General features: G+C 31.6%; 1 protein-coding gene across 2 annotated transcripts; it reads right to left on the minus strand.

Moving 5' to 3' along the window:
• Positions 1-21,042: 21,042 nt before the first annotated feature.
• Positions 21,043-40,851, minus strand: LOC143080384 (uncharacterized). 2 transcript variants are annotated; one of them, XM_076256210.1, is made up of 6 exons: positions 40,682-40,851; positions 32,786-34,236; positions 30,222-30,436; positions 25,880-25,978; positions 24,148-24,239; positions 21,043-23,499 (listed from the first exon to the last, which is right to left on the minus strand). In XM_076256210.1, exons 2-6 carry the CDS (start codon positions 34,198-34,200, stop codon positions 23,419-23,421), a joined length of 1,902 nt encoding a protein of 633 aa, XP_076112325.1. In that variant the 5' UTR covers positions 34,201-34,236; positions 40,682-40,851; the 3' UTR covers positions 21,043-23,418. The 2 variants fall into 2 exon arrangements, with proteins under 2 accessions (XP_076112325.1, XP_076112326.1); XM_076256211.1 differs by lacking the exon at positions 40,682-40,851 and adding an exon at positions 39,163-39,378.
• Between the last annotated feature and the right edge of the window lie 31,238 nt (positions 40,852-72,089).

Raw genomic sequence — 72,089 nt, forward strand, 5'->3', positions numbered from 1 at the left:
AATTTTCCGTATTAACCATATGCATACATTCGGTACTTTTCGGCATATACCAACGGCAAAGTTCCGAACCGGACCTAGCTCATTTTAAAGGTATTGACCCAAACTATTCCCCACTTAAATATTTTTCTGGGATCCGGGCCCGTCTGGCCACCACAGAGGTTCAAAGTTGCCCGTTTACGTATTTTCCATATCAACCACACATTCGGTACTCCTCGACATATCCCTACGGCAAAGTTCCGACCCGGACCCAGCTAATTTCAAAGGTATTGATCCAAACTATTTGCCACTTAAATATTTTTCTGGGATCCGGGCCCGTCTGGCCACCACAGAGGTTCAAAGGTGCTCCTTAACGTAATTTTCCGTATTAACCATATGCATACATTCGGTACTTTTCGGCATATACCAACGGCAAAGTTCCGAACCAGACCTAGCTCATTTTAAAGGTATTGACCCAAGCTATTCCCCACTTAAATATTTTTCTGGGATCCGGGTCCGTCTGGCTACCACAGAGGTTCAAAGGTGCCCCTTAAAGTAATTTTCCGTATTAACCACACATTCGGTACTTTTCGGCATATACCAACGGCAAAGTTCCGAACCGGACCTAGCTCATTTCAAAGGTATTGACCCAGGCTATTCCCAACTTAAATTTTTTTCTGGGATCCGGGCCCGTCTGGCCACCACAGAGATCCAAAGTCGTCTTAGGGTGGTCACCGTCATTTAAGCAGTCTCTGGTAGGTGTTCACTATTAATTTCTTTTCTTTTTTGGCTTTCCATAAATATTTCTATGTATATTTCTATATGTTTCTGGAGTAATTGGATTTTGTTTCATATTTTATATATTAAATTACATCTTTGGTGAATCCTCTGTAATGTTTTATTGATAAAAATCTATATAACATAAAGACAAATATACAACTTGTATCAGGGTTAAATTTATGACAGCTTAAAGGGGTCATAAAATGGTATCTTTTCCCTCAGGCTTTATAGTGATTTTCAACTAAATTTAAATATTGAACCGACTGCTAGCAGCCGGTTGGATATTGAATATCAATTATCGAATGTCAAATAAAGGACAGACCGCTTACATACATATTTAAAACGGAATGAAATGCTTTAGAAATTAGCAGAAACCGTGAAATTGTCGATTTTCGCTGTTAGATTGCATTTAACTAAGATTAAGCGATTTTTGGAACGTTTGAGCCTCACGCAGTTTTTTGGTTTTTAGACATATCGTCAAAATTGGCTGCTGGGAAAAAGTGGCTGCTATCTTGATTGGCCGATAAAAGTGGCTGCCAGCTTGAGTCTGGTTTTTTAGAGGAAGGATTAAGAAATATAGTTCAGTTTGAACAAAGAAGACTTCCAAGGATGCGAGCAAAAGTTTTTTTCTTCAGTTTAATGAAATTTGCAGTATTTAAAATAAAACCATTTCCCCCCTAATAGATTCATAATGAACATCATAGAATTACAATTATATCTTCATTTATGCTTCAAGGACTTATCAATTCTTATCTTTTCTTTCTCTTATTATTTTAATAATAACAAAAACAATTCTATTTGTGACGAAATCATACAATGTGGGATATCACCGACTGTGCGAAGCTCTCACTTAATCCGACAAATCATGGAGTTGAGAAGCCTGTTACGGTATTTTTTCGGTTGATTTTGAGGTACAAGTAATTCAAGCACTTGCATGGCATCCATTTTAAATGTGCAATTAAGGACTTAATAGCGCTCCTTCGTTTAATTAAATCTAATAGTGAGTTAATAGACTATTAACGTTAATTAAAGTTCGTGCAACGCAAGTAATAGACTATATATTAAATTCAAGTGTACTTTTAATAGACTATTAACTTTAATAGACGTTTGTGCTACCCAGTCCAGTATAATAACAGATATTTTACTTTGTACGAAAATATATGACTTATTTGTATACTCGCTAACAAACAAGAGAAACGCCATGATAGCATCACCTTAAGTCCCGTTTCTAAAGTTCCTAAAGCTGGTACCAATGAATTATTTGTATATTCGAATATATGTCCTGTGTAGTGACACACAGTAAACAGTGTTCTTAATTCTCTTATTTTGTGTTAAGATGTGTTGCGAAATTGTCTAATGGGTAATAATATGAACATTGCGTGAAAAAAAACTTGTTAATTGAAAAAAACAGCGATTTTTATCGTTATGATTCTATCAGCAATGCAATTTTGCTGAATAATTCCCTCGCACATTTGATATCTAATGTATAAATAACATGTTCTAAAAAACGTTAAATCATTTTGACGTTTTAACCCACGCGTCAAGCATTCACACTTTTGTCGATGGTGTATGTAGTATTCTTAGATGGTTCTAAATTTTTTTTTTTTTTTGTCAGATAACTGTACCCCAAATGATAAGAATGCTGAAGGAAAAGTCTACTATTAAAACTGTGGTTTCAGCTGGGGTCTCTTTTGGTCCATTTAAGACCATATGATGTTTTAATCTAAATGAATGTTATTTTTACAATTGTGATTATGAACAAATATTCTTCCGTCATGAAAATGATAGATGTTTGGTGATAAATAAATAAACACCTCATTCATCTTTCTTTGGTACCAAAATATGGAAATATTTATTAATCTGCAATTCCTGCATATTTACTTCTAAATAACTACAAGAAGAAATTCTTGATTCTAAATAAGTTCTGAGTCGACAATATTCTCCTTAAAAATAAAAATATAGATAAATGAGTATACCTAAGTAGCAATCTAATTTAGTATAACGTAATCAGAGATCAATATTGGCTTAGTAGAACAAGACTTATACGGATAATGGTTTTATCAGCACAGACAAGTCCTTGATAACTAAGTCAGCAGATTATATCTTGATATTTACTTAATATTTACAATTAGTAATTTCTTTCAAGCCATTGATAGAAGATGGCCTTAACCAATGTGAATAAGTTTTGTAAGATATTAGGTCAGGTTTTTTTTCATGTATTAAACTGTAATTAACTTACTATATATAAAGGCAACAGAAGTCAATTTTGCTTTACAGTTAAATAGATTTCCTGTGGACCCTATAAACATTAAAGAATATTGTAAAAATTGTTGACGTGGCGTTATTAAGATTTAGTTTATCACGAAACAAAGGTTGCACGAAACACATTAAGTTTATTACAATACTGCCAACCTTTTAAATGAATTTGATGTCATTTTTTAAACAACTATAGGATTTACACTCAACATGTATTGTTGCCCATGCTCATATTGCTTAAACCAATTTGGTCTAAATGTCCAAATCGTACTTGATGAATTAAATAACCTTCTAAAAGCGCGTGTAAATAATGGCTATGAACATGTGCAATAAGATTATACTTGATAAACGCATTCCTATACACACGTGCAAAGACAGCGCACTTGATGGATACATTTCTATAAACGCATGTGAGTATGAAGCGCTATTGATGAATTATACATTCCAATAAAAGTATATATTTGAAGACACAAAATTACTTGGATACTGTTTGCAATGGTAATCATCAACTATACATTTTGTACACATGGAAAAAAGTATTGCAACACCAAATTGAAATTGAAATTAAAAAAACGCTCTTTATTTTTTAGTGATATAATTTGGTAAAATAGAACTAGTTAAACATTATTTAAGTATCACATGAGTTTAATCAATAGATATCGACTCGATAAGTTTTTATCTGCACATGCAGCTACTGTACCCGTAAACAGCAAAACAGATGTTTTCATCCTCATTGTTTTCAACACTTTAAATAACCAAGTTTTTAAAGTTATGTGATTGACACCATGTAATGGGTCCTTGACAACTCTTAACTGCAGCAAGATGGCAGATTATCAGCATAAGAGAAGCAGGGATGTCGTTGTAACAACTGCACGTATTGTTGGTCATCACCATTCCACTATAAGTCGTTTTGAGAATAAAAATCAGGCAATAAACGCTGTTAAAGACCTTCCAAGATAATAAAGACCCCCTATACCATTTGCTAGGGAAAATCAAGCATAATGAAGGTTGGTCATAAGGAAACCCATTGCATACAAGACCATCCTAAAAAGAGAGTGGTGGCCATACAGGAGCCTTTTAACAAGAACTGTTCGAGATCGACTCATCGCTACTGGTTATCGTGCGACAAGACCATTTCGGAGACCTTTGTTAACGAACAGACACACAGTTTTCCGTATCACTGACACACGTAGTGCAGAGCTCGCCAAAGTTGGAAATTAGCATCGTGGAGGAAGATCCAATGTTCAAATGGAATTCGGTTCATCTTCCTTGGCCAGATCGTAGCCCGGATTTGAACCATATCGAGCATATTTGGGACACTATTGGGCGGAAAGTGCGCGAAAGGATACCCCAGTTCAAACACATCATGAAATAAACAATGCCCTTCATCAGAAATGGTTGCTGTTACCTTAGCAACAAATAAGTCGATTTATGGCAGGAATCAGAAGACGTTAAGATGCGGTTATCTCTTTGAATGGAGGCTGCGCACAAAGTACTAATTCTTTGGCGTATAACGAACAACCATGATGTGAACAGTCATCTGAACATTAATTTTGAAATGTCTGACATTGTTAAGTTCAACTACAGTAAAAGTTGTAAAATGCATTTTTTGTACAAAAAACACTTCATTTTGTTATTAAAATTGTGCTTATATGAATTATTTTTTTTTCAAACATTTTTTGTTCGTTTCAATGCCAATATTATCATAAACTATGTTTCAATAATATTATACATATATTTTATTATATTCCACCAAAAAAAAAGAAGCTGATTTTTCAAGTTTTAAAAAATCAAGGTGTTGCAATACTTTTTTCCATGTGTATATATTTAAGTTCTGTCTGGCAAGATTCATGTGACTTTGATGTAATTTTCATGGATTATTGATAATCTTCAATTTATGTGATAATTTGTTTTTTTTTACCTTGTTCTTGAACATGTATTGTTTAGCCTTTCCTAAAAAGAATCAACCATAGATGCTAAGTGAAGCAGTCGAGAAATTTCATATTCTAATTGAAACTAAATATCCGTACTCGCTCACTTTTGTCGATGCGTAAAAGAATAATGGCGTAACAATCTTGTATGATATGTTGTATTTTTATTAGAGCTTCAACATGATAAATGCCACTGTAGACAATCGCGTCGTCTTCATAAGTCTGTAATTACTGAAATAATTGAACATACACAGCTAGTGTATAGCCTATTATTTATTTCAGTAATTCTAGACTATAAAGACAAACACCCTTGGAGGACAGCACAACTAAAGTGTAACCAAACACGGCAACTTCCTGGCTTTGGAAATTCTTATGAACATTTCATAGAGCTTTACTGTACTAAACAAGTCCCCCTTTCCTCTCATTCAGTGAACCACTGTAAAAGAGAGCAACCATTTAACTTCAAGGGGGAGGGTTATGGTCGTTTTTTTTAAAGTAAACTTTTTATTTTAATTTTTCGACGCTATCAATCAAATTATTTTTTTCAAATTTAAAACTATAAGGTATGGAGATAATCTGGATTCAGAGTATTGTTTTTGTCATCTGCTTGATCACAACATTTTTAAAAAATGAAATAGAGGATTAGCACATTTCTTTACGAAAAAAAAAACAACAGTCCCCCTACCTTCCTTCCTTTTTTATAAGGGTTAATGATCACGGTCACGAGCTATAAAATGTCTCTCCTGATAGTATTTCTGTAGTTCTAGTTTTTTAATGAATGAAATATAATGTCATGTTATAATTAAACCTGTTGCAACACTGCATTCGTGGTTTCATTAACTACATCTTAATGTCGTAATTGAATTTGCATGTTTATGTTCTGTTTATGGTAATATCAATCATTTAAAAGTCTTTAAGACATCTTGTAAATATGTCTGGTTAACGCATGTAATAGAGTTTAAAATGTTCAATATAAAAATAATTATATAATTGTCTTCGATCACCACCATTATGAGGAATGAAATTGAGCACTTTTACCTTTATGATTGATGGCCATGCTAACAAGAACTGTTTCTGGAAACCTTCATCAGGTATCATTTCATATCACAAATAATTAAAATACGCAGCACGTTTAAAAGAAGACAAAACACTTTTTAATTAATTTCTTTTTTCAAGAATGTGTGTTACAATAAACTACTGATTAAAATTTGTAGGATCTAATAACATGTGGAGAAGAATCAAAGGGAACATAAATAGTCTGAAACAAAAATGGTCCCCTAAAAGTGTCATGTAAATTTATAGATTTCAGAGTAACTTGAATAAAAAGATAAAATTTATATTGTCAACAGGATCCAATTAGTATTCACCCACTGTCACTGCAACAAAGAATCATTGTGGTTTTATTTATTTACAATTACAATGCAAGACATAATAAACGCATAATGATCGCCATTAGAATGTTTTATGAGCTTAACAGTATGGAACTTTTATATATGTCATGTACATGTCCATGACCCTTTTTGCAAGTTCAGAATTCATTGATTATAAACAAAACCCTTCAAATTTGAGTTCGTTGTTCTGGCGCAAAGTCATGAGATATTCAAAACATGAGACATGTGTCCATTATGGTAGCACAACCAAAATGAAATATATTTCATTTCGAAATTGGGTTTCCCGTTTGCTATTTGTATTACTTGTATATAGATGGGAACTCGTGAAACTTTAGCCCTGCAACAGTACGTACTATTCATACAATGTGTTGCTACGCGCACAAGACACGAGCAAAGTTTTGGCGGTTTTTGCGTTTTTTATGGTACTATATAAAGTTTGGCATTTAAATGTATAAGTACGAATTTAAAAGATGCTCGCAGTTGCGTCGAATATTTACGAAGTTAGTCGCATAAGTATAAGTGGCTGTATTTTACATGTATTTTCTATTTATATATTGTTTGAATTAAAGAAACCTATATTGTCACCAAAGTTTAATAAACTATTGTATGGCAAGAGAAAATAATTTTGTTACTGCGAGCATTCAATCTTATTTCTGTGCGTGTTTTGCCTATTGAATTTAGAGTAGAATTACTTGAAATTCGGACGAGCAGGGCGAGGGAGAATGTAAGATAAACGTATTATAGCTATATCATGTATATGGCAGTCCTATTTGATCTCTCAGTTGGCAGTAAGATAAATTCTCAGGTGTCGAACGTGGTTTTGCAAGATACTTCAAATACACAGTACAGTTTTTACCAGAATAAGAATATTCTATAGAGACTCCCTGTCTGCACATTACTTTTAAGCGCCATGTTTTGTAGATGATTTATTTCAACCATGTTTGTCTACCCAACACATTCTTTTTTAATTCGTTTTAGTCTTGTCCTTCATTCCGGTTGTCTTATGCAACAACTAGGAAATATTTACCACTAAGTGTAAAGTCAAAATTAATGACAATCTAATAATTAATATTGACATTGAACGTATTTTGGTGGCCATCTGTGAAGCGATAACGAACATATTTGTATAATTTGGTATCTATACTATTTAAAGAAGAGACCGATTTTATAAAGCTACATCTCCTCTTAAACCATACAAATTTATATTATGTATTTGTAATATGACGTAAACATGTGGTGTTTTGTACTTCGAATTCCTAAATTTGTCTTTGAAACACTAATTTTCCACAGAAAACGTCACTTTTTTCAGAATTTGAAAAAAAAACCAATTCGGAGACCGTTATCGATTTGTTTCATATACGCTTACGCGCATGCTCAGTCGATGTTCTTCCCGTGAAATTTAAACTGTTGAATTTGTACCGCAATATTTCGCCGGGATATTCTAATATGTATAAAAATAACAAGATGTGATATGATTGCCAATGAGAAAACCATCAACCGCTTGTGAAAAGGCACATTCTACAAAAATTGCTCATCCGACTTGTATGTTTGACAGTAACCAACTCTGTAATCTATTAACGTAGTTCTGCCAATCAAGGCACACCTCAATTCACGTAGAGGAAAATGTCAATACACAATGTGGTATATCACAATACAACGCGCATCACTTTATATATTAAAATATTTCCGCCACCTCAAGAATTTATGTTACATACACAAATAAAGCAAAAACAAATCTTTGATAGAAATAAATTAAATGTTCTTTTAATGCAAAAACAACTAAATTCTGGGACCATGTGTGCCCGTTATGTAATTGCAAGACCAAGCTACTTATACTACACTATTAAGCATTTAGAAGTTAGATTTTCTACTGCCTTGCTTATCTATATTAGCTAATAAAGCATAGCGTTTGTTATGCAAATTATAAAGCAACTGTCTACACAGGGGTTCCAAAATGTTACGGGTTTCCTCAAAAACAGTTCTGTTTGCGTTGATGTCTACATAACAGCACGGATTGCTATTTAGTTGGATAAGATCAATTGGAAACGAAGTTGCAACTTTAGCTAGGATCAGGCTTCCATTATCTTGGATTTTTGATAAAAGTGGTATTCTTGCCTCTTCTAACTTTTCACACGATAGAATAAAATGTTCCACCGTTTCATCCGCTTTACAACAGAGTTTACAAGTTCGGCGTATATAATGATTCTTTGAAAATGATGCCATGTGGGTTTGTAGAACATTTGAACGAGTTGAAATTTTAAGTCGCATAGGAATTTTTCTGATGTCCTTTAGATTTGCACTAACTGAAATTGCTAAAGGATGTACGGATCCAATATTATATTTATGGTCCATGAATTTAAGAGTTGAATAACCTTTTGATTCATCAATAATTTTAGATGTCCAATAGTCATGAATTTTGGATTTAACTAGCTTTCTCTATTGAAATTTTAATAACGGGTTGTTTAAATAAGAATACAAGTCCTTAATTTCATATTTTAAACATAATTCCTTGACTTCAATAAACCAGCTGCAACTATTATGGGGTTTCATCTGTAGCTGTCTATCGGCTAGCCGCCATTCAATTGAGTCACAATTCGCTCTAGATATGTTTCTATGTTTCCAAAAAGATTGATAGCTTTGACATGGATTTCAGCTTCTATAGGGAGTAAACCAGATAGGGTATAAACTGCAGAATCAGCTACATTGGAATTTAAAGACAAAATGTGTTTGATCCATTTTTTATTTTGAATAGATATATTATTTAGTTTTTTTCCTTTTAGTAATAAGATTTCCAAACCATAAGTTAATATTGGCAGAATATATGTTCTTATCAATGATATTGAAGTTTTACTATCTAGACCATTCTCTCCATGGAGGCCTGTACCCATTAAACTGTACATGCTCTACGTGCTTTCTTTATATTTTCATTTACTGTTGAGTCAGAAGAATCTTTGTAAGATTTTTGAATTCCTATATGTGAGGCGTTCAAAACAATTGACATGTTTTTTCCATTTAATTTCCTAGATTCATCTTCAATTTTATAAAATTTGCGGCATGTTTTTACTGGAATAATAACGCTTTTTGTAAGCTGTAATAAATATCCTTCTCTTTTGCTAAAATCCAAAGCAATGTTAATCATGGTTTGTAGTTCTAGAGGGTTGTTGGAGACGAGTGCTACATCGTCAGCACATGTAGGAGCACAACAATCTATGTTCTCTACTCTTCCACCAAGACCTTGTGTACTTAAACTGTTAAGCAAAGGATTAATGTAGATTTTATATAAGTCAGCGCTGAATGCACCCCCTTTACGGACACCTGGATCAATAGTGAACATCTCTTTTGAGATTATATTATTCCATTTGATAAGAGAAGATGCATTTTCATATAGATTATTTAGTAAAAGTATGGATTGTTCCGTAAAGTCTATCTGGAACATATGACGGATTAAATTAGCATGTACCACAACATCGAAAGCTGACTTGCCATCTAATAAGGCTATGTAGACTGGAAGATTAAGGTATTTGCTTTCCCTTTCAAATTCTTCTATAAAAAGTTCAAAAATCAGTGGAGAAGTGCCCTCAGTGAATCCTTTTTGAAGTGGGTTTCGTGAAATTATAATTTTTGGATTTTCTCTTTCTTTCAATATTTTTTCTATAATTTTTGAGTATATTGGAGTTATAGTAATTCCTCTATAATTTTTGGCATTTTTTCATGATATCCCCTTTATTTTTGAATACCGGAAATAAGTTCAAATTTTGAGTAAATCAGGTATGTAACAGGATTTGAAGCAAATATTCAAAAGTGGTTGTAAATGTTGTAATAAAAAGTCGCTTCCATGAATAAAATGTTCAGCAGTTAAACCATAAAAATCCACAGCTTTGTTTGTGTTGAGTTTTGAGACAGCTCTTTTTATCTCTACAGTAGTAATTTTCTGATGAATATATGTATCTTTACACTTGTTAATAATATGGGTAGCTTTTTTTTAATTGAATTTAGATAAATGGTGTCAAAAGAGTTATTGTTGGATTTTTTGCAAGATCACCAAAATGTTTATTCCAGCTCATCATTAATTTACCGGAGATTGGAAAATTTCTTCATCAACAGTTAGTTCCTCTATAAAACGTGAAAGTTTACCTCTTTGTTTTTTTATAAGGCTATATAAAAGTGCCGGATCATTATACCCTGCGTCAATGATTTTCTGACGTTCTTGTATTCTCTGGTCTTGTGAATAATATAGGGGTTGACCTATTCTTGAAACGTGAAGCATTGGTGAAGCTTTATCATCACGGGTATACATGGATGAGTCATTCCCATAAAATTTAGACTCATCTTTCTCTTTTGGAGTGTGATTTGTAGTACCTGTAGAGTAAGTCGACGAATTATGAAATCTTACAGTAGATGTTTTTTTCTCTACAATTTGCCTCTGCATTATTAGCAGAATTTGCAGAAAGTTGAGTCGGAGTAAGTGAGATTGAATTAGAAAAGCAAAATTGATTTTCTGCAGAATGCCGATTATAAGAATGATGAAAGGTTTCTGGGGGGACGTTGTGGTAAGTCCCACCATTGCCCCACCAGTTACCATGGGTATAATAATCTGGAGTTCTTGTTTCCGGATAGTAACATGCGTAAATCTTGTGGCTCTTGTCTTGATAATTATTCCAATTGTGAGAGTGTGGATAACAGGGATCACGACTATCAATCGGGACGTTGTGGTAAGTCCCACCATTGCCCCACTGATAAGGTGATATACTATTAGAATTGGTAAATGGAATATTGTTATCTCTGGCATAGTGAGTGTTGTATGGGTAGCTCGGAGAATGTAGATTTGTATAGTCAACGTTGTGTTGGACGGAACTAGTTGGAGCACTATTGCCATGATTTTTATATTCAACGTTGTGTTAAACGGAGCTAGTTGGAGCACTATTGCAATGTGTAGATTTCTCTTGTTGATGACTATCTGTATCCAAGGACTGAAGTAGGCTAAGTTCCCGATCAACTTTTTTTAGGACGTACTCGGTTACAACGATAATAACCGAATAATTAGCTTCTGACTCTAGACAAACATAAAGACGAAGAATGTGGCGGGGTTAGTCATGTTTGTCAGCGCGTAGCCCTTCAATAACCCGCGACAATGATATAACGTTACAACATAAAAACAGACTTAATTTATCATGCACGACACACATAAAAAAAAAAACATTTACAAATACAAATAAACATTTGACATTAGTGCACTTGCTCCATTTGTCTTCATTTTAGAGATTGACCATACCTTCACATATAACAGTGGTTGCTCTTAAAAATTCGTTTTGTGACGAGTAACGCCGATTCCGAATTAAAACTCAAGTAGGACAGATAATATATTTGTCACAAGATGAGTCCTGTTATGTGAAAAGTCAGTTTCTACTGGAAGAATGCAATTGTCTTCTTCGTTCGAAGATAAATAAACTGTAACGTATAAAAACAAGCAAACAAATATACACAAAGGAAAACAAAATTATCACAACTACAAATCGAAGAAAATACCACAATAATGTCTGTTTTTTTTTTTTTTGCTCGTACATTGTTGTCAAAATAATGGAATTATATGCGACCTCCATCCAAGTGTGAGGTTTTGCTTGCTATAAAACAGGTAAAATCCACAATTTTCTACATAAGGAAATGTTTTTGCCAAGTCTGAAATATGATAGTTGTTTCCATATTCGTTTGATGTGTGTGAGCTTTTGATTATGCCATTAAATAAAGGACTTTTCGATTTGAATTTTCCATGGAGTTAGGTATTTTTGTTATTTTGCTCAAACCGTATCAATATACGTGTTTTATTTTTCTTTCTGTTTGAAATAACTGCGATGCATAATATTCCTCTTCGTCTGTTTCACCTATGCTATTTGAATTAATATCGGATCGTTTATTTTTTTTTTATATTCGGTAATTCATTTTTAGCCTAAAATACAAAAAAAAAAAGACTTAGAAACATTAAACATAAATTTATTGTCTATTTAAAAAAGAAGAAATTTGAAGCAAATGTATTATTTTCTTCGATTATTTTCCAACTCTTCACCAAATTCACAATGTGAAAAAAATAAACACCACAAACCATATTACAAGATGCTCTGAAAGGATTAGCAGTTCAGGATTGATTCTCAAACATTTAATCTTGTCATGGCAAATTGAAATAAAGCAGTGTTAAGGAATACTGTTGTTTGTTCATGAAAAACAACAACACATTAGTGTGCGTTTAAACAATTTTATGGGATAGAATTTTGAAATAAATTGTGAGAAGATAAGTTTCATATAACATGTGTTAAGAAAATAACAAGAAACATGGTGTCACCGAACTTGTTTTCTTGCTACAAGTAAAAAAAAAAATCCCTTTTAGTCCAGTATAAATTTTGTACTGAAAGAGTTAACTCCCCTTAAATGGCTCATTAGAAAAAAAGGATTTTAAAAAACAAAATATTTGATATTTGTTAAAATATTTTGAATTATACCATACATTAACAAGTTTTTTTTTAATAAATAAACAGTCTAACCATTACATTGCAAATATGTCTCCAAATTTGCAGATTTGGGCAAATAACTAAACCGATTTTGTACTGTGATTGTACAACCCAATATGGTGGTATACCATGAATCTACATTAATTTGCAAAACACTCATTTGGAAATCCACCAGGATGCCGTGAAATTATGAAATGGAATAGAGATCAATAGATGTGACTACAACTGTAGTCTTATCTTTTCTGATACAACCGTTGTTTCATTCATGAAATTACCTTCGTTTATTGAAGATGATGAAATTAGAGACAAATTACGCCAAAAGGGAATACTCATTAAATCTCCCATCTATCGCCGTGCTATACCGGGAACGCAAGTAGCAGATGGAACAAGGTTTGTTAAGTGTAAATTTCCACCAGGATTTGTTGCCTTACCATGGACAATGGGATTCGAGATTGGTACAACAATGAAATACTACCGTGTTTTTCATAATAATCAGACTAAGGTCGGTTCACTTTGCCTATCGCCTGATCATATTCAACGTGACTGTCCGCATTATGTCTGCGATGGTTGTGGTAATCACGGACACTCAGTTCGGAAATGTAGAGCTAAAAAATGTGATGGCTGCAAAAATCTGCCTTTAAAGTGTGTATGTGAAGCAGTTGAAGTAAATGGTAATTCTGATGGTGGAAATAAAGATGTAGGAGCTAAGGATTTCTTTGACAAAGATGATAGACAAGGTTTTGGGAGACCCCAAAAAATCCAAGATACAAATAATCAAGGTCATGAGAATGATTGTCCATACTGTGGGCATTTGGTATGTATTTGTGAGTGCACCAGCTGTGGTAATGCTGAATGCACTTGCTCTTGTGGAAAATGTGAAAAATTTCCATGTCAATGTAGTATTGTTTGTTATCATTGTAATAATGATCCATGTGTATGTCCATGTCCAGATTGTAAACATGCTCCTTGTGAGTGTGTATGTGAAAAGTGTAAACAAACTGTTTGTAACTGTATAGACTGATGAAAACGAAGACACAGAAGTAGCATTTAAAAATGATGAAACTGTTGAAAATATATATGAACCTATGAATGAACAAAATGAATTATGTAAAAATGATGTATCTTTGAATGTTGTTATTGAAAATCATAACACTGAAAATGTAGACAGTAGAAAAAGGAAAATTGTAATTTCTGATGAAAATTGTAATGATGATAATGTTGAGGCTGTTTGTCAGACTGAGATAAATGATGCCATCTCTTTGTGTGAAGTAAATGGCACAGGGAGAGATGAGCATATAGATAATAAAAAGGTGAGAAGAGAAGCCTCTCTTCTGGTGGAAAAATGGATACAGGAGGGGAGGACAGTGACACTTGTGGTGATTATGCCTCAGGTTGTGATGAGGTCACAGCCGGGGTAGATAATGTAGACTCCTCTGTCTGTGATGAAGATGAAAGCTCGGACGGAGGAGGTTTTGTTAAGAATAATGAGGTAGAGGTAGTTTCAAAAAACACAAAGGCATTAACTGCCAAGCAATTACGAAGAGTTCGAAAAAAAGCAAGAAGGAATGAAAGAGTAAAGTCAAAATTAGATGAGAAACAAAATGCTGGTAAAAAGGCCTCAGATACTTAAAATGATGGCAATGTTTAAATTTATATTACTTATCTTACTTTTGAAAATGGTATTAATATGTACACATAATTGTAATGGTCTGAAAAATGTAAATAATTTTCAAAATTATGTATCTGTATTATACGATAGGCATATTAGTTTTTCCCTGTTACAGGAAACATTTTGGGATGATGACTATGTCAATGGAATAAGACATATGTATGAAGGTGTAATATATGAAAGTAATGGTAAAAATTGTCGACAAGGTGTAGCTATTATGATAAGTAACAACTATAAAGAAAGTTCTAAGTTAGTTTTTAAAGATGACAATGGTCGTTTTATACATGTTACATATGATTATCTAGGAAAAGTGTATAATTTAGTTTCTTTATATGCTCCAAATAATTATTCAGAAAGAAAAGAATTTTTTATGTTTGTTAGAGAATATAAATCAAGTTTAGAAAACCTCATTGTTGGAGGTGATTTTAATACCACTTTAAGTAGTTTAGATAGAGGTGGTTTATCAAAACATATTTGTTATGAAGCTTAGAGTTATTTGATATAATTCATTCATGTAATGTATATTATGTATGGAGAAGTAGAAATGAAAATAAAAAGATATTTTCTTGGAAAAGAATTACAAATGGTATGTTACAACAAAGTCGTATTGACTATTTTCTTATTAGTCGAATGTTGTCATCAAATGTACAAAATGTGTCGTATAACGAAACTAGTTTTAGTGACCATACTTATGTTATAATGAATTTCAATTTTTGTACTGTTGAAAAAGGACCTGGACTATGGGTTTTAAATAACACCTTATTACATAATGATGAATATGTTGAAAAAGTAATAATTAATATAATTAATGAAGCTGTTCAAAGTTCATTGTATACTGTTGAACCTCTTGTATGGTGGGATAATCTTAAGTTTAGAATCAAAAAGTTCTCACAAGTTTTTTCAGTTAAATTGGCAAAAGAAAAAAAGAAAGATTTTTTTAACTTGCAAAATAAAATCCAAAGGATATGTGCCATGCAAGCAGACGGTATTGCTATAGATGTAACGAAATTAGAAAACTTAAAGCTTGAGTTAAATAATTATGAGTTAGAAAAATGCAAAGGAGCAGTTCTACGATCCAAAGCAATATGGACTTCTGAAAGTGATAAGAATACTAAATTTTTTCTAAATTTAGAAAAATACAAGCAAGAAAATAATGCAGTAAAAGAGCTTATAAATGACAAAGGTGATGTCATTAGTGATACAGATGGTAAAACTATACTAGATATTGAATATTCTTTTTATAAAAATTTATATTCTTGTGTTAAAGTAGATAATGTGAAAATGGAAGAATTCATTAGTTCTATTGATGTAAACATAAATTAAAATGATAAAGACATGTGTGATGCAGAAATATTATATGATGAAATTACTGAAGCTTTGGTGGCTATGTCAAAAAACAAAAGTCCTGGTACAGATGGGCTTACAACAGAGTTTTACTGTAAATTGTATGATTGTTTAAGAAATATATTATGTCGTGTTTATAATAGTATTTATGATGAAAATATTTTGTCAAGGTCTATGAGAGCAGGTGTTTTAAGCTTAATTTATAAGAAAAAAGGTGATAGAAGAATTTTGAAAAATTATAGACCAATATCTTTGTTACAAGTTGACTATAAAATATTGGCCAGAATAATGGCAAATAGATTTAAAAAGGTATTACCAACTATTATATCAGAAAACCAAACTTGCTGTATTATTGGTAGAGATATTAGTAATAATATTGCTAATGTTAGAGATATAATTACTTTAGTTGAAAATGATGAACTTAAAGGCTATATTGTTAAAATTGACCAAGAGAAAGCTTTTGACAGAGAAAGTCATGAGTTTATTTTTAAAACAATAAAGCAATTTTGGTTTGGTGATGTATTTATCAAGTGAGATTAGAGATTTTCTATACAAGAATTAATAGCTGTGTAAAATGCAATGGATTTTTGACACCCTATTTTTGTGTTGATAATGGGATAAGGGAGCTACCATTTGATTTTTATGGGGGGGGGGGGGGGGCTAGGATGAAATTTGAAAAAAATAGGCAGGACAGGAGTTTTGAGTAAAAAAAAAGGCAGGATGAGACACTTTGCTAAAAAAAAAAGGCAGGATGACAATTTAGGTAAAAAAAGTCAGGATAAACTAATAAAAAAAAGGCAGGACCGAATAGAGTGAAAAATAAAAAGGCAGGACAGAGATTACAACTAAAAAAAAAATGCAGGACAAAATTTTTCATCCTAGCCCCACCCCCCCCCCCCCCCATAAAAATCAAATGGTAGCTCCCTAAGACAAGGGTGTCCAATAAGTGCCCTTCTCTATGTTTTAGCAGCTGAAACTTTACAATGTAATATTAGAAAAAATGTGAATATATCTGGTATTAAAATTCCAAATACCACTGATGAAGCTCTTATTTTTCAGCACGCAGATGACACTGCTTTAACTGTGTCTGACAAAAGTTCTATTGATGAAATTTTTAAAGTTTTTGAAATGTATGAAGCCAGTTCAGGCGCCAAAATAAATAGGCAAAAATCAGAGATATTGCCAATTGGCAAAGGTAGAATAACTGATAATGGAAAAAAACAAATATAATTTGCAAGTTTGCGAAAACTATATTTTATTGTTAGGAGTGTATGTTGGCAAAGACAAAACTGTTTGTGATCATTTAAATTGGAGTGGCAAAGTTAGTAAAATTAAGTCCTTATTAAATATGTGGATGCAGAGGCAATTGACAATACAGGGTAGAGTGAATGTTATTTCCTCATTATTTATGTCAAGATTGTGGTATTCTTTGTTTGTAACATCGATGCCAGATCATGTTTTACGAGATATTAAAACTGCATGTGTTAGTTTTGTGTGGAATAATGGTGCACACTCAGTAAAATATAACACCATCATTGATCAAAAGTGTAATGGAGGTTTACAGTTACCTGATATTGAATCAAAGATGTATGCATTTAGATTAAAATTTTTGGCCAGGTTTTTAGACAAGAATTATAAAGTGCTATGGAAGTCTACATTTAAATATTTTATTTCAAAAATTTTAAATATGAACTTATCAGAAGAAATATTATTCATGTCTTTACCAGAAAACTTGAAGTGTATTCCTAATGTTTACAAAGAAATGTTTAAAGGTTTTGATCTCTTAAAAGATGATATTGAATTTGATCTTAGCACTGAACATGTATACGATCAACCCTTATTTTGTAATCCAAATGTGTTGTTCGATGGAAAAACTGTTATATGGTATTATTTTATAAATGCTGGAATTTTTCAAGTAAAAGATATGTTATGAAGTTATAGAGGTTTTTTTTTTACCAAAAATGGCTATAGTTGAGATGATTCAAAATGTAACTAATCATTGTGAAATTAACAGTATTGTAAAAAGATATAATACTTTAAAAGTTGTATTGCCTAAAGAATGGACAGAAATTATTCATAAAAATATTCATAGGAGAAATGTTTCTCGCTCTATAAATATTAATGTCATTTTCAAAGACAAATTGTCAGAGTTTTCTATGTGTTCGACACAAGAATTGTATTTATTACTTACTAGTAAACTATGTCAGCATCCTATTTGCTATAAAAAGTGGACGGAAGTTTTTGAAATTGAAGAGAATGATCTTTGTAAAATATGGAAAAACGTTAATTTTTATTGGAAACCATCTATATTAATGGATCTGGATTTCAAAATAGCACATTATTGTATTTTCACAAATTCTAAACTTATGACTATGAAACTTATAAATTACAATGTATGTGATGTATGTGAAAAGGAAGTAGAAAATATCACTCATTTATTTCTATTATGTTCTGAATTAGTAGAATTTCATCTGTTTATGCAACAAAAGTTGTCAGTTTTATTTGATAATGTTGATTCTGACAAAATTGGAAATTTAGTGTATGAAAAGGTATTTATGTTGGGTTTATTTGGATCTGTCAAAGGCGTAAATGTAAGTTTTGTCAATTTCATGTTATCTATAGCGAGATATTGTATCTTCAGAAGAAGGAATTTATTTAAAAATTTAAACAGTAATGTTGATCTTATTAGACTATTTAAATACACTGTAAAACATTATATAACTTACCTGTATGAATATTTGTGTGATGCAAGATGTATGAGAAATGTTTTTGAGAAACACTTTTTAAAGAATAATATTCTGGTACAAGAAACCGAAGGTGTCATTACATTTAATTTCTAATAATGGTGCTGATTATATATGTCATTATACTTAAAAACATTGCCTTGTGATATTTTTGTGTAATATGTAATATATCTGTTGTATATATATGTTGAAGAATTGAATAAAGATAAAAAAAAAATCCACCTTCGCCTCTCTTAGAGCTACATATCATGTATACAACCAAATTGTGCAGAATAACATGGGATTCAATAAATTCATTGCTTTTCTGCTGTTATTATAAAATAAATTTTGTAATTTGATTTAGAAAGTCATGGGTTTTTGAATATCCGTTGGGACAGGGCAAAATCCCATGGGATTGACAATGACGACTGTGTCCGTAGAAGAGTTGCTCTCAGTGCAGCTTACGTAACTTAAATGTAAATAGCAAACCTTTATTAATAACATACATTTCAGAAACACTATCTGTGGAACACAATATCACCGTAAAAGTTAACTTATACTTAATATGTTGTTACAAGGAACCTCGATGGCTAATTGATTTAAGAAGTTCAAATACTGTATCACTAGTCTGCGAACTCTGGGGTTGCGATGTCGAATTTCGCACGTACTGTCAGGTTAATTTGACTCCAATACGAATTGACTAGAAACGTCAGTGTTCCTGTCGAAGGTCAGTGATTCTCTCTATTATATTTAGTTCCGTTTTGTGTGTGTTCATTTAGTTACATTATGATATTATTCATCTTATTATACCACTTAAAACGTTTAATTTAGTTAAGTTTTGTTTTGGTTATTGAGTTCATAATTAAATTTAGTTCTGTATAACATTGGTCACTTGACAATCCAAACTTACTTCGTTACAAAACAGTCTTTTGTGTTGATCAGTCTTCAGTTTTTGTATTGTTGATTTTTGTATGGTCTTTCCGACTTTTTCTCTTGGTCATGATGGTAAATTGTGCCTGTCATTCTTTGACCTGGTCAGTTTTATTCCATCCTAGGTAGATTTTTGATTTGTTATTTCATAAAAATGCTGCAACGTGTGTTTTTGTATACTTTTTGTTTTCTATTTTGTCAATTATGGAAACGGATTTTTTTTTAGAACACTAAATTTTATATGACTTTCGTATTCTAAACTTATTAGCTATTTGCGAAAAAAGCAGATTGAACTTTAAGTATATTCTTTTTTTATTTCAACTTGTCTGAGTGTTCAGACATCACAATATATAAGCTCACAGACGTGACATGTCTTTACATAAAAAAAACAATAATAAGAACAATGAGAGACGAAAAGAAACAAAACCACTTAACGAAAATAACAAGACGACATAAGGGACAACATCAAAAGATCAATGGAAGATAAAAAAAACTTAATTCAAATAGTTTGGGGGTGTGGGGGAATAAGAAGACTACATAAGGGACAACATCAAAAGATCAATGGAAGATAAAAAAAACTTAATTCAAATAGTTTGGGGGTGTGGGGGAATAACAAGACTACATAAGGGACAACATCAAAAGATCAATGGAAGATAAAAAAAACTTAATTCAAATAGTTTGGGGGTGTGGGGGGATAACAAAACGACATAAGGGACAACATCAAAAGATCAATGGAAGATAAAAAAAAAACTTAATTCAAATAGTTTGGGGGTGTGGGGGGATAACAAGACTACATAAGGGACAACATCAAAAACAAGACTACATAAGGGACAACATCAAAATTCAATGGAAGATAAAAAAAACTTAATTCAAATAGTTTGGGGGTGTGGGGGGATAACAAGACTACATAAGGGACAACATCAAAAACAAGACTACATAAGGGACAACATCAAAATTCAATGGAAGATAAAAAAAACTTAATTCAAATAGTTTGGGGTGTGGGGGGATAACAAGACTACATAAGGGACAACATCAAAAACAAGACTACATAAGGGACAACATCAAAATTCAATGGAAGATAAAAAAAAACTTAATTCAAATAGTTTGGGGGTTGGGGGGGGGGGGTTGAACTGCTGCAAGATTTGGTTATCCGACATTGATTTTTAGATATATCTATATGGGTCAATCAATTTTTCCAAAATTAAGTTAAGAGGGGGTTGGGGGTCAATGAAAAAACTATGTGAATTAAGTTTGTTATCATCATTGAACTTTTGATGTCATCCCTAAACAAAGTTTCATACAACCCTATGTTCTCCTTTTAAAACAGTTAACTAACGATACACACACACTAAAAAACTATGAAAATAAATCTTAAACAACATAGCTTAATGTTATAATTTACAACCAAAAAAATGTGATCACAACACATAAGCTCACAAACGTGACACTTATAATAATAAAAAAAACCCCAATAATAACAAAAATGACAAGACGTGAAGAAAAACGAAACTAAAGGAAAAACAAGACAAAATATAAAGCAAATAAAAAAGTCCTCTTTTAAAAAAATAACAAACAACACACAAAAACAACCCCATACAAATAAATAAAATAACAACATATCAAAACGTTATAATTTACAATCACAAGAACATGATTGCACACAAATACATAATCTCCTTTTACTTTATAACAATCGTAGCACATAGCACCAACTCTTGTGATTAAGGTGATTATATTATGTTCAACAGTTACAAGTACATGTATTAAGATAGTTTGTTTGTACATGTAATATTCAATAACAAATTAGTATTTACAATAGTTGTCTTGCATGGTGTTCTTACAATTTGAGCATGCTGTGTCTTGCTACATGGACGCGCTGAGTCTTGCTGCTATAACACACAGAGTCATACTACTCTGACACGCTAAGTCTTACTACTCCGACTATCTGAATGTTACTACACTGACTCACTGAGTCTTACTTATCTGACAAGCCAAGTCTTGCTACTTTGACTAGCTGCATGTGTCTTACTATTCTAACACACTGAGTCAACGTCTTAGTATTCTGACATAGTTATTTCGTTTGACTTCTAAGACACGCTCAGTCTTACTAATGTAACACGCAGAGTGTAAATTTTACGACACACGGCATTTTTTATAAGTTTACACGCTGAGTTTTACTTCTCTGACATGCTACGTTTTTTTCTTTCACAGACTGTCTTTCCTCTCTGACACACAGCGTCCTACTACTTCGACTTGACGAGTCACACTACTCAAACAAGCAGAATCTTACTACACTAAAAAAAGCTGCGTTTTCCTTATTTGACACGATACGTCTATCTTATTTGACATACTGCGTCTTCCTTTTTTGACACGCTATGTCTTCTTTATTTCACATTCTGAGTCTTCCTTAGTTGACACACTCCATCTTCCTTATTTGACACGCTGTGTCTTCCTTATTTGACACGCTGTGTCTTCCTTATTTGACACGCTGTGTCTTCCTTATTTCACAAACTGATTCCTACTAATTTTACACAATGTGTCTTACTACTCTGACACGCTGCACCCTATTACTCCGACTGGCCGAGTCTAACTACTACCACTAGCTGAGTTTTAGTACTCGAACTAAATGAGTCCAACTACTGTGACATGCTACATCTTACATATCGGAAACGCCGATTCCGACTGCTAGTATTCTAACCAGCTCATTCTTACAACTCTGACAATCTACGTCCCATCTTTCCTATTAGCTGTGTATAACTATCCGAACTAGCCGAGAATCAATACTCCGAATCGACTGCTCCGACACGCTATAACACTCTGTGTTCTACTATACACAAATAAGCGGAGTTCTTCTACTCCAACTAGCTAATATAATTAGCACGCCGACTCTTCCTACTTTGACAGACGGAGTCTTACATGTACGACTCTGACACGGGGAGTAAGATTAAATTCGGTCAGGTTCGAATGAAAATAAACACTACACTGATACTAAAGCGTATCCTTCTGAAGTCGAACCGACCAGGTGTTGCATTCAATCAATAACAGAGCCATCAAATACTAGTTTTACTTTTTCGATTTCATATTTATATGACATCCCATACATTTTATGAATTTGAAGATACGATTACTTTTGCTTCCATAATGCAAGAAAATATTCAGATACAGTTATGTCTTTTTCAAAATATACCTAAATTTATAAATATTGCAAAGTTATTTGTTGGCAATTTGTTGGCAATAAAATCAACAAAGACGTTAGTGAGTTACCATTTGATTTTTATGGAAGGCTAAGATGAAAACTTTGGCCTGCATTTTTTAAAAATGTAACAATAAGTCATGGCAATCGAGTCCAAGAAAAAGCTTTTCCTTTTGAACTGTCACTCAATCTTCAAATGGTTAAGATTGTTCACTTTATGGATATACAGATTTTTCATCCATTTTAATATAATTCGTTGTAAAAATTATGTTCGACAAATATTCATACAAATTGATATTTTGCGAATACTGCAAAAATTAACCCACATCTATTCATTTAGAAAATCTATAAGATGCCAAAGTTATATGTACACATATATTCATGTGGTATAATCTTTGATCTTGTAAAGTCATTATGAAAAATTCACATTATATATCGAAAATTCTATTAAATATTTGTTTGAATCTGCACATACGTATTCTCAAATTTTAATGCCTTTACCATGGGGGAAATATAAAATGTGTACGCATAAAAAAGCAAATACAATAATAAGACACAAATGGTGCAAATATTACACATGATTAGGCGATTGTCTGGCATTTTTCTTGTTCATCCTACATATAGAAACATTGAGCTATCTTTGGTTTCTATACGACTTTGTTTTTCTTGAAATGCCAATCATTGTCCAATCCCTGAGACTTTACGATGTTATCATCAAGAGACTATCAAAGAGACATTGAAACTACTTTAATCGGGTCTTCAATTTTCAACCTCTCTAACCAATATGTAGCCATTGGCCCCTTTCCCTGCAAACATTTGAAAAAAAAAAATAGTGTATAATTTCATTAAAAAGTTTCTGTCGTCACTATCCTAGATTCTCAAGATTAGTTGAAAGATTCGGGTTAAATGTCGGAGAATAGAAGTTGCTTTTTGCGCATCAGCAATACAACCCCGACCAAAGATTATAAAAGCTTATTTCTTTTGTACTTGTCTGACATGTTACTGTTAAAAGTATTCTTGCCGACTTGAACGTAACAAATAATGCCATCTATTATAATTATCTAGCTTGCTGCACATGTCGTCTATTATTTACAACTAGAGATTACCACAGGGATTCTACATTTCATCATTGGCTGATCATTACCCGACAACTAGAAATTACTATAAGATAAAACTACGGGTGAAATGCTCGACCTCTGTGTACATCGAAGTACAAGTTATAGAAAGTTTAGTGTGGAGAAAAAAATCAACCATAGAAGCAAGACACCTAACTTGCTCTTTAGTTCTTTACATCACTGTCGTTTTGTGTTTGGTGGATCATAGTAGACAAATTTGCAATCATATACCATATCTTGCAATTTAAATTTTGATATCAGAGTAGTCGGTTTGTTTTGCTCAGTGAAGGAATCTTCACCTTATCAAAAAAGACACATACAAAGAGAAAGATAAGTTACCTTAACATCAATGATACCTCTAAACTCAGTAACAAAATTTCCATGATCGTTTAACAGAGCTTGTGTAACACAGCTTATGTGTATTCTTCCACCTGAAATGAAACAGACATCAATTGCAATGATTATAACGATAGCTTGAATTGCTCGTGTACACATTACTCATATATCCATGTCCCTGTTATACCAGGGGCCTAAATAAACGGACCATGAATAGTGAGCTTTTGCTCAGAATTAAGTGAAAAGTCCGCACTTTGAGCTTGAAAACAGAAACAAAAGCGCTGTTTCTTTCATTCGATCTTGACAAGTCCGATTAATGATTTTGTGCTATGCATTTCTATTCCACCATTTATCGATTTTTCAACCAATTAGAGGTATTCCCGAAAAAATGTGGACAACCGCAATACTTATGTTGGTAATACTACTTTATCATTTACATTGTTTGTCATCGGCTATCGGTAATAATGGCCGAGTTCACTTGAATTCTACAATCGACTTCAGAGTTAATAGATTATCACATGAACACAACAGAGTTGATATTCGGAACAACTCTAAGGGTAAGGCCCTGACCAAGCATAAACAATAAAATATTCTCATTGGTTCAGTTGATGTCATTCAAGAACTTCTTGCGTTTACCCCTGGCTCGGTGAGAGTTGGAACCAGGGTACGCGGGGTTAACTCGAGTGGTTCAAGTAAAATCGTATTGTTGAAACACGAGTAAGTAAAGTTAACTCGAGAGTTTCAAGTGAACTCTGCCAATGATTTTACGATCGTTCAGTCTGTCAGAGGCCTTCCAGTGGGGATTTAAATAGAATAAAAGAGTAATAACATTAACGGTACCAATTATCCTGCACCAGATGCGCATTTCGACAATACATGTCTCTTCAGTGATGCTCGTGGTTCAAAATATTTGAAATCCAAAGCTTATATGAAAGAAGAAGAGCTATAATCCAAAAGGTCCAAAAAGTATAGCCAAATCCGTGAAAAGAATCAGAGCTTTGCATGAGGGAGATACATTCCTTAATTTATAATAATTTCTAACATTTTGTAACAGCAAATATTAATACACAAAAAATCCGTATTTTCATGCCAGTACCGAAGTACTAGATACTGGGTTGGTGATACCCTCGGGGACTAACAGACCACTAGCAGAGGCATCGACCCAGTGGTAGTAATAACACTAACGGTACCAATTTTCCTGCACCAGATGCACATTTCGACAATACATGTCTCTTCAGTGATGCTCGTGGCCAAAATATTTGAAATCCAAAGCTTATATAAAAGATGAAGAGCTATAATCCAAAAGGTCCCAAAAGTATAGCCAAATCCGTGAAAAGAATTAGAGCTTAGCATGAGGGAGATACATTCCTTAATTTATAATAATTTCTAACATTTTGTAACAGCAAATTTTAATAACACAAAAAATCAGTAAAGTGCATGTGCATAAGAAAAAAAAGAATGTTTAAGTGATCAACATTAAACTCAACACACAAGGTTAATTCCTCTGCTAGTTTTTTGTATTATTTGTTTTAAGCCTAGGGAACCTTTGGCGATCCCAGTTTTAATGTCTATAACAAGTGCGATGTGACAATTAAGCGTTACAGGGGGACGTTCATCTAATCTAAACCAGTCAAATGACAACCTGAGTGTGTCGAAAAATGGTCTCGTCCACACCATTATGAAAACAATTCTATGAATGTCCATAATTTGAAGGAAAATTGATGATAAGTCTTACCCATGCCACTAGACTCCATTCTCGATGCTGTATTGACAGTGTCTCCAAACAAACAATATCTCGGCATTTTAGTACCAACAACACCAGCAACACATGGTCCTAAAATATATCAATGTAGATATATATATATACATAAACAATACACACGATGTATAACAGGACCTAGTAAAAATGTTGGACAACCAACAGACAGCACCAACTACATATATCTCTACATATAACAATCGAATGCTTGCACACAAAGAAGCATTTTACATTACTTTCATTTAAATCTACCAATTATATTACTCTTAAAAAGTTTTATGCAACCAGGGTGAAATAGCAATGAGTAAACAACCTGTTTTTTTTTAATCTAAACATTACTTAATAATATATTTACATAACATGTACATGCATGTTTCATTGTAATACGTTATTTTGATTGGCAGACTGCAAGCTCGTGTCATTCTGAAATCAACCTTCATTTCCATATCAAATCACTGGTATTAAAGAGATAATAGTAACTGCAATTACGATCATCCCAATATGGCGACGGTAGATATAGGTAAAATCTTTACACTCGTTTTTCTTAAATGTAGCATGTTTTTGTCAATAGTTACTCAGCTGCAAGGTTTATCTATACCATTACATCATATTTGAATCGTAACGGTGCACTGGAATTGTCTAAGAGCTGTGAAAATAGCCGTTGAAAAATTCGGGATGATAATCGTAACTCTATGGTATTTTTCTTCTTTGATAATCGTAATTTTCTTTATATGATAATAGTAACTGAAACATAATAAATGTGTCTTTCAGCATTTCAATGGTATTTTGTGTGTTAAAAATGTAAATGCCCAGTTAAACGATGACATTAACTCATATAAAAATAAATGAAGAAACTTACAGGTTAATATCTAGGATAAATTTACCTATATATCTCTAATTGATGAGAAAAAGGATGGATTAGCTATATCCCATATTCCAAAAGTTCAATCCTTTCAATTCATTGCTCAAAATGAAAGTCACGTATACCACATTTTCATATGTCAAAAAAGATATATGCCTGTTTTATTGATTTCAGGAGGGCATTTGATACTATTAATAGAGATGCCCTCTTTTACAAATTGTCTTATTACAACATAGATGGTCCCTTTTTTTAGTATAATGAAAGATATGTATAAAGAGGTTTTGTACTTGGTAAAGATCTCGGAAGGTATCACTGATTTTTTTAATTCCTCGGTTGGGGTAAAACAAGGGTGTATTTTAAGCCCTACATTATTTTCTTTATTTATTAATGATTTACCATCTATTTTTGACTCAACATGTGAACCACCCAAGTTAAATGATAATGATATATCATATCTGTTATACGCTGATGATTTAGTTCTTATCAATAAATTCAGCCGTCCATATTTTTCCTTTGGATTCACTTTTTTCTATTTTATACTGATATATGATTTTAAAAATAAAATTCAAATGTTTTGATCAAATTCCCATGTATTTTAGGACGTTTCTTTAAACAGTGTGGATGGTAAAGGATCTAGAATAGTTACCAGTTTATTGTTACTATTGTTTATTGTCACTTTTGTTTTTTGTTACTTTCGTTTATTGTTACTTTTATTTTTTGTTTTTATTAGCCTTACCTATAGTCTTACAAAGCATTTGACAGACGAAAAAAAACACAAATATGTATATTGATAAATTACATCAAAGGGCCAAACATGTAGATTATCACAGTCGGAACTGGTTTAATTACAAAGATTTTTATAGATTTTAAAACAAATATTTTGTGCTTCAGAAAAATGCATGAAAATTAGGAAAGGCTAATTTATGTTTTCATTTAATAGAAAAGTACTAATTATATGGCAAGTATGCAAATACAAAAATGTTCCTTGTTTAGTACCTTCAATATTTTTCTCTACAATATCTTCCATGCATATTTATGCATCATACTTTTCATATACCGAGTATTTATGAATTTTTAATAAGTTTGTTTCTAATTTTGCGGAATATGCGTTATTTTATTCTCCACTTTGCAGTCATTCTTTGAATAAGTATTTCTTGTAAGAAAATTTAAAGCTACATCAATTTTATTTTTTGATTTTCGGGCTTTTGGCCAAACTATAAAAGAACACAAATCCATGTTTGTCAATGAACTCCACGTTACTTAATTTCATAATACACAAAGAATCCCATTTAGGGCCAAACATTCTCTAGTCTTATATAGCATTAAATGTTTTAAGGATGTCATATTATCATAATTCAAAATTGAATTTGTGTTGTTTATAGTTTATATCTGAGATACTGAAATTTCAGTGACAGTCATGAAGTAGCTAATATGAATAAAAAGATGTGGTATGTTTGCCAATGAGACAACTTTCCACAAGAGACCAACATGACTCAGAAATTAACAAATATAGGTCACCGTACGGTCTTCAACAATGAACAAAGCCCATACCGCATAGTCAGCTATAAAAGAAATGACACTGTAAAACACTTTTCAAAGTTATCCCTTGTTCATCATAACTTTTAAGTTGTGATATCATCCATGAAAAATGATCGAAGTGACATGAAAACTGTAGCCACTAATTTCTCGTCAAATGGTTTTTGACGAATACTAAATGTCTTTCCTACTTCGTTATGGCATAATAGGGTATGTTCTAGAATTAAATCAGCAGTGGCTTCCCGGGGGCAGAAATAGCACATGTAACCACCTACAATAAAATAATTTAAACAATATACTATATTTACTATTTACTTCAGGATAAATTATTTTTTGTTTACTGTCTTAATCAGAAATCTGATGTAAGGTGACACATGCGAGTCGCCTGACAATTATTGTCATGTATCATAATTTCCATCGCTCATTCACATATTTTGTGGCATACCTAGTTTAATAAATTTCTGTATATTAACAAAGTTCGTGTTTTCCCATTTCCAAATTTCTTGAAGCTTGTTCACCCTTCCAATTTTATAATATACTAGTATGTAGCTGTTTTCATAAGAACAATTAATTATATATGCATAAAAAGAAATGTCATAAGATGTTGGGACGTTTGGTAAATAATTCATCGCCATAATTTCATAATATGCTATCAGATATACGTTTTTAGTGTCAATATCAATAAAACAGTTTCCAGTTACGATTATCTTTTTTATTTTTAAATACCATAATTACGATTATCTTTTTTTCCGAGTTACGATTATCATCCCGAATTTTTCAACGGCTATTTTCAAAGCGCTTAGACAATTCCAGTGCACCGTTACGATTCAAATATGATGAAATGGTATAGATAAACCTTGCAGCTGAGTAACTATTGACAAAAACATGCTACAATTAAGAAAAATGAGTGTAAAGATTTTACCTATATCTACCATATTGGGATAATCGTAATTGCAGTTACGATTATCTCTTTAATACCAGTGTCAAATGTAATAATATTTATAATGACACGAGCTTCCACAATAAAGTTCACATGTAAATAAAATAACAAAAAACTTGATAGAAATCGTGTTTTCATGATCATATAAAAAATGTTATTATAAGTATTGAATGCTTCTTTTAGTATTGTTATAGGGTTGTAAAAGCGATGACCTTGCGTACATTTTTAGAATGAAGCGCTTCGATCCGCGTTTCATACAAAATGTACTTCGTTCAAATCTTTTTTTAATTTTATCAATTTTAAATTTATACCTAGATGTCAATTTTAATGCACTTTTATAATTATGTATGAAATTTTCGTTGTAACCATACTCATTAACAAGTAAACAAGAAAACATATTTCGACAAAACCGAAACTGTTCTCATCACACTGAACACGTGGATTAAGTTTTAAAATGATATAATTACATAACAGACATAACATGGATGTTTCATTATAATACGTTAATTTATTTGGCTAACAGGAATCGCACAATTTTCTGAAAGCAACTTTCATTTCAAAATGAAATTTAACATGTATGATGCACGAGCTTCCACCAAAAAATGCACAAGTAAATAAAAGAAAATAAAACTTGATGTTTTCCTGAATCCTATCAAAACAAAACTGTAAATAATGACTGCTTCTTTCAGTTTAAAAAGGTTGTTCAAGCTTTGACCTTGAGCACATTTTCAGAATGAAGCGTTTCATACAAACGTACATCGGTCAACGCTTTGACATTCCTAAAATTTACAAAAGGAAGCATTCAATTCTTAATTAAAGACACACTGTCCAAAACCAAAAGTATAATCTATCGTTAATCAGAACCTTAACCTGATACAAGACGGGTGGAGGAATGCACATGCCGGAAAGTATCATCCTCCTTTATTATCGTATACGGGGTATACACATGCCATTTTGATCAAAGTTATTTGATAACCAACCTGAATGTACTCCAATCCTTATCTGCAGGGTTCTACCCGGCATGTGTGGTATAATATAACCGTTGACTTCCTGACGGATTCTTAGGGCCATTGATGCTATTTCTGGTGCATGATTCCCTCCGTTAGGTGTCGGTACACCACTGGCAACCATGTAAGCATCTCCAATTGTTTCTACTTTATAAACATCATACTTATCTATGCATTCGTCAAACAAACTAAAATGTAAACAGAATTATGATTATGTAAGTGTTTATCACTTGTAGTGGGAAGTTTAAAAAAATGCATCAAATACTACTCACTAGCTGTTTCATATGGCATGGTATTGGTTGCAAAAATTCGATATTTTTCATTTAAATGCAATATTTTATATTTAATTGGTATATTTCTTCATTTAAATGCAACATTTCTTCATTTGAATGGTATATTTTTTCATTTAGATGAAATATTTTTTATTCAAATGGTATAATTTTTCATTTAAATGGTATAATTTTTCATTTAAATGGTATATTTTTTTTCATTTAAATGCAATATTTTTTCATTTAAATGCAATATTTTTTTTATTGAAATGGTTTAATTTTTCATTCAAATGGTATAATTTTCATTCAAATGGTATAATTTTTCATTCAAATGGTATAATTTTTCATTCAAATTGTATAATTTTCATTCAAATGCAATAGTTTTTATTCAATTAGTATAAAAAATCATTTGCATGCAATATTTTATTCATTTTTATATACTTTTTAATTGGTATAACAGTTTTTTTTTATTTATATGCAATAATTGCATTAATATGGGAAATTCTTTGACGTCTTAAGGTCAAATTTGCAACAACGTTTGTGATTGGTCGACAATTGTTTGGATTTCTCCCCTTTCTTTCTAAACATGTGTGACTAATTATTAAAAAAAAAAACGCTTCAGAATATCGCCCCTCTAAATAAATCTGGCGTTCATGCGAGTCCTGCACTGGCTGCTTTATTAAAATCGTGTGGTCCTAACTAGTATTTCTATTGCAAAATTTCGATGGTCATGTAACGTTCGGACCACTTTTCAAAAACTTCCATTGTATAGACATTTATATGCAAGTACATCTTTTTTTTTTTAAATATATTAAAACTTCAAATGGTTTTATACTAGTCATTTTTTGGGGCCCTTTATTGCTATCTGTTCGGTTTTAGCCACGGCTCCGTGTTGAAGACCGTACTGACCTATAATGGTTTACATTTACAAATTATGACTTGGATGAAGAGTTGTCTCACCGGCACTCATACCACATCTTCTTATATCTATATACAACGTAAACTAGACGTTTCTCAGACTGTTTTCTTTTTTTAAAATCCTTTGTCGCGCGTTGTGTACTGTTTGATACCTCAATCTGGAAGAACAAGATTTATATCAGTTCTAGTTGTTATTAGCTTTGAGCAAACTTCCAGTAATTACAAATACTCTTATTTCGGTGCTTTAAATGTCTATTGTCCTAACATTAACCCGAATAATTCAGTCGTTATATTCCGCTTATCTACGAAGGCTACATTAACCTCGTGTGGGAGAAAATCGGACACGGAAAGGGCTTGAATTATTCGAGTTATCCTAACATTAGTTTTTTGTGTGTGTCTCGTTCCGATCTTTTGAGTTAATCTAATTGCAACTGATTGTACAGGTTGTTATTTTACACCACTGTCCCAGATTCGGGATGGATTGAGTGCTCACAAGCATGTTGTTGTACTGTAAAAAAGAGGATGGACGGATAGTGTGATGGATCGATGGATGGATACATTGATTAATGGATATGTGAGTTCATGAATGGGTGGATAAACGGATGATTGACAGGTTCAGTAGATGAATGGATTGATTGGTATTTAACTTCCATTGGTTATTTTAAGTCGTCCGAATTGTGTTAGTTTTTATAGTGATTTAGCTTATAAACATGATGTAGACTATTGTACTCCTATTTTTGATTGTTTTTACCTATTATGCCCGTGTTACTTTGTTCACACTTTGTTGTCAATATAAAGAATTTTATGTAACTGTCATACAAGTGAGAGGCAGGTTTAACCACCATTCACCATTACATGCCCGTACCAAGTCAGGAGTATATATGATTGTTGTGATCTATTCTTTTATTATTGATCTTACCATTTGATTAAAGACTTGCGGTTTGTATTTTTCCTCGGAGTTTGGTAGTATTTTAATTTAATGTCTTTTGTCATTTATTTAATTTCTCATTTAGGACAAAGTCCCATACAGAAATATGAGTCGTCCGCGCTTTATTTGATATAATACTTATTTCATATTTTTAAATTCGTTCATCGTAAAATATATAATGCTATTCGTTTTCTATCAGTGAAAAGAACAGCTTTTTTTTAAGAACACGATGGAATATAACAGTTTGTCTACAACCTATATAAATATAATCTTAATTAGATAAAATCTCAGTCGAAACGCCGTAGCATATTTAACATAAACGGCTATGACGTATACTATTCAGAAAATTATATATAATCTTTTGTTCTGGTTCCTAGAATTCTTATTTATTATGATAGATTAGATAATACTATTAATAGTACCTGTATAAATCGTTGAGTAGATTAACAATGTCTAGTGGTTGACTTTGAACTCCAATTGTGGTAAAACCAACGATGTCACTAAAATATATTGTGACTTTATTGAAATGTTCAGCATCAGAAGTTTTCCCTGTTTTCAAGATATTAGCAATTTTCTTTGGTAACATCTGATAAAGTAGGTTATCAGTCTTTTTCTTCTCCTGTGCTAGCTCGTCACTTTTCCGCTTGACTTTACCAGCATACTTTGACAAGTTTCCAGTGAGTGTGGCAATGCAGTACATATACCAAGTGGACAAGACACCACTGACTAATATAGCAACTATTAACGTGGACAGAAAAAGTGTAAACTCAAATTGTGCGATCGATTTTAGTTCTTTTAGACCGGATCGTATCTCTGTATTGATAGACTCACGAATTTCGAAGAAGATATCAATAAACACTGTCATATTGCTAAACCATTCTATACTGTAAGCTTCTCTCTCAGGCAGTGAAGTAGAACTGCAAATATTTTCATACTCCATGAATAATTGAAATGTATCATGAGCATTGATAAAATTTGACAAATTTGCCGAGCTTTGTTTGTGCTCTGTAAGCTGTATTTCAATCTTTCTATCATGATACATAGCCGTGTCTAAAAATGCAGATGACCTTCCCTGCAATGACTTATAATTTGTCTCTATATCTTTAGATGGCCAGCCACATGACGTAAAAAATGTCGTCCCAAGAGCTCTCTGTATGCCTCTGTCATCTGTCATCGATAACAAAGCGCCACTAGCCACAATTAACATTTGCACAGCAGCGTTATCCGGTGGAGTTAAAGACTGGGAAATATACTTCAATAAAGCATTTGTTAGTGTTGTATAATAGTCTAAATTATACACGATATCTATAGATCTAATATCTACATCCTGTCTATGTCTGTTTAAGGAAAACATTAAGTCATCAACTGACCATTGAGTGTTCTGAATAGAAATACCAACGCCAGGCAAGTTAACATTCCACAAACTAGTATTCGTTTCTTGTCTAAGTATATGAAGCTGATCTAATATAGAAGATGAAAAGTTTGATGCCCATATGAAGGATGTAGACATACCTCGTTCTCTTTGAAGATGTTTTACCAAGTCACTGATCTTAAGACTGTGGTTAATACTCTCTATAGCTGTAGATGTACTTTGTCGGATTTCAGACGCTCGACTTAAAGAGAACGAAGACAGCATTAGCATTGCTGAGATAGGTACGATGATGACAACGATCATTTTCCAGTGCTTACAGAGTCTCTTTATAATAGATGCACTATTTTCTTCTATTACAGTGCTAAGTATCCTTCGGTCACTCTCGTTACCAACGCTCGATGCTTTGGATCCAAAATCTAACCGCCACTCTGGACTTATTTTCCCGCTTTTCACACCTTTCAACATTTCTCAAAATTGTTTTGGCATCTGATTTTTTGCTGTCTGTAAAACAAATTAATGAAAGGAATTGGTATAGAATAAATACCAATTAAATGCCAAATGACATTTATGGTATTTTTTTCTTACACTTTAAATGTACATTGTCCAGTTATTGACAAAAACGTGTTTTGTTTCAAATTAGATTACCATAACGATACAATTTCTTGAAATACATTTTATCCTTCATACAAGGAAACAAACACATAATTCATTTGTATCGTTTTTATTGCACTGGTGCACCAGAGTCAGAGAGATGAAAGGACAACATGCATGTACCAAATATTTTTTATTTTTAAGAAGCATGACATTATCTGAGTGTTAATTTGATTTTCTTTCTTTTACATGACCATTGGATCATATACATGTAGGTAACAAACAAATATTTACCGCCTCAAATTAATACTAAATAAAGATGCTATCTATATTTATGGCATATACCAATCATCTTTAACTAGAGCCTGATTCATTCCTAAAAACTCCCCCGATGGAACCCAACAGTGAAAATAATGAACCCATGTATACAAAGTCCATCAATACACTTCTTTTGTCGGGTTTTTACTTTTTTAATGAGATCAAGATCAATAAGCGAAACTAGAAGGTGGGTTAATATTCTAATTACACCATGTAATTAGTCATGATACTACGTTTAATGAGATTTAATAAACCACGAGGTCGGATTATTAGAAGTCAATTAAATACAGGGATCATGTCCAAATTGAAGACATGGAAAAAATAGACATGTTACAGTAAATAGGTGAAATTAGGATTTAAATGTAATTACTATAATTTAGGAATTACATGTAATCCCCGATGTACTTAGTAAAAACAAGAAATTTCTGAAACAGCCCAGACATTACCAGTAATTACTAATTCTAAAATGAATTTTTACACGTATTTACTAACTGTTAAAACAATGTTGTAATATGGTAAGCTGATCAAAAGTTATGGTAATTATAGCTATAAAAGATCAGTGAGTACTCTTAAAAAGTGATCAACCTAAAATGTACCTTTTTTGTTATAAGAGCATTAGCTACTAGATATAAAATAAATTAAATATGTTTTTTTTGTTTGTTAAATCAAGTGAATGAAAATTATATAGTGAAATTATAATTCACTTTTAGCAGTCAATCTGGTTCGTGTTTACTAAAATAAGTAGAGAAACATGGTTGATGATTTTTGCACTTGCAAGTGAATAATTAGACCTCATTGAATACGTAATCATGTGACCTTCAATTCCAACCCTAGCTGGAGATAGGTTACCGATGTATTCAGATTTAAAATTGTAAGGGTTTCGCAGAACTCAGTATCTCGCCTACTTTAGCTGTTAGTCACAGGCTCAACAAAAATCCAGGATATTCTGAGGAAGTTATCAAAATTTTTAAAACTTTAACCACAATGTGAATGTAATGGTAACTGGCATATAAGTCCAGTTATAAGTAAAATACTTGATTTTATTTTCACAAAATTTACTTCTTAAAAATTATCTCATAATTATTGTCAAGCTTCTGTTCACGTTTGGTAGAAATCCAGGATAATTTAAGAAAATTATCAAAATTTAAAGACCTTTAACCTCAAAGTCGGAATACTTGTGGATGATGCTGACGACAGAATGGTTTGCTGTGTCTCGCTTTTGCGACAAAGGTTGCAGGCTCGACAAAAAGAAACATAATCATAATGACAACATTGAAAGAAAATCAAAAGGAATGGCTTATTCAATCCACAAAAGATAATTCTTATACAGATAAAAACGATAATAAAATTTTGTTGCTGCCAGGTATATAAGCTGGAGTTTGGAGGTCTTGAAAAAAACTCATAAAATAAAAGAAACACAAAAATATGAAATGTGACTCTTAACACCATCAAATTGTATAGATTTGTTTGTGAAGAATGCCAGCTTTATCACAACAGTCTGACAAAAGAAGTCGTAAATAAAACTATTTTGTAAAAGGAATTTGACTTATGTCATTGGGTAAGTTTATATGCAACAACAACAACAACAAACAACAAATATTTTGTTTGCCAATCACGGCACCCAAAATGAGCAGTACAATTACAATATAATTTTCAAACATAATGTAAAGTAAATTAAAAATCGGTTAAAAAGGACATAATATGATTGATTTTGATTTAATTGATTACTCTTCAGTTTTTTTTTTTGTTTTTGTTTTTTTTTTATTCGGTGAAAACAGTCGCGGGGATTCCGTTTCTTTTCTTTTTATTTGTTTTAAAGCAGCAAAACCCGTAAAAACTCACATATTTGTCATTCACATAGTCGGTAAATTCATTTCCATGACAATTAAGTACACATCCGGTTATTTCGGTATGTTCCGTAATTACGACCATTCACGAGGTTCGAAAAATTTGATCGGAACCCATGCATCCATAAGACATGTCGAGTTAATTAACAGATACTTAACGATTTTGCGGCATCGCACTATAAAAGTTTGAAGTCCGCTTGTTGGCGTTCCTATCAAAATAATACTTCCATGCTATAACGAATATACAATGTGAATAAAACGATTTATAGTTGTATTTGAAGATATGACTCCTTTTTATCACAACATGTTATCATGTATATTTTAAGTCCTTTTAACTGCAGCACTTGGCTGTCGAGGTACAATTAACCCGAATAATTCAGTCGTTATATTCCGCTGATCTACGAAGGCTACATCTTGTGGGAGAAAATCGGACACGGAAAGGGCTTGAATTATTCGAGTTAAAGTACAATAACTATATGCTTAACTGTTGTGTACAAGAAAAAAATTGTCAGTAAAAATATTATTGATTCTTGTCATATAAAATATTGTTATGTTATTATAATCTGACTATTTTTCTATAACAAAGTAATTAATAAATCAATTGATGAAAAGAAACATAATAGGGTAATAGGCAGGAAAGTTTCACTAGTCCTAAACGAGTCATTTTGTGTCTTGTGGAGAGTTAATTTATTGGTCATCATCCAATTCTTGCATTAAGCATTTGAAAACACATTTAATTGAAATTGAATGTCAGAAAAAGTATTTACTTCTTTTAATTATTATTTAAACGTTTTAGTTTGAACAGACTACAATTTAAGCTTTAACATTTTCAATCCTTAAAAGAGCCCCTTTTTAGGATAGAAAACTTATGACATGTAATGACGTAGAATTAAACATCTCTTTGTTCGTATATAGGCCATACATTTTATAAAGAACTGTTCCAGCTGCGTATGAAAGATTGTTTTATTGCATAACGACGATAGGTTTTCTTAACACCTGAGGCTGAGACTTTTGTTTTATATTTTCTAATATTTCTATTTTTATTAACACACTGTCTCTTGATGTCTATTACACCAGGTTATTTCAACAATAAAACGCTGTACAGGCGTCAAAATAGAACATTGAGTTAATACAATAGTTACATTATAGAAAGTAATCTTTTATTTGAGTTGCGTTAGCGAAGAATATATGAGACAACTATTTCTAATTAACATAGAAGTTGTATATTATAGTGTTTACTTATTAACTGGCTGTTTCTGTATTGTATATATGTTTTTTTTAATCTCCTTTCTTGTTCTTAAAAGAGAAATTAGTTTAACTTAATGTAATTATCTCAAATTTGTCAAATGCATTAACACTTACAAGATGTACGTACGCGCGTTTTATAGATATTCTTTGGAAATAAATCTTTATTACGTGTATTGTTCTGTCATCTAATTGAGATCGTATCACTGCTTGTATATGGCAATATGAATGCTGTTACATATATATCTGTTTTTCTCCCCAATTAATTGGTAAATCCTTGAAGTTTTAGGTAACAAACGATTTATACTCATTATCGTTACTATATATATTATACTGTCGGTTGTCGTCAATATAATACGTCCATGCTATGTTCTACTGTTACAGCTTCTTGTATTTCTCTCCATTAATTTGACGACGATAAATTTCAAAATAAGTTATACACAATTTCGTTTACTGACATCGAGGTTGACAACTTTGATTCATTTAAACTTTAATAAAAATTGCGGTCAATTTGCGTTTTATAGTGTGTTTTTGGAATGCACTCAGTTTTATAACTGACAAAATGACACTATTTAGTATCAAAGAGTCGAAACTAAACAATAGAAAACATGTCTGATGACTTGACATTTAGTAATTTGTAACAAAAAAGGACGAAACCATAAATGATTGATATTTATGGCAATATTTTGAATTTGTTTTGTCTTTCCCATTTACTTGAACAATATTTTTTAATTGAGCGTTTTCCACGATCGAAGTTTTACCATTCTTTTAGGATTTGTGTTATAGTTCAGAAATATGTCTTAGTGTTGCTAGAAAATATGCTCCGCTGTTTGGGAAAATTATTAATTTCTTTAATGGAAAGAATTACACGATAAGTCATTGAGAGAATAGCCTAAAAGTAAAAACATAAAACTCATCAAAGAACCAAAAATGTTAAGATAGGGTAAGCATGGAATATTGTGGTATGCGCGAAATGAGACAAGTCTTCACCAGCTACCAAAATGACATAGAATTTTACAAATATAATAGGTCACCATACGGCAACCAACAATAAGCAAAACCCATAAACACAACATAGACAACACAACAACCGAAGAGGCAAAAGAATGTTAGTTCAGTGGTCTTAGGAAATGTGAGTGATTTGTAGGATTTATTTGCCATTGTTTTGCTTATGTGGCCTTATGATGTTCCATGGGTTTTTGTCGTCAGGGGCCTCATTCTTTAGTGACCTAAAGGTGCTTAGGTGTTCTATAGTGATTATATACATTTTTGTACAACAGTTGGTTAAACATGTTAAAATTAAAGAGCATTGCATTTCAAAGATTTAAAAAATTATTTAACAATGCCTTCTATTTCTGAAAGTAGCAAAACCTTAGTGTTAGAAATATTTAAACATTTCCTAAGAAGTTAACATGAATAAACTTACTACAGCAACGATGTATTACAAATACAAATGAGAGGTTTAGTTACAAAACCAGGTTTAATCCACCATTTTATATATAAGAAAATGCCTGTATTAAGCAGGAATATGACAGCTGCTATCCATTCGTTTGATGTGTTTGAGCTTTTGTTTTTTTGCCATTGATTAATGACTTTTCGTTTAGAATTTTCCTTGGAGTTCAGTGTTTGTGATTTTACTGTTTTCGCTACAATGAAAGAAGGATCGCAATTAATTAAAGGTTAGAATTCAAGATTCTTTAAATTCTGAAATATAAACATCTCGTCAAGTACTCGTGTATCTCTTGTCACAATTAGAAATTTTGTAAATCTGCATTTGAAGTCTTATTCCATTCCTAAAAATATTGTTTTGGGACAGATCATATTTTAAGAAAATCTTCTGGCTTTTACAATGTTGAGGTCTGTTAATGCTATATTGTTCCAATGATAATACATGAATCTAAATGTTTATTTCTTAAAATTTAGGAAGAACTAAGAGGTCCAAAATGTTTGCTAAGTTTTTTAGTAGAATATGATTTGTAATTGTCGACGCCCTTCTTCGGTGAAACGCACTGTGAGTATAATCGACCGTCGTTCCGTTAATTTTGAATGTTTAAACAAGTTTCTTATTGTTCTTCTTTGTCCATTTTCATTTGAATATTTTTTATGTGCTAAACTCTCAAGTATGTTATTTGGTGCAGTTGATAAAATATAAAGGTGTGTTTTGTTTTTCCTACGGAATCAAAACCATCGTTCGTCTTAGTTCAGGTTATCAGCTAAAAAGGTACCCAACGAGTATTCGAGTACTAAGTAATTAGTTCGAATACCAAACAAATTCTCGAATATCGGCCATCTCTTTCACTGTTACTGTCTCTTTTATACAAGTGGGCAAATAGGATAACTATTATTCTTACTTTAATTTATAAATGAGTAAATATGTCCTTCATTTGAGGGAAATGTATATATGCTATTGATTTCATTTTTTTATATGGACAAAGTAAAATTTCAAAAATACTGAACCCCGAGGAAAATTTAAAACGGAAAGTCCCTAATTAAATTGCGAAATCAAATGATAAAACAAATCAAACAAATGGACAACTGTCTTATTCCTTACTTGGTACAGGCATTTTTAAATGTAGAAAATGGTGGATTGAACCTGGTTTTATAGCGCTAAACCTTTAGTAGTATACTACTGTTGTCTTTATCTGTATGGCAGTCGCATCAAATTTCATTATATTTATAACGATGCGTGAACAACACAGACTTATAGGTAAACATTTTAAAATAGAGATACAGCAGTCATCACTGTGTCATAATCTCAATTAGAACCCCCAAAAATGTGACTTATCGATAAAAATAAAAATAATAATAGTAATAGTTAAAAAAATATTATAATAAGATAATAATTGAAAGAAATAAGAAATAAGATAAAAAAAAAAATAATAATAATAACAATAACCATAATAATAACATCAAAAATATTGCTTAAAAGTGTTAAATTAACTAACCTGTTACAGTACATGTACCTGATTTACTGTTTTTAGATTACTACTAATGTTCTTTCTCCTTATGTTTTTATTCGGTAATTAACTATACGTTGAACATATACAGCTTATTTATGATATTATATAATGAAAATCCATAAGCCTGCTATTGTATTGACCACCTTATTAACGAGTCTTCTTCAGCCCACTGAAGTGTCTATATAACAATCAACATAGATAAAGGTATAAAGCATAAAGCATAATCATTATTACAGCAGCTTATGTACTTGTTCCATGTCATACCAAATCTAAGTACAAATCAATATACTAGCATCCTTGTAATTCGGTTACTTGTTTTACGTCTAAGAGCTGGATAAGATAAGATAGCAATTTGATATTTACAAAACATATTTGATTTGTTTTATTGATGTTTGATTTTTCCATTTGATATGGGAATTTCCGTTTTGAATTTTACTCGGAGTTCAGTATTTTTGTGATTTCTTTTATATTGTCGCGTGAATCAAACTATATTATTAATTGGGAGTTATTTCGAACTTTTGTGAAACTCGTAGAAGTGAATCTGAATGTCCCAAAAATATTGAAAGCATTCATTTTTTAAGATATATGAAAATAACAAATTAAACTAATATGATACAGAGATGTAAATGTATAAATGTATATAGGATACATGTACGTGTATAGGCGCAATAAAGAGAAATAAATGTCTCATTCAATTGGGATTTCTCACAATTCTATCATACAAAGATTTTAAAGAAATGAGATATCTTCATTTGATACAATGTGATATGGAGTTCATTTCGCTGAATTAATCATTTAAGGTGGAATCGTATGGCAAGCCGTTTTGCTATTTATTCTTACTTAATTGTCTTTATAAGATAAACTATATAAGATATCTTATAAACTATATGAGATATCTTATAAACTATATAAGATATCTTATAAATTATATAAGATATCTTATATAAAAATTGTTAATAAGATATCTCATATACTTTATCAGATATCTTATAAACTTTAGAAGATATATATATATCTTATATAACATTAAAGATATCTAATATAATATATAAGATATCTCATATAAATGAAATTATATAAGCTATCTTATATATTATAGGAGATATCTTATTAGTTTATAAGATATCTTATATAGTTTATCATATATCTTATATAATTGTCTTTATAAGATATCTCATAAACTATATGAGATATCTTATAAACTATATAAGATATCTTATAAATTATATAAGATATCTTATATAAAGATTGTTTATAAGATATCTCATATACTTTATAAGATATCTTATCATTTTTAGAAGATATCTTATAAAGTATATAAGATATCATATAAACTTTATGAGATATCTTATATAACAGTAAAGATATCTCATATAACATTTTAAAGATATCTTATACAATATATGAGATATCTTATAAAAATGAAATTATATAAGATATCTTATATATTAAAGGAGATATCTTATATATTATAGGAGATATCTTATATATTATAGGAGATATCTTGAAATTCGAATAAAAAGTAAAACGGCTTGCCATAGAATCGAGACAAATTTCATGAGTTCGATTTCAAAGAGTCATTATGTAACAACTATTTTTTAGCTTACCTAATACTAGTTTTAGATCTCTTATAAAAAAAAAAAGATGTGGTATGATTGCCAATGAGACATATCTTCACAAGAGACCAAGTGGTACAGAAATTTAAAACAACTATAGATCACCGTACTACCTTTAACAATGAGCAAAGCAACATTACTTGACTAATTAAGCCAACAGTAGTTTATCGATGGTCAATTCGCTTGTTTGATTATGAAAATAAAAACCAAGGTTACTTAACAAATATGGGGGAATAGCTTAAACTCTCAAAAGCGATGACGAGTGCGTCGACAAGTTTAGCGTAGCATCATGCTCTATATGCCCTACCTGCCATGTGAATTCACAGTCATTCAAAATGTTGTAATCGTAAACCAAATAGGTCACAATCGGTAAAAATCCACATGTATAGACATGTAATCTGTTATCTAAAGATCTAATACTTTATAGACATATTGCTAGTCGAGACGTTTTCGCGATGGTGACCGTACTGAGGTGTCGATTTCACTTGTTCTAACATTCGAATAACTCTGTTGCAGCAACAGTTTTCAACTACCGGGCAACTTCATTTAAATTGGGGACCGGGGGAAATAATGTAACGAGATGTGTCGAGAATTTAAAGGTAAAGTAGTGGTTTAGTCTATTTTGAGCTAGAGACGATATGGTATTTTGTTTTGTTTTTACACTTAAAAAGTTTAGGAAACTGAAAAGTTTTGTTAATACGCTGGTCTACACTCCACCAAATCTATGCTTTTCCTATGACTAATGGTCAACGGTGAAATTGGGATTGCAATAACGTAAAAACCAGTAAGTTCAATGTATTCGCCTAGCAGAATGTTACTCAACGGAAAATTTACATGTATGTTACGACATTTATTAATGCAATGTATATTGCAAACTATTTAACAAAAGCGAAAATCCAGTCTGCTTTCTACATATTTATACGTGGTTTACAGTCTAACGAATCTACAAAACTGCATGATTCATATAGGAGACCTCTGGACTTGACTATACAATGTATATCTGTCAGCCTATAAAAATGAAAACGCAGGAAAGAAGAAAATACATACTCGAGCAAACTGTTTTTGGGTTGAATTAAGTATAAAGATGTTTTCAAATATCATTGTGTATACCAATTTCCTACTAACATTGAATTTGTCAAGAGAATATTCATATATTGATTATTTATCAAATATAAAAAAAAAAAAAATGACTTCTCTAATTTGTTACATTTGTCTAATAAAGGAATTTCAAGATTGTACTTTGTCGCTTTTTTATTTTATTGGGTTCCGTCATACATATTGAGTTGTTTATTGTTGTGCAGGCCGTTTCATTTGTAAGAAACCGTAGGTGAATACTAAATAAATGGAATGAATAATGCAATAACTCACCGGGCATACTATATTTGAGCGGGAAAATGCACATATTGTCACTTGAGTGCCGACATCATATGATATTTTAGCGCCGGAATATTAACCTTACCTGGGTTTCCAAAAATGTCGTTCGTATCGAAATTTCGTGCGATACTTTTATATGAATTAAGAAAATATTTTCAAAAAGTAAGAAAAAGTGTACGTTTTCAAAATAAATATATTCAATATGATTGAACAACCGAGTTATTCCACTGGTACTAGCTAGTTAATAGTAGAGTAATCCTGAATTAATCTATACTTGTCAATAAAGTCTATTCTTATAATTCATTAGATATGCAAATTTCTTCGTTCCATATTTCTTCTATTTATAAAGTGAAATGTTCCTTGTTTTACAACAGTGTTTTGTTTTCTTTTTAGATCTTTTTTTGCGTTATAAACTCCACATCTAATTAACTGTATATACTGCCTGAAATCATATTTCCACCCCGTGGTTAGCAAGGGTAACATATTATATATGACGAACAGAAAACTTATTTTTTTTCCCGCTGTAATTTCCTATGTTTATTTTTTCTCTTTCACTCAAGTGACCTACAATTTCGGCTTTCAAATGTCCTATACTTTGTCACTTAAACGTTAATCGTTTCATCGCTCAAATGTCAATGCCATTTTGCCCTACTGTTTATTGTCGAATTCACTACAAGTAAACGGTAAGTAATTAAATACAAAACAAAATAAAAATACCAAAAAAAAGTAAAATTGCAAGTTGTCAAAAAGAAAGAAGATACACCAAAAAAAAAAATGATAATAGCAAACAATAGGTGCATCAAATATACCGACAAATAGCATACTTATGACATAACATGTAATATACGACATTATTCTAGGCTTTAGAAAATACTAAGTTTACACAAAAAACAAGACGGACAAACTTATAGCTAAAGCAGAAAAACAAAAAGTGTATATAAAACTCACTAGAGATAAAAAAAAAAAAGAAGAAAAAAACAAAAAAAAAAAAAAAAAACAACATTAAGTTAAACGAGCCCCATCAAATAATGTGGGTTTAAAACGTTTTAACCCGATGCATTTTCATACATCTGTCCAAAATCATGCGCCTATATATAGATGTTGTCGTTTGATGGTGTGTTTCATAAGTTTTTCTCGTTTCTCATTGTTTTTTTTATAGACCGTTGGTTTTCCCTATTTGAATTGTTATAACCTAGTAATTTTTGGGGGTCTTTATAGCTTGCTGTTCGGTGTGTACCTGTACTTATTTCCTCGTACATGATTATCCTTAATAACATATTGTCCCTACTGAAAGGAATGATTCATGGAATTAGGAACTATTGCTGCAAGATATTATAAAACGGTTAAAAGAGAAGAAGTTTTAGATTATTAAATGTTGACCAGATACGTAAAAACTATGTTTATCTCCATTATCCATATAGACTGAAACTCCATCAACCGCGAGACGCACTAATAATGAAACAGAGGCATTTCATAAGCACTATTAACAATGATTATTTTTGTTGTTGTAATTTTTGACATTATCGTAAATGTCCAAGCCCCTCCTTACATTAAACTGCACAGTATCAGTATGAAGCTGGCATAACTCAGAAAAGGAAACATTTGCCATTGAAAAACACAAGACCTGTACAAGGGGTGAACTGAGTCGTAGAAATTCATTATGTGTCTTAAATAAAATTGTCAGGCTTTTCTATGATTATTTGTTTGACTGGAAATAGCTTAATGTTTCTTTGCATACTTTAATACAAGTTTCATTAACCCACTCGAAATGATCTTTAAATCAATCAAATTAAATGCAAATGCCGGTCCATTGCTTATTGTTTGAAAATAAATTGGTTCAATCGTATTTTGTTTTTACCTTTGCTGCGATTGATACTTTCATTTCAAAACTAGTGACACAAATGTAGCATCGGCGCAAACGGATTTCTCCCTATATTTTTTAAACTGAATTAAACCAGTTTAATGTCGATGTAACTATCCGTTTTAATGTATACGATAGTGAGATTTTGGGAAGTTGTGAAACTACGACTTGCCATTGTTTTCCCATATCGTCATAATATAGTACAAATACAATAAAACCAAAAGTATTTTCTTAATTTTATTTCCCAGAGTTTCTAGAATAACCACGGCGACACTGACGTTTAAAGAAAACGTTCACAGAACGTTACTTTTGATTAAAAACAAATATGTCAAACTGAGTCAAAAGAAAGTAATTTCCAAATGATGGATATAAACACATTCAAAAGTTACGACAGCAAGTACGGGTTCTCCATTGTTATTACACACATTTGTCATTTATATTAAATCGTTAAATCAATTGGCTTCCAACATGATTCTAAAACGTAGTAAACACAGAATTTATAAAAATTCACATCATTAAGTACATTTTGTACGACGTAAAGGAAGTAGCAAAGTTATAAGGGATATTGTATTAAATTTTTTAGACGACTAGCTTCTATATCTAAAACTATGTTTCAATCTTAAGTATTATTTTTCATTCCGATTGTTTAAGAATGTGACTAATTGATTTTGTTTTCTATTAAATGTATAGAGGACTCTACTATGTTGGTACTCTATAAATTAGGATGGAATTTCTAAAGAACGATTGTTGTCACGAACGTGCAATTAACTCGCTTTAGTGCTATAGTGTGATAGCTGTATCTGTCCTACATTTTAATATCGATGAAGTCATCAGTTCTTGCTATTCTTTGAAAAATCCTATTGTGATGTTATGAAAATGAAAGACCATGCCTTATGACGGCGTCTATATACAGAACATCAGTTTTTGTAGAACATTGAAAGACAGATTTCGCTGGTCTACAAATCATCTAAAACTATGATAGACCGTTTATTGTATAATTTTTCTTGTGCCTAAGAAAAGAAAGGTGTGCATCAACTACCTCAGATATACTGCACAGTTCAAATCTATTTTTACCTTAAGGGGTGGTTCCTGGATTTTGAAAGGGGCGTTATTCTATCAAATTAAAAAAAAAATATCACCAAGTGTATAGCGAGACTAAAGACAATATTGACGATTTTAAGCTAAAACACGATACTTTATCCAATCCAAGGGTCAACGACCTGTTCGCCCCCACCCTCGAATCCGCCATCTGCCTTGAAATTACGTTAAAGTTGAACTTCGTACAAACATCGTAGTTTCAAAATAGGAAAAAGAAAGGTTTCTCATTCCTTTACTTTTTTTATCTATAAAAAAAAGAAGATGTGGTATGATTGCTAATGAGACAACTTTCCACAAGAGACCAAAATGACACAGACATTAACAACTATAATAGGTCATCGTACGGTCTTAAACAATGAGCAAATCCCATACCGCATAGTCAGCTATAAAAGGATAAGCTGGGACATAAACTACTTTATTATATTTTGTGTACAACGTAAATCTAAATCAGTGTTTTAAAGTTAGAAAGATCAAGGAATTGTATATTTAAAAGGAATGGAAACGCGACTCGAGATCAATCGGGATACCCGCAGAGCACCCGCAGAGCTATAATCCATGTCTGGTTCAGGCGGAAGTATGATGAATAATATAAAAAATCATGACGGGGTCCATTTCCTGTCATAAAGATCGGTCTTTTAATTCGAATGTAGGACAGAAAGTCACAGGACAAAAAGTCACAGACAAAAAGTCACGGACAAAAAGTCACAGGACAAAAAGTCACAATTCATTTTTTCTGATTATTTTCTTTAAATAAAAAAAAGCTTATTTCTACAAAAATATTTTTGTATTTTTCTTGAACTATTGTATATAAACCAACTTGGTTAACAAAATTTATCAAAAAAAATGTCAAAGATGAACAAATAATTGTTTAAAAAACAAAATGTCAGAGTGACTTGGCACTTATATGGCTTCATGGTGCCCAGAAATCTTCCTTTTGCATGATTAAAATTAAATAAATCTTCATTTTTCAAATATAATAACACATTGCCTAAACTTTTTAATATGAATACAGCTGTATATGTATTAAAAAGGAATTATTTCAAGATATTTCTCTTATATATTAAAAAAATTGTCAACATATTATTTGTGACTTTTTGTCCTGTGACTTTTTGTCCTACCAAATTTGTGACTTTATGTCCTGTGACTTTTTGTCCTGTGACTTTCTGTCCGTTTACCTTTTAATTCATGGGGTCATCTTGCTTAAAACGATATAAAATGAGAGATAAAGCCGAAATCAAGAATAAACTTTTATTCCTTGAATAGGTATCACTTTAATGCCTCATTAAACAGGTTTGTAAGATTGTATTGAGTAAATTCTCATTGGAATAGATCTCTGTCTTGAAACTTGGCTACTCTCTCCAAGTAGCGTAGACACGCAGATACCTGTTCACGGATTGATGTGTCAGTTGTTTCGTCTGCGATTAATGTGAAAAATTTACTATTGTTGCAGCTTTCAACTATCGATGTGCGAATCTGATTTCCGATTATGTTTATTATTTCGTTTTGAATATCAGGGGACGTATATTTTGCCCTGCTACTACTGTTCGCTAAGTGGTCCCTTAAAATGTCGTCGCCCTGTGCCTTTGAGTTTAATATTGCCAAAAAGTTACTAAGCTCTGGTGTGTGTCCACGTATTGCAATATTTTGTTTCCCGCATAACAAAAGTGTCTCAATAATTTTCAACAGAACATGACGATTTTTAAAAACTTGTGTCTTTTTGAATTCAGAAAGTTTGTATATGGTTGCTTCATCAGCAGAATCTTTTGAATGTATGTGTACAAAGTTATCTGCCATTGCCTGGTATTGAAAGTGTGGAGAACCTTCCCTGGTATGGCGCTTTATGAAGCAAGACAAATTGGACCAATCTGTAACTTTATTGATAAAAAGTTTCTCTTTTGCTTCCTTTCGACCAAAAATCACACAAGGGCCACAGTATAACGCATCCTCAGAGACTGAATAGCGCATCCAGCTATTTTCCAACAACCATTTAGCCGAAAGGCGACGACTGTTTTTACCTATTTCCCTGTAAAGAATGACGATTATTAAGCTATTAAATTATGTAAATTTATTATATAGGGCCTATTATATACATGTATATCTGCGCAAAGTAAGTCAACATACCCCCCTTTTTTTAAATTTAAATCCCTGTATAAATATACGGTTTGCCGGAAATTAGACGCGTTTCTCATGTTGAGTTATTTTTTACCCGGGGAACGAAGAACTAAGATAGATTCGGGTTGAAACGCGGGTTCAAACTTTGCAATTTACACAGACTATCTCATTCTGGGTCTGTTATTATCAATTTAATTTACGACGTGTGAACCTTTTGAAATTGGCTGTTTTTCGGACAGTTGATGGATTTTCATAACCACTAAAAAATTTGCCGGTATACTATTGGACACAATTTTGAAGTCATTTGCGCATATCTCATATAATTTGAAGGGTTACACCTTGCATATGATATAATTCCATTTTTTGGAAACGTTTCACAGAATTAAAATAACTTGCATTTTGGAAGAATAAAAACGCAACATACCTCGCCGGGAAGTCATAATTATTTACATCATTCCAGTTGGATGTTAGTAACTGCATCTTAACTTCTGTCATCTGCAAGTTGGAATCGTGCAGACTTGACATGTCTGGGTACGGAGGTGTGTTGACTTTGCCTTTGGAGGTGACGGCCAAAACTGAGCTGCAGCTTGCAGTTGCATTGTCACTCTCAAACTCTGGCAAGGATTGTTGGGATATGGGTTCATCTGAAGAATCTTTCGTTTCTGTTGAAACGGGTTTGGTAAAAAAAAAAACTGTCAATAGTTTTCCATTTAGACTTTCCTACGGAAGCGTATTAGCGCCACACATTTTTTTTTTTATTTTTCTTCATATGTTTGCGTTATAACGCAAACATTTGTTTTATCTTATTTCTTATTCAATATCCAAAGGAAACCGTAGTTATTAATGGAGGAGGCTGTATATATTAAAATTTATCACCTTTGTAGTAATTGCAAAGTAAAATGCTTGAATAATTAGATCATATCAATGACTAATAATGAGCAGAATAATATAAGAAGATGTGGTATGAGTGCCAATAAGAAAACTCTCCATCTAAGTCACTATTCGTAAAAGTAAACCATCATAGGCCGAATTACGGTCTTCAAAACGGAGCATTGGCTCACACTGAACAACAAACTATAAAGGTCCCCAAAAACGATATCCATGTTTCTACTAGTATATATATTACAAAGAAAATTGAGTAAATTGAGGTTATACCTAAGAAAAAAATCAACCCTGGTAATATAGCTATAACCAAATATAAATATACTTCCAAAGTAAGCTCTCGTTTGAGAACTGTGTAAAGTAGGTTAGATTCAAACAAGCTACCCTTTGGCAATAAATGTATAGAATGAAGATGTTTTATTAATAAAATTATGTTCTCTCTATTCAAATTGCTACCCAAGCATCTTAAAAATACTTCATTATATTGAAATGAAAATTCAATGACTTTCTATCAAAGAATCTTGATCATATTCTGAGATTTAAAAAAAATGTTTCCTTATTAATAATTCATTTTAAAGCAGAAAGATCATTTTGTCTATTTGACTTGGAGGTTGGTTTCACAATTGTATGACATCATTTTTGATCTTTCAATTTTAATATGACTATATACTAAAGTATATCTATTTTCTTGTTAAATTATATACTTTTCTGATGCACAAATCAGTCTTAATTTATGTATAATTGTACTTCAATTATTCCATTATTCCTATGCATATTTATTATAATGATTTGGCCTTGTATGTATGTTTCTTTTTTTTTATCTACTAGTAAATCACATCCGAAATGAATGACAGACGGACATATATACAAAACTTAATGAATAATTGAAATCAAGATATTTGCGTTTTGCGTTATAACGCAAAAGGTTTGCGTTTAACGCAAATGTTTGCGTTATAACGCAAAGGTTTGCGTTGTAACGCAAACATAGGAAGAAAAATAAAAAAAAAAATGTGTGGCGCTAATACGCTTCCGTACTTTCCACCTTTTTCGTTACGTTTCGACGCCATGCCGTGTTCAACGCCGGAAATGTAACGTTCGTATATACCAGAAACAATAACGGATAATGATGATACGTCTGGAATGTACTTCATGATTTATAGAAAATTTTCAGTTTGAAACCAAATGCCGTTATTTAATGACGTTTCATCAAGTAAAAAAAAAAAAAAAAAAACATCATATCTGTTTTTCCTTTTAACATTTTATTCATAAAAAAAAAATCCCCTTTTTTTTTGCATGACGAAACGATGTGCACGCAACTGCGTGTTGGCGTATAGGGAGCTTCGCGCCTGGCAATATTTCTTTTTATAAGGATTTGAGTTGAAATGTTGTTTTTTTTAGATTGAACTCACTTTTGTCCAATATATGTATGCGTCTGTGCGAGTTTTCAGACTATTTCTCTATCTTTTTAGCACTGATGGTTTTATTTTACAAATAAGTATTTATTTAATTCTTTAAAAATTATAAGACCATTGTACCTCGGATTCTAATCGGTTTCTAATCTATAAAGGTATTTTAGATTTGCGTGAAAACTTTTGTCCATAAAAAGTTATCCCTCGGCCCATCCCCGCTTTTCCCCTATGTCTATAAAGGGTTTATTTCTTATGTTTGTGTGTTTTTCTAATCGGGGTGTTATTTTGATTCAGCAGACCATTTTGGAATGAACATTTCCGGGCATATAATTTTAACTGCCTAAACAGTTCGTAAATAGTGTGTATTTGTATAAAAGACGCCACTGTGCAGAAACGTCAAAATGACGCTCTTGGACATAATGACTAGACATAAGGAATGCTTTCCGAAAAAAAAAATGTAAGGTCATCATGTTTGTGTAAACACCCGACTCATTTAGCCATTTGTATGAACTTATAGTTTGTATCTTATAAATATGTTAGTTTTGTATTATAAATGCACATTTAGTATTTATACAACATGTTTCACCTAAGGAATGGACAAAAATTACGTTTGGACATAGTGGCTAGACATTCGGTTTTTTAAAATTCTACTTCAAGAAAAAGTTTTTTTTTACAAATCAAGTGAAACTTTGGAAATGTTTATCTTTTTCATAACTTTCTATTGAGTATAGTTTTAATATGATTTTATTACTTTATAGGGATAATAATAAAACTGAAATGTTGATAAACTTTCCTCATAACACATTAAGACAGGTTCCTCTGCTGAATATTTCGTTGAAGGCTTGCTTCAAATTTCAGCCAAATACCAAAAAACGGGTATGATGTTATAATATAAATCTAGTACCAAGCTGATATACTAAATTTCGCAGATTTTATGTGCAAAATAACAACGGAACATAGAAAAAAATCATTTTATTTAATTTGAAATGTTACGCCGGACATGCAATTTTTAACGTAACAGCAAGATTTGTGTGTTCAATAAAATAAATGTATGGTGCAAAAATTTATAGAATTAACTTACAAAAAGAAAAACATGTCCGGGCCATTCTGTAGATATATGGATGTTGGTGATTTTATTTTGTATAGGCAAATGGTTGCTGTTCTTAAATCATATAATAACGTAATTTTAATCCGAAAGCATTACCGTGCGAAACGTGTATATGTCTCTGATGATATATTATACCTGCAAATTGGAACATCCCATGCCATTGTTTGTTATAACACCTGTAATCTAAGTTCTTTTATCTAGAGAATATACTACAGTTGTTTACTTTTTTCTTCCCTTCATATTGATTTATTAACTTCTTTCTTTATCAGTCGTATTTCAAAATTGAAAAGTCATTTAGTTACATTTTTAAAGTTTCCTTTCTTTTGCATAAAAACTATTTAAAACTCTTAAAATGTCCGGTATCAACTGATTGTGAAATACCTTCATGAAAAATCAAGATAAAAAAAATTAGAACAAAACGTTTTTTATAAGTAACTTTGCATGTGGTGTATTGTTATATATTTTTTTTTGTTGGATTAATTTGATTTAACGCTCGTACTGCACAATGCAACTTGTACAATGTAAGTACCATTACACAATACAATATGCATTTCGAATTATCTTCTAAATAAAAACAATTATATATGATTTATTCTACACCAAGCAAATTGAAACAGAATTCCCCTCAGAAGGATTTTAGTTCATTATTTTTTATTACAGAAACATGCCTAAGATGAAAAAAATATCACTGTCAAGTAAGATAACTAGTGTCAGATTAAATGACCACCTTCGATAACTTTTACCAGATAAGTAATGAGCCAGTTAGAGCGATGGGGTGTAATTATCACCCGGTCAAAGCAAGAGATGCATCATAATATTTTCTTTGAAGTTGGCCGCGTTTCCATTCCTTTTAAATATACAATTCCTTGGAACGATAGTTAAAACAATTTTTAGTAGGGCTAGGGGGTTGCGGGGAGTAAAAGGGTTTGAAAGAGAAACGTATTTTCTGTTTATTTAACATTTTAAATTTTGGTAATATAACATCTTCCTCGGTTCTTTTTTTCTCTAAGCATATCATTGAGAGAAAGAAATTCAAAAGCAATTATTCTAATAACTCAATAACCCTTGCAGTTATGTTTTTTTTTTTCATACACCGATTTGAAAGTACATACATGTTTTGTAATTTGTCAAAGTCTTAAATCGTCACCAATTAAATAATTAAAAGATTGAGAATAAATTTAACGGAAATCTTTAAAAAAATATACCATTAAATCGCAATTTTAGAATAATTCTAAATAAAATATAAAAAAATATTGTGACGTTTTTGACAGATAGCAGTGCCTAAATTTTTATTGATATTGTCTACATAGTTTTGTCTATATTTCTTACAACCGTACTTTGTATTATTTCATTAAAGCAGTAAATGTGTGTATATTATTTCATTATTACCTATATATTGTTTAATCGTTTTAATATTGTGTGTTCCAGAATGACAGAAAACGTGTGTTTTCTGATCGACAGCTTTTGATTAATTGTACGTTACTTTCACTTTCGCTTTTACCGGAAGTCACGAGTATTATTATAAATATAGTGACAATGGAAATCGTATAATTTGTAGACTGTTCTGGACATGTTGTAGTTATATTTTTGTATGTTTTTCAAAATAGGGATAAATATTAGAGTATTTTATGTAAGGTTTATGTTTAGGAGAGTTTTATTCCGATTATTGTAAAACTTCTTATGAACTATTTTTGCACCGACGTTGCACACCTTTTCACGGTAATAGGGCTGTATTGACGTCATTTCATCAGACGTTAAGTGCAAAGATATGCACCTTATAAGGAAGTTTCCTTATTTGGTCATTGATTTCACCAATATTTGGATTTTCTCTCACGCGAAATAACAACACTAGCGTAAGATTTGTAGTATTTTACGTCAGTTCCAGCTTGTCCCTACCGCCGCCTAGCAGTTTGATTTTACTTGTCTCATAAATTTCAAGGCACAGTTTTTCTAAAGCAGCAGTTTAAGTTCCAGAATGATGCAATATAATTATTTATGCAGTTCATTTAATTGTTCCAGTTTCCAGTTTTTAACGGAGGCAGAGATTTAATAGTTTTCTTGTTTTCTAAATATTATAAGTTTCGAGAATAAAGTTTGATAATAATGAATTTCAACTTTGAATAGGAGAAAGGTGCGTAAAGTCGGCAAAAGTGTCCGTTTAGTTTAAATATTCAGTGTTGTTGTTAATATATCTTAATAATATAGAGGGTTAGGAAAATTGTGACTTATTTATTGGTGTAGTATTTTACATGTATTTATATGGAGAGTTGCTGATAGAATCTGTGTTTCTTGAATGTTGATTTTTGGTGCAGCTGGTTTAGAGTATTATTATCTGTTCGTCTAATCTATACGGAATATTGTTAATTGTTGATTGTTGTTTTAAGAGATTTATTTCTGTTAATCCGTGTTCCAGTTGTTTTTAATATTATGTCTGATGAATAAAAGTTGTTATACACTTGAAACGACTTTGTGTTTGCATTCAGAGCATCAACGTAAAGGCGGATCTGATACTTTATTACATTACATATAAAAATACAATCCGTCTCACGCACACACACACATAAAAAGAGGAGACTGCGCTGACCTAGAAACTATAATTGTGTGATATGCAGTAGCAGTATTAGTAATTATTTCATGTATTCTGAGCCTTCATATTTCCCGTAAATTCTTTTGGTTCGTTGTTGGTGTCTGTCTAGTCTGGTGGTTGGTTTGGTTGGTTAGAAAGGTTCTCACCGGTTTGCGAACACGTTACAATATATATTAATTTAAAACTTACCAAAGTCGTATTTTCCCCTTTCTTTACCCCACAAGAAACTTTCTTAGGATCCGTGGATTGCGGAATATGAATGAATGAATGAATATTTTATTTGCGAAAGCATAAATAATATGCTATGGCAATACATAAACAAATATATACAATGTGACAAAACAACAGATAGCAGAGAACAATACATAATATAATAAAGGTACAATTATTTCACAATACATGATCTAATTTTCCAAGCATATTTCAGATAGTTACACAGTTTAGTTGTGATTGATTTTGATTTTGCTTGAAGTAAATGAAAAAGTTTAAAATTATTTGGCCAAGAACAATAATATTTTGGCAAATGTTCTTGTCTCACAGTTCTGTAAGCTGGACATACAAGTATAAAGTGGTATTCATTTTCAATACAATCCATATTGCAGCATATACATAGACGCATATGTCTAGGAATATTTTTATTTTTATAACGTCTATTCTATTTAACGTTCACGTAAATTGATTTTGTCATGTGTTAAAACAGTTATTAGCCAATCAAATCTGTATATGTAATTTAATCTGCACAGCACGAGATGACCCAATCATGATTGGGTCATCTCGTGCTGTGCAGATTAAATGACATATACCGACTTGCTTTGTCAATGACTATAACATAATTGAGCATGCTACTCGTATCACCCATTAAACAATAGTTGCATTCACCTGATTTTCGTTTAATATTTAGCATTTTTTTACCTTGCAATATACGCGTGAGGTTTCACCATATTATAAAATGTCCTGTACCAAGTCAGGAATATAGCAGTTGTTATCATATAATTAGACTAAATAACATTTGATTTTTACTGTATGATAATAGCATTAAATTAACGTAAATTCCATATTTTTCGAATTGGTGCTTAGTGGGCTGATATGAAAAGTTTATCACATGCTTCGATTGTTATCACATGCCTTGTCGTAACGTTATCACATGGCATTCCGGTGATATTCGGCAAATTCCGGAAAATACACATCAATGCTACGCTTTCAGTGAAAAGCATTACGAAATAGTGTATAAAACAATTATTTAGATACTAAAAAGTATATTGTGTACAATAATAACAAAAAAAAAAACAAAAAAAAAAAAAAATAATAAAAAATAAAAAAAAAAAAAATAAACAAATTATTAAATAAATGCATTCTTTATAAGTTTCAAACATAATTTAGAAAGTTACTTTGAAAAGGCTAACTTTTCCAAACAGTGTTCATTATTTATATTGTTTTTTTTTTTTTTTTTTTGGTTTGTCGTGTCGTCCATATTAAAAATGTTTTCTCCTCGGTTGAGGCATATGGTAGAAAAATTTGATATCGAATGTACTAAATTTGGGTCCGACGTCCGTGAACTTTTCAATCTTTGAACTTCTATTTGGGAACCACGTACAAGGATCAATATATGAATCTTATTTTTCTCCATTGTTGAAGCATATGATAAAAAGATCATAACATGTCATTTTTCATATCGCATGTATTATCAGCCCTCGAGCCATGCGGCTCTTGGGCTGATATTGAACCTAGGGCTGATAATACATGCGATATGAAAAATGCCATGTAATAATCTGATATTATCAAATAGTCCGTTCCTATATGTATGTTGGGGTTTGTTTTTGTAACAGTTCAGTGTTTCTGTTGTTCAATTGTTTTCCTCTTTGGTGTGTTTCCTTCGGTTTTTGGTTTATGTCCCGGATTTTTTTCCTGTTAAGTATGGTTTCACCTAAGAATCATGCAAAGGGTGATACAGTGATAGTTGTCAAATTGACCTTTTTGGGCTTCATATGTTCTATTTTGATAGGAAACTAAAAAAAATATAACATTAACACATGTGTTATTCATTTAGTTGCTATGGTTACGATGGCACCATAACAACCCTTCAATTTCAGTCTTAAAACCTAACAATTTCTGTTTTTCATCACAGATTTTTTTATAAACTGCTAATTAATTTCGATAAAACAAATATATGTTATCATAGTTCCACATTTGTTCTAAAAATTAAAGTTTATAAACAGAAGTTGCAACTATGGCAACTCTTGTTTCCATGGCAACCAATTGTTGCCGTTTTTCATTTTCTTAAAAGGAGTGAAAATTACGTTTTTCAAATTCTATTTTCTTTCAAAAGCAGGGTCCTATAAATAATCTGTTTGTTTGCATTGTTCATTGGAACTTTGTCTATGACATATAAAAAATAATCATTTGTAGCCTCCTTTAGATTTTTCATAACAAAAAGTTTTTGTCTCATTTTTTTTTATGCATTTTTTTCTTACAATAACCTAAATTATTTTCATGTATTTATAGCAAAATTCATTTGATTGTGTCTTTTTAACTTGTATTTCACCTAAATATTGAAACATAGTAAAGAAAACTGTTATTATCTATCATTATCCTCAAATCAAACTACCAGTTTCCATGGAAACAGAACACACTGATTTTGAGAATTACACATTTTTGATAAATGTATACTTTATAATACTTAATAGTAAAATTTTAATCAAGCATTTAATTTATTTTTATTTTTCTCCATGTAATAACATCAAATTATTCAAAATAATGAACTAAATTTGAGAAGTAAATTTGGTCGTCATTGAGACAAATGCCTTGATTTACAAAATCTTCGTTTAAAATCCTATCATTTTCTACAATAATGTACTTATTCCTTAATCTTAATAGACAAGAAAAGGGGGTATGAACCATATCAATATAGTAGTAAAAGCTCAACTAGGGGCGGATCCAGCCATTTTAAAAGGGGGGTCCCAACCCAGGACAAAAAGGGGGGGGTGTGTGTGTGTGGTGGGGGGGATGTCCAACTATATTTCCCCATTCAAATGCATTGATTGTCCAAAAAAAGGGGGGTTCTAACACGGAACCCTCCGCCTGGATCCGCCAATGTCAACACTGTTTCTAAAAAGGAGAAGAAATTGGTTGTTCTATAGGAGCAGAATACCTAACAGACTCAATAGTGAAAGGCTATATGTTCATAGTTAACATCATGCACTGAAAATGTTTTACTTCATGTATATATATACATGTATCTCATCAGCTAAACATGATTTAAAGATCCATGACAATGAGCCATTGAGGTCAAGGTCAGATACATCCTGTCAGACAGACATGTACACCTTGCAATTGTTCACTTCAGTACATTAAAATAGTTATATCTTGTTTTGCTTATGATAATTGAAAAACATACCAAAACACAAAACTTAACATTGACCAATGAATCATGAAAATGAGTCCAAGAGCAGATTAAACTAACTGGTAGGTATATTTTTAATGGTTTTGCTGAAACATAAAAATGTTGTCAAGGAAAAGGAATACCTGACAGAAGGAAACTTCTTAGCATAAGGTATCTGCATAAAAGGTTTGAAGCATCCATGTCTTCTCCTCTCTAAAATATAAAGCTTTATACAAATAGTTTGCAGCCAGATAGTAAACCCCAAGTCTCCCATATATAGAGCTCGTTTTTCACAGGCAAGACAAAAATCAGTTAAAAGCATTATTTTCTTTATAATTCTATAAAAAAAATTTGTTTTTACAAATAATCAATCAAGTCTTTTCCTTTAAAGATGCAGACATACACAAGCTAATTCAGTCTCTTCTAAACAAACCACTGGAAAGATTAGGGCAAAAATTGTATGGCCCAGTCCGTAATGTCAGATCAAAACTTCTTCATGCTATAATTCATCCAAAGGGGCAGTATGTTCACTGCCTTAATGATATCTTATAAAATGCTTCTTCCAAGACATTATATATGTGACTGTGATATCTCTATGTCTGCTATGTACATTGTAACTCAATATGTATATAATATATATTATAACGTAGTTCCTAAAGAAAATCTGCAAAACAGAAAAGAAAATGTTATAATACATGTAAATGTTATATGCATTATTAATGGTACATGTATGATCATGTTTAAAATAATTGTATGAAAATCATAGAAATCAAATGTCATACTTATAAACGCCTTTTTACTCAACAAGCATGTGACGTCAAAACTCGAAACCGTTAAATTTTGTTTTATTAAAATTCATGATCAAGTACATATGTTCCCACATTATATTTTTACATGAAAATGTGTTTTGCTTTGGGAGAGGAAAAAGTGAAAGTAGACAGTCAGCAGTTTTGAGTAGATTTGATAAATAGTAAATCTATTTTCTATATTTATTTATCTAATCCATGTAATCAAAGTTTTGAAAAAAAAATGTTGACACTTTTAAGTGTTGTTGTAATATGTTTAAGTATTTTAAGTTCTGCTAATTTAAAGTTGGCATTTATTGACAACCCTGTGTATTTGTGTACCAGGATATAGTGATTCTATTTCACAAGACTCTATCCAAAGTTACAAGCGCATTGTGACAGATTCACAATATACACATATGATATAGAGTTACAAAATTAATGCTCTATATTAGACTATATATATTGGTCAAAGTTTCTTATCAATAAAATTTAACTTTTTCAGACTAGTTGTAATCTAATGTACTTTTACATAATGTGTGTATAGAAATCAAAAGGATCAGTGCAGTTGAAAAACGGCTTTAAAAATGTGAACAAGAGAACAAAAGTGGCACATTCTACTATCATGAATAAGTTGTCTGATATAAGAATATCTTTTTAAAAAAATATTTTCTATTGGTTAATTACCTTGTGTACAATGTATCACTTTCCCGATAATTTAAATTTCTGCTCTAGTAACGTTAAATGACACTGGATGACTGGTAGAAGGTACTGTGACAAGGGGAAAAACAGCTTCATTTTATTGTTTAGGACTTTTTGTGTGTTTTATAATTCATTTTATTTTATATTTTCACTTCTATTTACATTTCATATCCAGGACTTAAACCAACATGCTTTAATATGCATTGAATTCTCAGTTTGGACATTGAGTGACATGTTATACTCTGTTAGCTAATTAGTAACATTTAACCTTATTCATAATGTATGCTCTTAATTGTCATAATCAGATTATCATTTAAAATTTATTTTTCAAGTTCTAAAAATAGTTTAATCTTTGTCAGTGAACAATATAATAATTACTCAAATTAATTGTTATTTGTTATGTCTATATTTGTCAATTCAATTGTGTATACATACTTATTTATAATTTTTATAAGCAAGATTTGGACTCAGGACTTTACACTGAACACAGTCCATCTGTAATAAAAGAATTAGTATTCCATGTTTAATTCATCGCTAGTTTCATAGTCTCAAGAGTTAGGTTTCACCAGTATTCAGAGTTCGCGTTGCTATTCAGAGCAATCGTTCATTGTGTGATCAGGTGCATCACACAGTTTCAATAACAAGAAGCCATTCAGTCGGGCTCTTGTTGCACACCCTACACGTCACCCTATTTTCCCGGTGACAGTTCCTTAAAAACAGATTAATAATAAATATTCATAAGATTTTTAAATTAAGCAAACAAAAAAAAAAATGTATAGAATATGGAGTTTTGTATGGCGTTCATAATCACCTAACTAGCATACATATTTGTAAGGGGCCTGCTGAAGGACACCTCTGAGTCCTGGCCTGGTCTTTGTGGAGTTGCATACATGTATTTCAAAATTGAAGATATACATTTGTACATGTACATTGTTGGTGACTTTCTGCTGTTGTCTGTTCTATGGTCGGGTTGTTGTCTCTTTGGCACATTCCCCATTTTCATTCTCAATTTTATCGTGTATTGCATCCATAAATCCCCAATATTTAACTGCATTTTGTACATGTACATGTAAATGGCAAAAAATATAACATAAAAGATAACAAGGGAGCACACACATTACACAATTATAAATCCTGTAAAAGCAGCCTTAAAAGTCTGTAATACATGTAATTCAGTGCATGTGGCTGTCCTTTGTTTATGTACATGTTACGTACTAACTAAACATCCTAAATGTTGTCTATATCTTACCGGCATTTGTTTCTTTTATACAAAAAATGATATAAATCAGACCGTCTAGTAGTTTTCTGTTTGAAATGCTTTACATTTGTTATTTCTGGGTTATTTAGAGCTTACTTTATTTTATGGGTTTACTCATTGTTGAAGGATGTATAGTGTTTGACAGCAACATAGAAAGTAAACTTCTATGTGACTGTCAATTGATCTCTAGCATGTCTAATTGTCAATCATTTCAAATCTTCCTATTTTGATATTTCAAATATTTAGGTTTATTTAATATTGATAAAAAATTAAAATAAATAATTTTACTAAACAGGCCAACTGTCATGAGTATGTTTCAGACCGTATGAGTATTTGAACCATATACCTACATTTTTAAAATACTGATATGGTCTTACTAACATTAGGAAATTTGGCAAGTTTAAAATTATAGGTACAAATGCATATTACAGATCAACATAATTTAACTCTCAAATTAACATATAAAAAGTTCAATTGTAATTGAAATTAAAACTTTATATTTTTACTAAACAATTCACGCTATTTAAATCTGTTAATCTCTTGAATTTAGCATTTCTATCATATATTAAAATAACAACAACAACAACAACAAATTTTATTTGTCAATCAAGACGCCCCGAGGAGCAGTACAATTACAGTTTAAATTAAAATGTACAAATAATTGTGGTGATTTTTATTATTGAACTATTTGAAATTACAATACATGACAATAAAACTAAAACTATATAAGAGAAGGGAGACAACAAATACAGTATATTTTCTCAAAGATAATGAGTGAGTGAACACATTCAGTACCGTTGTATAGTGAGATGGGCTGGGGCTTCTCAGGTTTTATTACTTAATTTTACTTTTCTAGTCTTTATTAAATTATCTATTAATGTAATCATGTTGTTAAACCTACCACTTTCAACTGGCAGAAGTATTTTGTATTCCTTCGGGATCCCTTGGTTTTGAAATGGTCTCTGAATGTCTGTATTTTGTCTTCATCTTCGACTTCATGTCAAGTTTACATTTGTAACTTTTAATTACCCTGTTGAAACTCTATACCAAGTTTGTAACAGTGTGCTATATAAACTCTGAGTGAAATATAAGTAGTAAAAATCCATTCTCTGTGGGGTAACACTATAAACAAGTCTGCTTTCTTCAGTTGTTTTTTCTTGCTTGTAGTAAATTTCCTAAATTGCCGTAGGCGTAGGCTACGGAGCGATACTTTTCAGTCCAAACGCTAATTTATTTTCAAATGATATTTTACATCTCTGTGACACAAAATTAGCTTAAGTTGTGTCTTTAGAGTAACATTAGTAAAGAACACAACTAGAATATCTTTGGTGCAAGCTGCATATTGTATGATAAACAACATCATAGAAAGTAGTAGAAATACGTCATTCAATATGGTTGCTCTATTTTTTCAGTGAAAATTTTTTCTAAACTTTTTGTAAGTATTATAGACTCTGGAGTGCAATATATTCAATCCTGAAACAGGTCGGGATCACTACCTTATATGGACATACATAAATTAGCATTCTTTTGTTCTCGCACATGTAATTGTTTATTTACATATGACGCAATTTATTTTTACCTAGGTTTTTGACCAATCCACTAAATGAGTAACAATGCATGGTGGACTACTACGTGTTTACAATCAACCGAGAACACGTGTTATTTACTGAAATACAACACATTTTTTCGTGCAATGCGGGATTCACAATTTCGCTTAGTTTTTCATTTTGTGTATCCTCATTTATAGTTCGTGATACAAAGTATTCCCTCCATGCTCAGATTAACGAAGAGTTGTTTTTATGCGAAGAAAAAAGTTTTGAATTACCCGATATAAAGCCTTTAATGTGTTTGATGATGGCACGGAGATTTCATGTATTCGTCAATCAGACAGCAACGAAACAACAGCGAAAAACATAATTACCCATGAGACAAACTTACTAGTGTAAAGTAATCCGGCGAAGAAATATTTACATACATGGCAGTGTTAACAAAATCTATAAGTATTTATTTTTGTCACATTTCAGTATATAAGACTTCTTAACTGTTCCCTTTGTTTTGAAGGTAGTGAAGTCAGCAACTGTAGTTTCATTTTGTTTTAATTTTTTAACGGTCTCGGACATTTGCCAAACTGAATAAAATCATTACAGCTGATTTCCTAATGCTTGCAAAGTAAAACTTTGGTTGGCTTGCTTGCTTTGTGTGTATAGTTGTTTATACAAGCTTTGAAAATAAGATTGACATCTTTAAATAATATATATAGGCATAGTTTAACTTGTATATTTTATAATTGAATTAAATTGGTTGTTATCCTAATATGATTGTACACTATACAAACAAAGCAAGCAAGCTAACCAAAGTTTTGCTCTACATACATTAGGAAATTAGCTGTAATGATGTTATCCATATGTAAGTGCGACGAGGTGGAAAATTTCATATGTTTGTGAAAATTGCAGCTTTGGATCAAATATAAAAAAGAAGATTTGGTATGATTGCCAATGAAACAACTGTCCACAAGAGACCAAAATGACACAGAAATGAATATTTATAGGTCACCGTACGGCCTTCAACAGTGAACAAAGGCCATCATGCGTAGTCAGCTTTTAAAGGCCCGATGTGACAATGTAAAACGATTCAAACGAGAAAACTAACGGCCTTAATTATATAAAAAAAATGACGACAACCATTGAAATACAGGCTTCTATATATACAAATCTATATACGTTTTTATTTATTAGATAGATTTCTTCTCCTTTTATATATTATATTTGGCCGTTTTTTTGTTTTTTTTTGTTTGGATTGTTTTACACAAGTAATTTTTGGGTCATTTATAGCGTACTTTTCGGCATTGAACCTATGACTGCTTACTTTACTAGATTATGTCTTTTTTGGAAAGATGTCTCATTTGGCACTCATACCTCATCTTTTTATTTCTATATACATAGCACGTTTTAGAATAAAAATAATAGGTAATATGGCACCCACTGTGATCCAGAGGCTTTTAAAAAATATTGGGGATATTTCGCATACGTCAACATGACAGCAGCCGAACGATAAAAAACCTCTGAGGTATATTTTGTGATAAAATTAGCAACAAACGGACTTTATCGATGGATGAAGCTATATTGGACCCCCCTTCTATAACGATCAATGCATTTAAATGGGGACATGTAGTTGGAAGCCCCCACTTTTGTCCTGGGTTAGGACCCCCTTTTTGAAATGGCTGGATCCGCCCTGCCGCTTGCATAACACTTATTTTTAGCATACTGAATATTATGATGTTCTTACTTTAAGTTCAGGTCCTGATAACAAATTTACACATCCAGTACAGAAAAAAGTGTTTCAATGAAAGTTTTTGTGTTTTTCTAGACAGAAATGATTATGGAAAGACATTATACAGGTTTAAAAGAGCTCAAAAAATGTCATAGTGGACAGAGGTCATTTCATCTAAAATTTCACTGTTTCAGGTCGTAAAATTATTACACCGGTATAATGCATAACAATGGAAAAAAATACTGTTCAACAACTTTAACAAGGCGAAAAAGAAAGTCGAATAGTGAGGCCCGTAAACAATACTATTTTAATCTGAGCATGGAAATTGAAGATTATGTTATATATTTTACAATAATCACATTCGCAGAACAAAAACATATATTTTGAGAATCCCAGACACTACATATTAGTTGACAGTTCTTCCACTAATTCCACGTCTTTTATGTTTGCAGTAAACTCGTAGTAGCCCACAATGCATTGTAGCTCCTTGAGCCGATTGGTCAGTTTTTCAAGGCCGTATTGGCCTTGTGTTTGGGAAATTACTATGCAAATATATTCTGACGTAAAGAAATCTAGAATTCTCGACCTGTGAAACCACGGAAAATACACCTAGATTCTAATGATCGCTGAAAACATCTACAAATACGATCAACAAAAGAAATGTTTGGAAAAGACTCAGAGAAGTATCAAAATCACATGACCAAACACACCTGTCAAGTCCATAGAAACATAAAAAGGACGACCAGTATATGATTAGATCTCATTAATACTGTCAAACATTGTTACATTTGAAGTATATTTACGTAATTGCCCCTGTCAATACTAGTTTTAACAGGTATATCACACATATCGCGTAGTCAAGTGTTATGACAAATGGGTCTGCAGAAAAGTAAATATATTCTCCAGACCCCGTAAACTTTCACAAGAGTGTTTTATCTTGTGGGTCTGTAGATTTTCACTTCACCAGACAATAATAAAGCACCCATTGAAAGCTTAAATACATTGCTAACCAGGTTAACACATTTAAGTTATCTATCAAACCTATTACTAACTGGTGATTTCAACATGCCAGACATACAATGGGAAATAGACGAAGATAACAACTTTAAAATAAAGAAACCAAACAACTATAGTATGGAAACCAATAACAAGTTTATAGAAGCACTTGAAGAAAACTGTCTAACACAAATAGTAAAAGTACCAACACGTCAAGATAACATATTAGACCTTGTAATAACAACAAATCCAACAAGCATTGAAAATATATCAGTCCAAGATGGAATGAGTGAAAATAGCATAGTCATCACCGACATCAATTTAAAAGCAAGTTCCAAGGAAAGTATATATTTACAAAAAGGGCAACATGAACCGAATAAATGAACAACTAGATAAATAGCTGAATAATTTTATACAAAAAGCTAATACAAGTACCATACAAGAATGCTGGAATGATTTTAAAGATATATTATCACAGGCTATAATATCAAATATTCCAACTAAAATACTGTCACCCAGATGGAATGTACCTTGGATTAATCGATAGATCAAAACAATGATCAGAAAAAAACGTAGGGTTTTCAACAAAGCAAAACGTACCGATAATGAAAAACACTGGGAAGAATTGAAGCTCCTGAGAAAAACAGTAAAAACTAAATTAGAAGAAGCACATAAAAACTACATATCAAAACTATTGGAAGTAGACGAAGAAGGTGAGAGAAAAACACCTGTTGTTGGAAAAAAGTTTTGGCAATATGATAAATCAAAGAAAAGAGACTCATGTGGAGTAGCACCACTTATTTCAAATGGAAAACGTATGGAAGACAGCAAAGGGAAAGTCGAAGCACTTAACTATCAATTTGTATCTGTTTTTTACTGATGAAAATACATCAAGTCAACCAAAATTAAATGGCAGCCCATAGCCTGATATAGACCATCTAGAAATAATAGTAGAAGGATTACGAAAGCTACTTAGTAATGTCAATCCGAAAAAAGCAAATGGACCAGATAACATACCGAAGAGTCCTAAAGGAGTGTGCTACAAGTATCTCGCCATACATACCGGGTAACAACATTATTCAAGAAAAGATATGATGAATGGGCTGTCCCGAACGATTGGATTACAGCTATCATCACAGCACTTTTTAAAAAAGGGAGACAAAAGCTTGCCAGTAAATTATAGACCTGTTTCATTGACGTCAGTTACATGCAAACGCATGGAACACATCATTTTCAAACACATTATGCAACATCTTGAAAAATATGAAATATAAGTCGATTACCAACATTGCTTCAGACAAGAAGATCATGCGAATCTCAATTAGCAACAACAGCTGAATATATCGCAAAACATCTAGATAAAAAAGAGCAATTGGATATGCTTATATTTGATTTCAGCAAAGCATTCGATGTAGTGCCTCACATACGGCTTCTGCGGAAACTAGAGCACTATGGAATAATTGGCAAAATAGTAGAGTGGGTAAAGGCCTGGCTCACACAACAGCAGCAGTGTGTAGCAGTTGAAGGCGAAACATCTGCAAATGCCTTTGTAAAATCAGGAGTAACCCAAGGTACAGTTTTAGGTCCATTGATGTTTCTTTTGTACATCAATGATATTAGGGCTGACATCAAGTGAAAGTTGCGTCTCTTTGCAGATGACAGCCTATTGTACATAGCAATAGACTGCAGAGATGACTGTTACCAACTATAAAAAGATCTGGATAAATTGATTGACTGGGTATCTAAATGGCAGATGAAATTTAATGCTTCAGAATGTTATGTTCTAAGAATATCAAACATGAAAAAACCTATATTACATAACTATCATATACATGGCCAAGTTTTAGAAAATGTTAGCCAAAACCCATATTTAGGAGTTCAGTTTACCAACAACCTGAAATGGAATAAACACATCATTAACATCACGGTAAAAGCAAATAAATCATTAGGTTTTCTGAGGAGAAACATCGGCAAATTTCCAGAAGAAATTAAGAAAAGAGCATATCAAGCCATTGTCAGACCAAACGTCGAATATGCAAGCAGTGCATGGGATCCATATCAAGAAAACCACATCAAACAGATGGAAATGGTGCAAAGAAGATCAGCACGTTTCATCACACATCAATACAGCAGAGAACCTGGGTCAGTTACTAGCCTACTGAATGAGCTAAAACTACCATCATTAGAAATAAGACGGAAAATAAAAAGGCTTTGCTTGTTTCACAAAGCTTTACATAAAAAGATAGCTATAAATATTCCAGCTTATGTAGAACAACAGGACAGGACAACACGACAATACCACCAATTGAAAGTAAATTTAGAAACCTTCAAACTTCAACAAACACCTACAAATACAGCTTCTTTCCACGTACCATCAAAGACTGGAATACCTTATCAATAAGACTGTTAAATAAAGAAGATGCAGGAGAATCCAAGAACAATCTCACATCTTATTTGACAGAGTAGTCACGAAACAAACATTTGATTTTAATTTCACATGTAAATATGTTTTTACTGAGCACTATATTGAATGACAAAGTTAGTACTTGCGTGATGGGTCTTAGACCCTTTGCATTTCAGCGATGTAGATGCAGAAATAGATCTAAATTTGCCTCCACATGTAGTGAAGCAGAACCGGAAGTGATACATTGTTACGAAACAAGACAAGATACAATGAAGAAAAATCATTAGTAAAAATGAATTAGCTATCCACTTTAACACAATAAACAATGAATCTTTACTTAATTATCAATTTCTCAACACTGTTAATTGCAGTTTTATAAGAAATGCAGAATACATTATGAAATATTTTTTTTACTTGTTTTGAAGTTCAACAAGAGTTGTCTATCTTGAAATAGTAAGAAAAAGCGGTTAATTTAAAATGAAAATGACTTTTGATAATAGCATACACATCTAATTTTGTTTGGGAGATTCCATATTTTCTGTTATGCTTAATGGTTTACTACAACTCGCCTGCTCACGGCAGATATATGTTATAGCATCCATCATATTTCCAATACTTATATAGTGAGAAAAACATGCCCATCTGAATTTTTATATCGGTGTAAATGACATTAATAGTAGGCATTAACAATTATGGTTGAAAATATGTAAATTTTTACTCAAATTGTGTTACATATCCAATTATCAAGCATATTGGCTACATAGAGTAAATAACTTTTTCTTCATATTGCATGATTCTTAGGTGGAGTCATACTTAAATCGATTTATGAATATTTAACAGCAGTATACTACTGTTGCCGTTCTGAAATATATATGTTATAGATGACCATGAGTATTTACCACTTGTATTAACGGACATTCCACCCTTTTTTCTCTTATTTGTTGATTCGTTAACAAATGGGACCTATCACCAAGTCCATATTTTTCTTTGAACAACACAATAGATACAACTTGTAGAAGAAGAACTGCTGACGATTTCAGAGACTAAATTTACTTTAAAAATGAACCATATTGCTATATTTCTACATGCAATAATCGGTCATTTTTATTTGAACAACTCTTTTACGACAACAAACAATAAATAATTAATTTTCAATCTTTAAGTCAGTTTTTTTAATTTATCAACTGCGGTAAATGTAATACTGTGCAAACAATACGCTTGCAGTCAATTCATATTTGTTTAGTCTACGTTCTGTAGTTACTAACCGGTACAAATCAACATCACAGTTCCTCAAAAGTTTCTAAACAGTAATGAATTTAAATGAAGAAATAGAAGAACACACTATGTTCTTTTCAATCCATTTAAAGCCTTTTGACACATTTACGAGCTTGACAATGTTTGCTCTGTTAATTGTGCATTCCCGAATCAACGTTCACCAACAATTTAGGTAATTTAAATAAGCAGTTTGACAACCAATGTTATATTAATCTCGGAAGAGAAAGTACTGTCCAGCTCAATTAACTGTTAATAATACAAAAAAATTTTGTTTAGGTCTTTTGGAATTAAAAACAAAGAATTTCAATAAAAGAGCAATGATATCTTTAATCAGTTCATTAAATCTAGTCTTTTCCAGCTGATTGATGTGATTAATAAATATTAATGGCTTCGGGCAGTTGTAACTCTTTTGTTGAAATTCTTTGTTTTTAAATTCCAAAAGACCTAAACAGTAGGACAATCACCCACTAATGAATTGGTTAAAGATAAAATTGTTTAACAATTTTATCTTTAATCAGTTCATTAAATCTAGTCTTTTCCAGCTGATTGATGTGATTAATAAATATTAATGGCTTCGGGCAGTTGTAACTCTTTTATTGAAATTCTTTGTTTTTAAATTCCAAAAGACCTAAACAGTAGGACAATCACCCACTATATAGCTAAGAACATCATTTTTCATTCTTTTTTCACAATTAAGACACATCAAATCCTACAATGTCATTGGTCGAGAGCACTTTACTATATTCTAATTAATGTATGTACCTTTAATATAGTTTTATAAAAAAAACATAGTTGTTTGTATTATTATCAGTTAACAAATAAATAAAGATAGAAGAACTTTGGTAGTTGCAGTAACAGCTATTATTCCATATTGGTATTATTTTAGTAGGTTTCTCTATATGAATTGGATTTTGAATAAAAAAGCATATTCACCTGAGAAAGTGTTATTCACCGCGCCAAACGTCACGCGCTTTTACATGCAACGTTATGGTTAGATTTTTCATGTTAAATTTATTTTGGTATATGTTATTCCTTAAATACATGTTCTTCTCTCGGATTATGGAATAAAACAATTACTGTCTTTTGTTTCGATAAATATGGGGTTTAATTGACTTTTGAAAAACTGATATTCACTTCGGCCGTCGGCCTCAGTGAATATCAGTTTTTCAAAAGTCAATAAAACCGCATATTTACCTCATCAAAAGACAGTAATTGTATAATATAATTTAAGGATGTTTGCTTGTCATGTTTTGGAATTTTTGTCAGATTTTCAAAATACTTTGGTTTTATCCTTTTAAATGCCATAAAAAAAAATTGCGCATGGACCCCCTTTTTTCTTTTTATAAATCTTTTACATGTATAATTATAAGCCATTTGTAAAAGTCTTATAAATTTTTATCTATTTTGTAATAGTTTTTCAGAATTTTAACTGGTCTATGATAAAGCTTTGAAAACTCAGGTATAATTTGAATATTGATAACTTAAAAATTATAACAACAAAAAATATCAAAGCAATGCTATAAAAACAGACAATTAAAACCTTAATAAAATCAATTCAATTCTGATCGTTAGCTAATAAGATTATATAATTCCAGCCTACGGTTGGTACGATATTATTTTTTATTAGAGCAGGAGATTTGATTAACCTTTGAATTTCATATAAAAGGTATTTAATTGAACTTATCAATTTTGATTAGTATCACAATTTAATGAGATGGTATTTGATATACAGAACTGGAATATTGGCTGTTGAATAAAATAAGTTGTGACTAAAATCTAGATTTATTGATTAGAACTGTAAATAGACGACACCTTTATACTAAAAGATTCATGATTTGTATTTGTACTCGCAATAAGTAAACTTATATCATTCCTACGTAGTGTTTGTGTATTCTAACATCTCACTTTTTTATTGGAAATTCTATACTTATTATAAAGTTCGTACATTACCAACAAGTAAAATAACAAAAAAAAAATTCAAAACGGAAAGTCCATAATCAAATGGCGTAATCAAAAGCTAAAACACAACAAATGAATGGATGATAACTGTCATACTCCTGACTTGATAAAGTTTTTTGCATAAAATGGTGGATTTAACGTGGTTTTATAGCTAGCTCACTCATGCATTAATATTTTTGAAAAGAATGTCAAACTGAGATTAGTTTATCGCCTATCCAAATGTGGAACTGTATATGTTTAAGTTGGTGATGTGGTTGCAAACGTTTTTATTTAGTTCTTTCAGAAATTGTCTATTTAATAAGATCGGGTGTTCTTGCATTAGTAATTCAATTTATCTTTTCTTGCATTTGAAATTCAATTCATCTTTAAATACAAGATGTGGTATGTGTGCCAATGCGACAACTCTCAATCCAAGTCACAATTTGTAAAAGTATACCATTATAAGTCAAAGTACGGTCTTCAACAATGAGCCTTGGCTCACACCCTACATCAATCTATTAACCTGAAACGAAAACCGAGAAACACATGTGGACCATAATAACATAAGACAACCACTAAACATTAGGGTCCTGAATTATACAGGTGCAAACAAATGCAGCGAGTTTAAAACGTTTGAATAAGGCCATCATTTACCCAACCTAAAAGACTTTTGTATAAACACAACATAAAAAGACACACTTTAGAATATTAATTGAAATAGCATAACTCAATCAAAAGATATTATAACAAGTGAAATACACTAAACGAAATTTGATATATGACACAATGTAAATACAATACTAATATAACAAAGGGGTCAGATGTTAAACAATATCAGAAAGATAACTAAAACCTTGAAAAAAATACTTGAAAGGAAAATAACGTACACAGGTAAAACATTATTTTGTAGTAAAGTATACAATAGAATACGGAAATATATATTACAAAATCAATAACGGTGTTGTTTATAATATACCCAGATATACCCCGCCTTATTATGTGCAATTTTGTTGCTAAATTGGTGTATAAATGACGAGATATACCTCGCCTTATTATGTGTAATTTTGTTGCTAAATTTGTGTACAAATGACGAGATATACCTCGCCTTATTATGTGTAATTTTGTTGCTAAATTGGTGTAAAAATGACGAGATATACCTCGCCTTATTATGTGTAATTTTGTTGCTAAGTTAGTGTAAATGACGATAACAAAAGAGGTTTTAATTATATATTTGTTATCACCTTTAATTCACCATTTACATTTACAAATATATTTCATTTATAACGTATTGGCGACAATAAGTCAACGTCCACATATAAAAATAATGTCAGTTTAACAC

This window comes from Mytilus galloprovincialis, chromosome 6 (assembly GCF_965363235.1).
Source record: "Mytilus galloprovincialis chromosome 6, xbMytGall1.hap1.1, whole genome shotgun sequence".
NCBI lineage: Eukaryota > Metazoa > Mollusca > Bivalvia > Mytilida > Mytilidae > Mytilus > Mytilus galloprovincialis.

Coding starts and splice junctions, on each gene's coding strand:
- LOC143080384 (XM_076256210.1), bottom strand. CDS start 34,200: ATGTTGAAAGGTGTGAAAAGCGGGAAAATAAGTCCAGAGTGGCGGTTA. Junction 30,437..32,785: donor CTACTCAACGATTTATACAG/GTACTATTAATA, acceptor TTTACATTTTAG/TTTGTTTGACGAATGCATAG. Junction 23,500..24,147: donor GAGGTATCATTGATGTTAAG/GTAACTTATCTT, acceptor AAATGTTTGCAG/GGAAAGGGGCCAATGGCTAC.